Here is a 71,313-nt window from a genome sequence, read left to right on the forward strand (position 1 = left end):
GAAAATTTATAGGCTAGCCTGTGAATCAGGCAGGGTCCAGAAGCCTTCTCTGCCAGGTTCTCAATCACACATGTAACTAACAGCCATGGCCTCACACCCCCAAGACCCCCTTTGGTCTTTGGTATGATTGGTTCTACATTTATCATTGCCACTGATGTATCCAGACGTAACTCACCTACTGCAGTCCCTAGTTTAATCTGCATAGTGGAAGGCCTTGTTGTTTGCAAGACTAGCTGTTGTTATAAAGCCTCACGTCAGTGTCTGGCTGTCTCTGCAATGTGATTGTGTCGTCTACCACTAAGTGGTGTGATCGATTGGTTCCTCCCTGTAAGAGTTAAGGAAGCACTTATCAAAAGAATACCATGCATGTGGTATTTTGGCCCCTTCTCAGCATAGACCTTAAGAGACCTTGAAGCTCCCGATCTTACTTTCTTAGAACACAAGGCCACATCAGCTAAGAAAGCGCAGGATAGCTAATCTTGCAGATCAGAGTTCTTGTGGACAGACAACAGCTAACAGCCAATACCAGCTGCCAATCATACGGGGATCACAGCATCAACAGAATATACACAGCCATTCCTTGATATCTATTTACATTGGCCCATCTAGTTCCTGTCACACCGCCAGATGACGGTTGCTGCTCAAGTGACCCCAGAAGCAGCCAAGCGGAAGAGCCACCCTGTTGGGCCCAGCGAAGGATGCTGACCTGAGAACCATGAACAAATAAAAGGGCTACGATTTTGAACAACTCGAGTCAGAGCCGTTTGTAACGCAGTAGGTAGATGAAGGACAATGGCCGACCCTTTATACTTGCCACAAGCGCTTTAGAAAAGGGATTCCATTTCTAACCCCTCTAATGGCAGCCTCTGGGATGGTGTTAACTTGTGAAGCTAAGGTGTTTCTTCTTATTTCCTCCCCATCACTTCTCAAAACCATTCACACTGAAATCGGACTGTTTAACCTTTCTTTCTCAAGGGGATAATAGTAAAAACTGTGGGCTCTGAAATGCTTGCTCGGTGATTGGGTGGCAGCAGGTTGACAGTGTCAGGGGATGGAAAGCAGCCCTGGGTGTCCCCCTCTGTCCAGACGAGCTGGTGCCCACTCTGCCCAGCTGCAGGGCCACTGCCAAGGCCCTGAAGCCTGCTGGGAGGCCACTGTAACAGGGATCACTGGACCCGGTATATTAGGGATCTCCAGAAAAATGAAACCAACAGAGGGGATTGGTTCAGAACCAGCTGAGGAGGTCAAAATTTGCAAATGCTGAAATTCTTTATATATAAGATGATATAGTTTTGCATAGAACCTATGCACATCCTCCTATAAGTTATCTCTAGATCACCTGGATCTGTGGTTGGTTGAATCTGGATAGGGAACGTACAGCATGGACACTCTGTAAGAAGACTGGAAGGCTGGAGACACAGGCAAGGGTTTCATTTCTAGTTCAAAGGCAGTCTGTGTGAAGAATCTTTTCTTCTTGGGAGGTCTGCCTTTTTCCATTAAGGCTTTCACCTGGTTGGATGAGGCCCACCCCTGTTATTGAGGGTCGTCCTCTTCCCCCAATGTCTACTAATTTACATGTTAGTCTCCTCTAAGAAATAGCTTCAGAGGGGTTGTGAGTGGAACTTGGGAGGTAGAATCCTTGCCTAGCATGCACAAAGCTCTGAGTTCAGTCACCAGGACTGTGTAAATTAAGCCTGGAGGCACAGACCTGTGATCTCAGCAGTCAGGAGGTAGAGAAAGAAGGATCAGAAACTTAAGAACATTCTCAGCAACATGTCATGTTCAAGATGACCCCAGGATACATGAGACCCTGTCTCAAAAAAAAAAAAAAAAAAAAAAAAAGCAATAAGCAAGAAAGCAAAGAAACGGTTTCACAGAAATGCCTAGAATAGTATGTGACCTAATTTCTAGGCACTGTGGCCTAGCGAAGTTGACCTGTAAAATTAACCACAGGAAGTGCTAAGTTGATTTGTGTCCCTTAAAGGCCAGCCTGCAGTCCCAGCCCCATGGTGTTACAGAAAGCACCTTACTTGAGGATAAGCTCTTCACAGAAATCAACTGATGATCAAGTCATCAGAGTGGGTTCCGATGCATTACAATTGGTGTCCTCATCACAAGGGAAAGCCAGACCCAAGAGACAGACATGTGCAGAGAGCACATATGTGACGACATGGAGAAGACAGCCGTGTACTTAGGGCAATACATCTCTCTATACAGGAAGGAGAGCCAAGGACTCCCAGGAAACTCAAGCCACAGCAGGGGCCTGTCCGCAGTGTGGACCGGCCAACACGTGAATTTGGGACTTTCCACCTCTAGAGCTTTGGATTATGCTGTCCCATTGGAGACACTTTGTCCCGGTAGCCCTAGCAGAAAGCAGATATAGCTGAGAGCCTTGCTTCCAGGCTTGAGAAGGGATCACCATTACCTGCCCTTCTGCAGGGTGGGGAGCTGAGAAAAGCCCTGGATAGGCTTTCTTCCTTGAACCCATGGCTCTATCCTTTAACAAGCCCGAGACACAGGTCTGAAAGAATTTGGCAAGCTTCTATTTCCTCAGAAAGCAGGGGTGATTCCTAAATTCCTGGCTCCCCACCGAGGGTGAGAATATAGAGGTTCTTGGCTGTGCATTAGAGGTAAAGACTTTAGCCAAGGAATCTGCAGAAAGGACCGAGTCATGTCATGTCCAGCTTGTGGCTGCCGGTCATGTAGCTTCTCCCCATGGTGGACAGATGGGAAGGCAAAAGCGTGTATGTTGCACCGAGATCCCAAGAGGACAGTGGCTCAGGCTCCCGAGCCAGACAGACTTGGGGCTGTCCTGGCTCTGCCAGCTGGCAGTTCACAGTAACGGCTTTATTCTACAGTGTGTGTGTGTGTGTGTGTGTGTGTGTGTGTGTGTGTCTGTCTGTCTGTCTGTCTGTCTGTCTGTCTGTCCCCAGTCCGCAGCACTCAGAAAATTTGCGGGCATCAATTCTCTCTAGAGGTCCTTGGGACTGAACTCGGGTTGTCAGGCTTTGTGACCAGGAGCCTTTAGAGGCTAAGCCGGCTCACCAGCCCATGGCTTCTCATCAAAGGCTGTACTAACTACTTATCCCATTGCCGTGACAAAATGTCTCACAAAAGCAAGAGAAGGGAGGGAGGGAGGGAGGGTGGGTTTGCTTTGGCTCACTGTTTGAAGGTACAGCCCATCAGTAGCAGAGAAGGCATGGCAGGGCTTTGAGGTGGCCCGTCACATTGTATCGACAGTCAGGAGGCAGAGAGAAGAATACCGGTACACAGCCAGCATTTCCCCTTTTCCTCAGTCCAGGCACCCAGTTCAAGGAACGGCACTGCCCTGATCTTAGTGATAATATAACCTAGAAACTCCCTCATAGATGCAACCAGAGGTGTGTCTCCTAGGTGATTTTAGATCCCGTCGGGTCAACAATCAATATTAACCATCGCAAACACTGAGCAACTGAGGTATATAATCCCTTGCCTCTTTCTAGCAACTCACGTTGCAGATGAGGCCCGCAGCTCAGAGAGGTCACCCGATCTCCACAGGATCAGATCGCCAGCCGTGATTCTAACACAGACAGGCTGGTCGCCAAGCCCTAACCCCTAACTTCTTAATCACCAAGCTGACTAAAAGCGTGCCAGGTCACAGGAACACAGATTAAAAGCCTGTTTTCATTCACGCCAAACAGCAGGCCAGAGGCAACCACACTGGAGGAAGTTAGTGTGAGTGCCAAAATCAGCAGACTGAGGCCTCACTCTCCAGGTAGACAGTGCGTCTGCCAGGTGGTTGTCCACTTGGAGGTGATGACGACTGGCATTGCCCCCTCCTTTGAGAGTATGGAAAGTTTGAGTTTGCCCCCCCCCCATGTTCGCTACTGAGGACGCCACCATTTTTAATGAGTTGGTACTTTGCCCTCCAAACATCCCAGCAGATGACTGCATTTTATGTGAGGAGTTCCACAGTCACTGAAAGCAAGTGGGAAACTAAAGGAAGTCAGGCTGTTGCTTAAAATGTGAGGCAGTAGGTCCAAGCTGTGGCCCATCCCAACCCTAGGCAGATCAGCGATTAATTTAGGCGATGATCCCAGCACTCTGGAAACGGAGGCAGGAGAATCAGAAGTTCAAGAGTTCAAGGGCAGCCTGGGCTACCTGAGACCCTGTTTCAAACAAACTGTGAAAAGCATCCTTGAAACTCTCCATAGGCCAGAAAAGAGGTGAGACTGAAAACCGTCCTGTGTCCAGACCAGCACTCAGGAGGAAAGGGCAGAGGCGGGAGCCAAGGCTGCCGCCCGGTAGGAGTGCCTGGCTACCTCAGTGGTCCTGCCTGTGGGAAACCCTGCCCACACCCACCCAGTTGTGCCTCATAGTGGTTTTCTACTTGGTGGTTTTATACTACGAAAAAGGTCCCATAACTCAAGTTTAATTTCCCTTGGGGAGACAGCTTTGAAATAACTATCAAATCTCCTTTCCCCTCTTTTTGCTATTTTAAGCAAACCGGGAAATATTTTCCCCTGAGGGACAATAGTCCGGTCATTCATGCAATAATCATTTTAATGCTATTTGCTTCTTTTCTTTAAAAAAAAAAAAAACTTCTAAGACTGCTTGCATAGGGCCCTTCTCATTCTATATTTCTATTTTTTTTTTCATGAGTTTTATGGGAGGAGGGTCTGGTGTTTGTCTTTGTTTTCTTTTTAGAAACTCAACTTCGTCGCCAGGGACAGATGTGAAAGGCTCATTGATTAAACTGGCTGGCACTCATACAATGACTGACAAGCTATCCGCACTCCCATTTCATTGCCACTCAACCACGAGGGGGATTATGCCTGCTGTGTAGACAGAAGAATCGGCCTCAGAAGAACTCTTGCTAAGCACCGCAAATAGACTTGAACTCAAATCTCCTGATGCGCATGGAAGTCCTTGGCATTGACTGCTCTAGGCACTGTATGCAGCCAGTGTCCCTGGGCTGGGTGATGGCTGCTACCTCGTTTTACAGATAAAGTTGAGGGGTGGAACTGGGATGAATGGTTACGACTCAGACTCAGTTCTGTCTGTCTTTAATGCAAAGTGACATAAAAACAGAGTGTGGGGCTGGCGAGATAGCTCAACGGGTAAGCGGCTTGCTGTACAGGCATGGGGACCTGAGTTCGGATCCCCTGAACTCAAGCAAGAGGGCTGTGGTAGTGCATATGCAATCCCAGAACTCCTGTGGTGAGGTGGGAAGCTGAGACAGGAGAATTTCTGAAAGCCCATTGGGGCAGCTAGCCTGGAAAACGCCGCGGCGGAGAACAAGAACACACCCTGTCTTAAATAAGGTGGGAGGCAAAGTCTGACAGCTGAAGTTGGACTCCTGTCTCCATGCTCACGCCATGGTACATGTATGCCTGCACCCACACAAGCACACGCACACATCACATGCTCAAGGTTTTTATATGAAAAAGCCAATTGGAAACAGTAATCGGAATGAAAACACAGAAAGCATGTCAATAGCATCTCAGAGATGGTAGGATGAGAAGTGAGGGCTGGATCATGGTCCTGGCATAGAGCGTCGTCAGCTCAGAGCCCTAGCACTCCTGCCGAGAAGCCCTCCCTGCCAAGCCAGGCAGGGGATGAACTCTATTGAGGCCTTTCTTGGTCATCATCGGAAACACCAAGGGAGCCTGAACAGGAGCCCAGATGCCAAGGAGAAGAAGGTATCCGAGTCACATAGTGCCAGCCTCATGCACTAAACAGTAGGGGGAGGGTCTCCCTGTCCCCCAAGTGGATGCAAGCAGAAGGGAACAGGATAAGTATCCAGGTCCCAGCAAGTTCCTTTATCCAGTGTAGTCAATGACCATGACCCTGGGCCGTGCCCAGCCCTCCCACACAGTGTGTGGATGGTATGGATACAGGGGAGGCAGCTGGTACCTAGCCCATGCTTCCTCTGCAACCGAGGACAGCCTTGTAACCACCCTTCAGAACACACTTCCAAGTTCTGCAAAGTGACAAAAGTCTCACTTACAAGTTAATCAAAATCCTGTTGGTAAATGAAAAGGGGGGGGACTGTTAATTAAAATCTCAAAAGATGCCAAGGGAAACGGCCTACAGATGTCTTGTTCCCATGCTAATCCTAGGGGAAACACAGACACCAGAAGCCCAGGGTTCTGTGATTAGGCCTGAGCACGTCATTGTGACAACTGGAATAAGAAAGATTGTGGAACCTTCCTCAGACCCCAAGGTAATGAAATGATTAATGAGAAACAGGGCCTCCCTCTCTTCCCCAGGGAGGGTAAGATTCCAGGCATGTAGCCCTGCTTGCAGTTTTATCTCGAGTGTGTGAATGGCACAGGGAATGAAGACTGTACAGTCATTCACCGAGTGCTCATTGAGCACCTACTGTGTGCCATGTGCTCTAGGGTGCTGTGGACACAGCAGGAGGGCAGACTCGTTGGCTTACCTTCTAGAATGGGGAAAACAAGGACCATGCTGTGGGTAGTTTGGGGGTGAGGGAGGGAAAAGCCGGTCGAACAATAGAGACTGAAGGGCGATGTGGACTCCGTCAGACCCGTGGTGGAGACAGTTCCTGCTGGAAGGGTTTTAGTCCATTCTCTGTTATTATAACAATACCACAGACTGGGTAATTCATACAGAAGAAAGGCATATTTAGATCCCCATTCTGGAGGTTGAGACAGGTGACCACAGCTGGCAAGGGACGCACTGGTTGCAGATGTGGAATCTCTGTGGGATCCCAAGGTGGCTGAGCATACCACGTGGCGAGGCAAAAGTCCCTGCTCGTGTCTTGCCTCTTTTTCTTAAAAAGCTACAGACCCATTGCATTACGGCCCTACCCTTATTTCCCTAATGAACCTTACTTATTTCCCCAAAGTCCCACCTCCAAATATCACAGTCAAATTAATTTTCCACTTACCTAATGTTTTGCAACAGGAATGAAATTTCATGCGAGTTCTGGTGGGGCCGTTCAAAGTACAGCAGAAGTACCACTTGAACAGACACTCAGATCACAAGTAAAGCCAACTGAATAAACGTTGCAGGCAGAGGAGAGGTACTGTAAAGGCCCCGAGCCTGGGTCTTTATTGATGTGTTCAAGAATAAGCAGAAAACTTGCCATGGTACAGGAGTCTAGGGGGAGATGCAGTGGAGATGTACACAGGGACAAGCCATCTAGAAGCTTCTTGATGGAAATAAGATGATGTCAGGGTACAATTCAGAGTGACTGGGAAGTCTCTGGGATATCTGAACAAAGGACTGTACAGTCTTCTCTCAGTCTCTCTCTCTCTGTGAGCGTGTGTGTGTGTGTGTGTGTGTGTGTGTGTGTGTGTGTGTGTGTGTGTGTGTGTGTGTGTTGTGCATAAGAAGACCAGAGAACAACAATGTCGGGTGTCATTCCTCGGGGGTTGTCTACCCCATGTTTTTGTTTTTTTTTTTCTTTTTGGAAACTAGGTCTCTCCCTGACGCAGAGGCTAGGCTGGCTGGCATGATGCCCTAAAATCCACTTGTCTCTCCCTCCGCAGTGCTGGGATTACATGGGTGCCACCATGCCTGGTCTTTTTGTCTCTTTCAAACATGATTTCTGAGGACTCATCTTCAGGCCTCACGCTGGAATGACAAGTACTCTGCCTACTGCGCTGTCTCCCCCCAGGCCCTCTGACTTCAGTTTCTAGAAGTATAGCCTGGCAGCAGTGTAGAGATTGGCTATGGGGGTGAGGACAGGGCAGGGACAAAAAACTATTCGGTGTGACCGACAGTCCACATACGATGACACTGTGTTTGTGATCACCCCCATGACAGTTCTAATGAACCTTACATGCATGGATAGGTGACATTTTTCTGGATTTTTTTTTTTTTTTTAGCACTCAGTAGACTTGTCTAGTTTCAGAATTTCTAAGGAGTGAAGGCGGTGTTTTGAAAAAGTTGATGTCCTGTTTTAGCCTCCCTTGGGCTGAGAAGGGGACTTGGCACAATTGAGAATTGACCACAAAGGGTTAAGAAAATCGGCTGAGCAGGAAAACACTCTGCTAATGCCCAGGGTGCACAGGGGCTGCATAACTCTGTCCTTGAAATGTCAAAGACACGCTTGCTTGCTTGCCCACTCACATTCAAGCATGGGGTTGCCACTCGCTGGTGTCCCTCAAGGAAGCTGTGGGTATAGGAAGGCGGGAGACAATCCCATGACTGGGAGGCTGCTGGTGACGGGGGCGGGGCAGAGGGGGGCAGGGGGACATTCTCTGTGTCTACTTTTTGCCGACTATAGCCATTCATGTAGCAGAGTGGAAGCCTTTTTTTTTTTTTTTTTTTTTTGCATTTGGGCCAACAATGTCTTTTTGTGCAAAAAGAACAAAAGTATAAGAAGTTGTTCAATATAGAACATGCTGGAATTGGATTTGCCTTCTCCTTGGATATGAGGTGTCCACTTCACGTCTCCTTCTCTGTAGAGAGCGGCCTGCTGCATACAGATTGATACTCCGGGATAAAAATGGAATCTTTCCCATCTAGGCTTTCACTAAGCAAGAAAATGGCACTGGTCCCCAACAGCGAAGAAATCCATATTCTAGCTGGAAGGAAGTAGTCCAGGGACTCTTGAGAAGTGGGTGTGTTGCTGAACCATGAGCCTCCATCGCTTATCTTGGCAGATAGGAAATTGGAATTGGGGAGGGAACTTTGCCATTGGTCCCTTGGATCTGGTAATGCTCCTGCTCCTTACTAAGGGCCGACATTGTCCGCACTGTTTAGCAGGCTGCTGAGCGGCTCGGGGCTGGAACTCAGGGTACTGTCGATTGTACCCACCCAGAGCAGCTGTTGATGGCTCCGTGTCACCGTGATCCACCATCTGAACTTCTTTCTCTCTCTCCCTGCCCTTCCCAGTGACACTTCAGTAAACCAGGACGGAGTGACCCATGCACTTTGCCTCACGGCCTGCAATATGGACTGAAGGTCTGTGTGCCACCCCCATCTCATTTTATATTGAAGCCCTACTGTGCTGGTTTGGGTTTTTGTCAAGCTGACACAAGCTAGGATCGTGTGGGAAGAAGGAACCTCACATCGAGAAAATGTTTCCATCGGTTGGCTTGTAAGCAAGTCTATGGGAGCATTTTCACAATTAATGATTGATATGGGAGAGGCCAGCAAACTATGGGCAGTGCCACCTCTGGGCAGGTGATCCTGGGTTGTATAAAAAAAAAAAAAAAAGGAAACTGAGCAAGCTACAGAAGTTAAGCCAGAAAGCATTGCTCTTCCAGTCTCTGCTTCAGTTTCGACCTCCAGACTCCTGCCTTGGCCTCCTGCCCTGCCTTCATGATGGACTGTAATCGAGACATATAGGTCAAAAGAACCTGTTCTTCCCCCAGTGGCTTCGGGTCGTGGTGATTATCACAGCAATCGAAAGCTAACTAGGACACCTAATCTCTATTATATTGGCCTTAGGAGCTGAGATCTGCCAGAGGTCATTAATTAGGTCATGAGGGTGGAGCCCTGATGATTGGCAGAACCTCTAAAACATACCATGTGGCGTGTAAACATAACACACACACACACACACACACACAGAGGGAGAGAGAGAAAAGGGGGAGTTACACACTAGACTTCTCCCCACTTCTCTCATATGATGGCACAATGAGAAGAAGCTGGCAAGCCATGAATGTAGCCCTCCCCGGACATGGGCTCCGTCCGCCCCATCCAGATCTCGGACTTTGGTAGTCTCCAGAGCTCTAGAAAGGAATGTGTGTTGTTTAAGTCACTTGGTCTGTGGTGTGTGCCAAGATGGTGATATGGCAGCGGAGGAGAAACTGAATAAAGACACAGGCACTTACTAGTAATGGGCAAGGCTGAAGCTCTCTGAACCTCGGTTCCCTTTTCTGTAAAACGGGGATGTCAGTCCAGTCAGGGTGGAGATTGGGTGTAACAGACATTATGATGTGCATCGTAGAGCAACCTCACTACTGCTTACTGCTACTGTCCTACGTGTGTGTTCTAGTGCTGTGATGAACACCAGGACCAAAGGCAACGAGGGAAGACAGGGATTTATTATTTCATCCTACAGCTTACGGTCCATCAGGAAGGGAAGTCCGGGCAGCAACTCAGGACAGGAACCCAAGCAGAGACCAAGGAGGAGAGCTGCTTCCTGGCTTCATCCTCATGGTCTGCTCAATTGTCTTTCTTATGCAACCCAGGAGCACCTGTCCCAGGGTGGCCCCACCCACAGGAGGCTGGACCCTCCCATGTCAATCATTAATCAAGAAAATGTCCCCACAGACATTTATGGCCAACTTTATGGAGGCATTTTGTTAAGTGAGGTTCCCTCTTCCCAGATGTCCCTAGCTTATGTCAAAACGACAAAAACAAACAAACAAACAAAAACAGACAAACAAGCTGAGCAGCACAGCTATCGATGAGTGAGTGGGGAACATGGGGTTGGACATGAGGTAGGAGCTCATCAGAGGCTGAAACCTTAGCATGTAAGATGAGCAGAAGCGGAAGAGGTGGTGGTGACCTGTGCTGTAGTCGGCGTGTGGAAAATCACAGAGAAAGCTGCAGTAGGCTGAAGAGAGCTGGGAATTCTGGGTCTTTGCTTCCGTCCAGAGCTGTCCATCTCCTGCGTCCTTGCTGCTGGTCTTTCTGGTGGCCAGCTGAAATGACTGGGGGTGACCTGCAATGCCAAGCCACCGAGCACCCGATTCTCTGGGCTGCTCCCCCAGATGTCTTCAGCTAGCCCAGCATTCATTCATATCACACACTGAGAAGACTCCCCTGTCAGGGGTTGGGGAGGTGGCTCAGCAGGTAGAGATGCTTGCTGCTGAGGATGGTGACCTAAGTTTGATTCCGAGGACCCACACAGTGAAGGAGAGAAATGACTCCGAAAGCTGTCACCTGACCCCCACCACGGCATGACTGTGCCCCCCACCATACACACACAAAACAAATAAACAAAATGTAAAAGTAATTTTTTTTTAAAAAAGCATTCCTAATCAGCCACAGAATAGCAAGAACTAATGAGTGGTTTTAATTTTTAAGCCATCAATTTGGAGTAGACATGCAGCCACAGGTGATTGGAGTTGGAGTTTAGGGAAGGGGTGATTTTCAGACTCTCACAGGTGGACTCTCTGCAGAAGCAGGGGTTTAAGAACGGCCTGGTAGAGGCTGAGTTCCAGGAATCCAATCAATGAGAGAGAGGAGGGATTCTGCAGGCGGGGGACGTCGCGGTCACCATGACAGGACGTAGGACGTGCAGAGATGACCGACCACACTAGTGGAGGCCCAGGAACTGTGGACTGGTGGCTGTGGAGCCCCCATGGAACTGGACTAGGCCCTCTGGATATGGAAGATGGTTGTTTGGCTCGAACTGTTTGGGGGGCACCCAGGCAGGGGGATCGGGATCTGTCCCTGGTGCATGGGCAGGCTTTTGGGAATCCTGTGCCTGTGGTGGGAGCCCTGCACAGCCTTGGTGCAGTGGGAAGGGGCTTGGACCTGCCTAGGCTCAGTGTGCCGGGCTCTGCTGACTCCCCGTGGGAGACCTTGATTTGGGGGATGTGGGGATGTGGGGTGGCTTGGGAGGAAGGGCTGGGAGATGGGAGGAGGGAAGAGGTGGGATCTGTGGGTGGGTGCTATGTAGAGTGAGTAGAAAATTTCTTAATAAAGAAAAATGAAAAAAAAAAAAAAGAATTGAAGACAAAAAAAAAAATGGCCAGGCAGGATAGTGACAGAGGCTCTTAGGAGAAAGCCATTACAGAGTTGGGGTGGGGATGAGTGAGTGAGTGAGCCCCAGAGGCACCCATAGAGGGCTGCTAGAGGGGAGGGTGGAGGGAGTCCAAGAAAGCCAAGGCCAGAAGGCTGTCAAACCAAATCACTGTGGCTTTGGGATAAGCTCTTCTTATTGTCAGGAAGCACAACTCATCCCTGCCCTTTCGAGTGAAGGGCTTTTGTGGGAAAACAGCAGCAGGACTTGCGGATGGGGAAGCAGGACTAGAAACCACAGAGTTTGGACTTCCCAGGAGGATGGGACTGAAGGCTGGGGACCCTGTTCAGGGCCACCCTCCACATGCTCTTTGAAGGCCACTGTGTGGTGTGTGACCCTGGCTGCCAGATGTCCTATCTTCCTCTCTGGCTTCATCCACCTCCACTGGGGAGAGGGAACCCATAAAGAACAAGTATGTCACAGTGCAATTCTGCAGTCATGGTCTCCCCGTCTGGGCCGCTTTCCTAGACATCCACAGGGCTCTCTCCTCCTCATTCAGGGCTCTGTCAACTCCTAACCCACATGCAATTCTCATTGCCGGCTCAGTTTTCTTCCTAGATCTTATGGCTCCTATTATTATTCTTTACACATATCTGTTTTCGCCAGATATGGTCGTGCATGCCTTTCATCCCAGCACTCGGAAGGCAGATGCAGGTGGATCTCTGTGAGTTTGAGGTAGCCTAGTCTACACAGTGAGTTCCAGGACAACCAGGGTTCTGTAGAGAGACCCTGTCTGAAAAACAAAAATATAATATATATATACACATATATATTATAGGAGATATATACACATATATTATAGGATATATATACACATATTATAGGATATATATACATATATTATAGGATATATATATATATATATATATATATATATATATATATATATATATATATATTAGAGGTAATGGTGTTTGCCATTACCAAGAATACAATCGGAGTTTGATCCCCAGAACCCATATAAAAGAAGGAGAGAACAGACTCCCTCAAGTTGTTCTGACTTCCACATGCCTTCTACTGCATGTGTGTGCCCACACACAAATACACATAAATCATACACATGCACTCACACACTAAATTAAAAAGAACCTGCAGGGACTAGAGGGATCTGGCTTTAGTTCTTAGCACCCACCTCATGCAACTCACAACCAGCTGTCACCCCAGTTCCAGGGAATCTGATGCTGTCTTCTGACTTCCACAGGCATTTGTATGCCCGGGGTGCACATAAACTCACGCAGGCTCCCCTATATATGCCTAACTAAAAATTAGTAAAAATTTTTATAAAGGTAAAAATATCCATCTTTGGTTGTTTCCCTGGCTAGAAGGCATGCTCCGTGATAACACCGCACCTGCCCAGTGCTGGGAAGAGCCCCTGGCCTACCGTGGGCACACAATACAAATGACAGAAAATAATGAACAAATACGCGAATCCCAGGCGGTGGTCCGGGGCTTAAGATATCTTGTTACTCCTCAGCAGGAGGGATTTGTGGATCTGCGGTCTAATTCTCCTCAGTCCTTCTCTGCTCCCTGCTAGTCCCAGGCATTTCCCTCACCATCAACTCCATGACAGCCTTTGTCTCTTGGCTTGTGCCGACTCACAGCGGAAGCTCTCACAGCTGCCGCATGCTGCTACGGTCTTTCTTCATGTACCTGTCCGACTTCTCTTCTGACTCTCTCTGGCTTTCCAGATGAATTTCCAGAGGCAGAGTTCAATTAGACAGATCCATTGTCAGGGGAAGGAGGGGTTTTGACCTTTGGTCTTTGACTGTGGTTCTGGGTCAGACTTCCATGATGACTCAATTAGTTGTGGCTACAGGCCCAGAACATATAACCCAGGAGAGAACTATTATTTTGCTCCTCAGAGGTGCATGGATCTAGCAAAGAGGGATCATAGGCTTCTGAGCAGGGCAGCTCCTCAGTATAGCAATGTTGGGAGATGATGTGACCTTTTAGAGGTGGAGCCTGGAGACTGGAGGTTCGATCAGTCAGAACACAGGGGCCTCACCTTCAGAGGGAGTTGAAATTGTTTTTAATTCTTCAGTAGCACATACTGAGTAGTTACACAGATACAGACGGTCCAAATAGGAAATCAAGAAAGAAGAATTCATGTTGGAGAGAGTGGTGTCGTTGTGAGATTAGGTTGGTGGCCAAGAGCAAGAACTGGCCTCTTCCCCATGTTCTGGCTTCTTGCTCTATCATGTGACCTTTTCGTGTGCTTTCTGGCCATTGCCGCCCTCGTCGGGAGCCAAATTAGTAGGTTTTTCTAATCTCAGACTTTTCAGCACCCAAAGTGATGAGCTAGGCAACCATCTTCCTTTATAATGTTGACAGCTCACATATTTTGATGTAATAAAAGAAAACAGACGAATACAGCCATCCTAGGAAGGAACGGGCTTAGTGATGGATGACGATGGCCTCTATAAGATCAGCAAGGAAGCCAGCCAGGGAACATTGAGAAGGTCACAAACCATGTCAAAGATAGTCATGGTCAGAGAGCAGAAATGGCCTTAAACCTGAAGCTTTCTATCAGGCACACAAGAAGCCTGTAGAAAGCCTGGGTCTGCATATACTGGAAGTCACAGACACTGCTTAAAACACTATATACTACACTATATAGTATAGACCAGCAGTTCTTAACCCTCCTAATGCTGCGACCCTTTAATACAGTTCTTCATGTTGTGGTGACCTGCAGCCATAAAATTACTCTCATGACTGTAATTTTGCTACTGTTATGAATCTTAATGTAAATATCTGTGTTTTCTGATGGCCTTAGGTGACCCCTCTGAAGGATCACTCAGCACCCAAAGGGGTCACTACCCACAGGTCGAGAAATAAGCCAAGGGAGACATCTGGGAAGATCTCTGCGAAAGGGGCAGGCAAAAGAAGAAAAACTCGAGGAATGATCTAAACTGGAAATATTTTCACGGTAGGTAGCTTCCGAGAGTCTCAGTATCCTGTCGCATCGGAAGCCTCTCCTGCTTCTCCAGGCCTCATCAGCAGTGGGTCGGCGGGGCCTGCACCAGACCACTCAGGAGCAGACCGTGAGCATCCAGCCTGCTTTCCCACAGCCAGCAACCACACTTCTTCGGGGATTCACAGTGATCTAAAAATACATCCGCTGGGCTGGAGTGCCACAATTAGTGGATCTGCTGTCCCAGGAAACTCTCGTTACCATTTTGCTTAGATCAGAGAGCAGATTAACTTTGATGTCTGTCTGCACCCTGCACAAGACACCACTGGCGGTCTGCTCCCTGCAAGCATTCAATCTTCACATACAGGGGAAGAAGGAAAAAGCGCCTGCCAGGAGCCCGAGCCAATTTTTTTTCATAGTGATTGAGATGAAAATGTGCACCCTAGGGATCCTGACATATTTGACTTGCATCCTGTCTTAGGCTGTCTCTCTTTGCTCATATACCTTCCCCCAGACCCAAGCTTCCTTTGGCTTTCCCAAATATTAGCCATGGAGCCCCAAGGTCCTCCTTCATGCCACGTGTGGGAGGCATTTGTGTTGATTTCTGTTATCTGATATGACGGCTCCTGGTGGCATGGACTGCGACTGAAAAGCTGGGGTTTGAATAGTGTTTACTGGGAGCAAACGGGGCTGACCTGCAGCCTGGGACGCTCCAGGAGCAGCCCGCAAGGGGGCACCACCAGAAAAGCTCCAGGATTGTGGGGGAAGGGAGACGTGTAGAAGAACCTCACCAGAACATCGCCATGAAAGATTTCTGAATGAGAGTTAGAGGGCCATAAGTAGACAAGGAAAGTGAAAATGGGCTCTTTGAGATGGGCTTCTTGTTCCTGGATGACATAGTCAGGTTAAAGGTGCTGGGTACCGAGTGGGAGAAAGGGGAGGACCCAAGGGCCCTATAAAACAACCTGGAGTCCATTCAGCAGACTCCCAGCCTGGTTTTACTTTCTTTCCTACGCTTGGTCTTTGGTCTTTCTCTGATGTTGAATTCTTTGTTTGTCCCAGAGAATGAACTCTGGGATCCCTTACACACAATGATCAGCATCTTTGTTATATTTCCTAGAGTCTTTCATCTGGGATTCGAACCTGGGAGTAAGGAGAGAGGGGCCTCCAGGTGAACACTTTGATCTGTTATGACTAAGCAGAGAACCAGGGTTAAAGCGTATGCCACCACATCTAAGCCAAGACACAGGGCAAACGGGACCCCAAGGAGCCAATCGTCTTCCTGGGTGGGAGAGGGTGGGCTTGCCCACTTGGGAAAGGATCATGGGGCAAGGTCACTCCTCTGCTCCATGGCTTCCTCAAGGGAATTGCTACATCCAGCTCTCGGGCTCCTGCACTGCGAGGAGCTAAATGTAGGCACCCAGGGGTGGGCTGTCTGGGGATAGGAAGGCTTACTCAACCTTGTCTCTGTTTCTTGAGCTGCTGCAGAATGCAGGCAAAACCCAAAGTGGGCTTGAAATGTTTCAGTGTCGGAAAAAAAAAAAAAAGTGGTACCAAATTTAGTTTGAGGTAGGAAGTACCTGAAATTCAAATGGAGGCAGCTACAAGTGAGCTGGGCAGGTGTGTGTGTGTGTGTGTGTGTCTGTCTGTCTGTCTGTCTGTCTGTCTCTGTATAGGAAAGCTGGTTGTGTGCTTTGGCTGTTTGTTGAGAACCCACATGGCTGCTGTTGAAGTGGCAGGACAAAGAGCTCCTTCACGCTCACACATCCTTTCTCTGGCCCAGGCTCCTCCATACACTGGGCTCTGAAGGTCCCCAAGCTGATGGAAGAGTAGGACAGAAAATGAACTGGCAAGAGAGCTGTCTGGGTGCCTGGGAGTTGGGGCTCAATATGGAAGGCTTATGTAGGCAGGACGTCCTGGGTTCCATCCCCAGCCCTGCCCCAGTCAGTCCGTGGAACTAAAGGAGACTTGTGAGTTTTTCCAGCCAGCCTTGTGCCTCTAGCGTGAGGATAGACATGGAAAGCTCACGCCAGCTTGCAGCAACCCAGGGACAGGTGCTAGACAAGCTGGCGGCAGCTAGAGGCCGAGAGGAGTCAGCCCGCTTGGGTGGGAGCTTAGAGGTGAGCGCTCCGCTGAGTCACAGCACCTGCTGGTCTCCACGTCCCTCCTCGCTGCCTACTCCGGTTTCTGCCCCTCATGCCCTGTGCACCCCACTTTTCTTTTCATTTTCCAGGCTGAGGAAAAAGACCATTGCATATTGTCTAGATTCTAGGTATTGCGCTTGCTTACCTATCAGATTATACACTTGAGAAAAGGAGGTCAAAGGGGCCGTTTTCCTTACTCCAGTGGTTTTCCTGAATGGTGGATCAGGCAAAATGAGATTGGGAATTCATTAAGGCTCTGGGGTATTGAAGAGTCGTCGCATCACTGAGAGGAAATGATCTGAACAGCCTCCCTTTTTTCAGTGGTCACTGAGGAGGAAGGAGAGGATACAGGTATCCATGTTCAAGTCAGTAACATCTGCAGAGAGGGACAAAGGAGATCTGGAAGACGGTCCAATATGTCTTCTTTCGTCTAGAGACGGGGGCGTCATCAACAAAGGCTCCCCCGGGCTGGGCCAATACCTATGGGAATCTCCCTATCCACGCGCCTTAAGAAAGAAAGGTCTGATATTTTTCTGCGCATGCCTAGGATAAAATGGGGGCCTTTAGTGGGAAGTATCGGAGTATGTGAAAACCAACAGGACAGAAAGTCCCCACTGCTGTGACCAGATCCTGGCATGGCTGGAGAGCCAGGGGGACTGGTTCCTTGCTGGGAAAAGCCTGAGTGGCTATTGCAGGCCCCTATTTTCGAAGTACTCCACAATTTCCGCCAAGTGTTGTCAATATAAAGGGACTACTTTCAGGGCAGGCTCCAGAAGCAACAGCGAGGCACATTAGGTGGAGCAGAAACCACGCCCCCCCTTGCAGGGCAGGAGAAGAAGAATGGGTCACACACTGGGGTTCTGACGGCAGACTGCCTAGTTCTCGGCACTTGGGTGATGCTCTTAGGTGATTCGCATTGACTCCCATGATTAACTGGGCGGGGTGGGGGGGTGGGCATAGCATCTAGTTTCACTGCTGCCCTCATTCAGACAATACTTTTCCACATAGGATACCACCCCCTATCCTGCCCCTGGCCTGGTTGCTACAGCAGGGCCTCTCCAGAGGTCAGAGGATATTGTTATCCCAGTGGCTAAGTGTGTCCTTGCAGATGTCCCCTGGCTGGGACTACAATCACTACAACCCATTGGATAACTCCTGCCCCACCAGGGATGGCTTGGGGTCTCTCTCTGCCTGGTAATAGGGAAGGCCGATATGAATAACCAGTTCCTATTGAAAAATGGGTATGTCACAGTGGCTTGAATACAGATCCAGCCCGTGTCTGGAACCTTGCCAGGTGAGTCTAAAGATACCCATGAGCTGCACAGCCATACCTAGGAAACATAAGCTCGGTGACTTTGCCGGGTGATTTAGGTGGGTGGTTAAGAGCCAGACTCCAGAAGCAGAATCTTTGCTATCATTTTCAGGTCACCTAACCTTGGGCAAATGGACTGGTCACTCTTCCCCCAACAACCTGACTAGATTTAGAATAACCTAGAAACACACCACTAGGAGTGGTGTTTCTACAGAGCTGGATGGTTTTGGAGGTTTAGCTAAGGAAGGGAGACCTACCTTGAATGTGGGCTGGGGTCCCAGAATAAATTAAAAACAAAACATGAGAAGTGGAGCTGAGCACAAGCACTGATCTCTCCGTGTCTTCCTGACTGTGACCATGCCATGACCCAGCTTCCTCACGTCCCTGCCTGCACACCTGCCCACCGGGATGGAGTGTGTCCTCAAACCACGGGCTAAAATAAGCCTTGCCTTACCAGGCAGCTTGTCATAGCAGTGAAAAAGGTCATTGCCATGAGCCTGACCTCCCACCTCTGAAAGGCTTGGGGACTTCTAACCGAGAGAGCGACTGCACAGGACAATTGGTATATAGGACTTGGTATCAGCCCTGCACTTCCCGGGGATGCACAGGCTCCTGGATTTATGGTCCCACCAAGAGTGTTAACGGAGAGGTCATTCCGCAAAGAACACCGGGAGCTCTTATGAGGGGATGCTAAGCTGCCAGGGAGCAAATGTGCTCTGCAATGTTTCATCCCTGCCCGGCTGCAAACAGCATGAGGACCACAGGCTTTATTCTATTCGGTGCTGCCACTACCTGCTCCTATGCGGTGTCCAACATCCTGCCCTGGTTCAGGGAATCATGGTCGGGTTTTTTAAAAAAATGAACAAGTCCTCTTTTCGTCTCAATCAACAACGACAATGCTTTGCATAGAGCACCACAAAAAAACAAGCAAACAAACAAAAAAAACCTATGGATTGAAGAGACAGTGGGCAGTGGGAGGAGAAAAACTGAGGGAGTAGAGTTTTCTCAAAAATGTGAGGATGCTGGTATCAAAGAGATGAACTTGCATTCAGTAGAACTGGACAATATCGCTATGGTCTGGGGATAATCCTAATAATCCACAAGGGCATAGGCGACATTCTAGCTTCATTTCTGTTGTTGTGACAAAGGTTCCCCAAAAAAAGCAATTTAGGGAAGAAAGGGTTTATTTCCGCTTACATTTTCAGGTTACAGTCCATCGTTTTAGAGAACTCAAGGCCGGAACTCAAGTAGCTAGTCTCATCATATCCACAGTCAAGAGCAAAGAGAAACAGATTCACCCATGCTGCCAGCTGCTTCTAGCTTTCTCCTGTCCTATATAGTTCAGGACCCACTGCCCAGGGAATGGTGTTGCCCAAAAGGGGCCAGGACCTCCCACATCAATTAAAGATCAAGACAACTGCCCGAGACATGCCCACAGGCCAACCTGACCTAGGAAGGCCCTCACTAAGGCTCTCTTCTCAGGTGACTCTAGGTTGTGACAAGGTGACATTTAAAATGAATCATCACTGGGAAATTCATCATGCTACTGAACATCTAGTGCCTTTAGATGAGCACGAAGGGGACAGAGATGCCAGGGTTCATTTGTTACGTCACCTTGGCTCATCTGCCACAGCTTCCTGTTCTATTCGTGCTTTGGAGGTGGCTACTGGTACCTCACCAGGCTGGCCCATTCTTTCAACATCTTGCATCTCATTTGCAGAGGCCTGTGGGTGGGGCCTGGCCAGCTATCTTGTCATGTTGGCTCCTAACTCCATACGGAGTCACAAGAGATCAGCCCTCAGCTTGCATGTGACACCTTTGGTGGTCTATACAAAAGTTGTCCTTGCCTTGCATCTAAGGAAATGTGAAACAAGGAGAAATCTCACGCATGGACATTTCATCTGGGACTCCTGATGTAAATGACAAACCCCCAAGGGATGGCTGGGGGGATGGTTCAGCCAGGAAAGTGCTGCTTACCTTGCAAGCGTGAGGACCTGAGTCTGATGCCTAGGATTCCTGTAATAAAGCTGGGTGTGGTGGCATTCACGTACACACCCAGCACTGGGAGGGTAGAGACAAAATGATGTCTGCGGATCTCTGACCAGCCAGTCTAGCCTAATGCATGAGCTCCAGGACAATGAGAGACCCTGTCTCAGAGAGGGTGAATGGCATCCCTGAGGACGGACACCTGAGGTTGTTCTCTTGACTCCATATGCATGTGCCCCTATATACCTGTGCACACTCAAGTGCGTGCGCATACACACACACACACACACACACACACACACACTCACACTCACTCACATACAAGACCTCAACACAAGCTGACTTCTGAGAACAGGGGATTCATTGGCTCATCACAGCAATCAGGGGCAGATGTTGTTTTGGGATGCTTGGCTCAAATGCAACATCAACATCTGGTTTCTCTCCTGTAGTACTGACCTCATTCTCAGTCCCTTCCCCCATAGCTCCAGCACCTTTTTCCCCTCAAGTTCAAATCCAGTTTTCCAGTAGACTTGAGATGGAGTATGATCGTCCTAACTTGGGTCACATGGCCAGGTGGATGCAACTTCATTGGCTCAAGCCCGCAGTCAACCAATCCATGATGGAAGAACTTGGTCAGCTTGGGGATGTGCTTAACTGTCCAAGGTTGGAGGAAGCAGAGTGAAGACAGGAGGATCCACTTATCTATCAAGAGTGGGAGAGGAGCTGTTCCCCAAAGCCATTTAGAGATGGATCCTGGACTGCCAGGATAACAAGTGTACACTACACTCGGCGACCTTCCATCCTGTGTTTAATTCATGTATCACAAGTTCCCTCTTTGCTGTGCAGTCTTGTCTCCTTACCCAACAAGTCCGGAGGGGGGTGGAGGAGCAGCCACCTTCCTGCACAGACATCCATCTTCCTCCTTGTACTTCTGTTGCCTGTGGGACCGCATCACTCATCGGCAACAGGCTGCATCTAGGATTAGTTGTCTTTTCATGTATTTGTTCCACGGTAGGATCCTGGAGAGCAGAGGTCATGCCTTATTCATCTTGTGTCCCCCTTAGCACTTTGCCTGGTGTTTAGGGGCCCAGCAAGATAGTCCATAAATCTGCTGACAGATTGAACGACTGATTTATATGCTGCGAGAGCCAGCGGCAGATGGAATCCTGATTCAACTACAAAACTACGGAGAAAAAGACCTGTGTTCACCACATCATTTCCAAGAGATTGCAGATCTTCTCAGGACTAAATAATGTTGCTGAGGTCAAGATAAATATCCTCTGTGCACCCCGGCTTCAGCTGCTGGTGTCATTTCTATTTCTGAGGGATTGAGTGAAGGCCCAAGGAATGTTGGTCTCAGCTGCCCAACCCCCTGAGGAGATCATATCTTCTGACTCAGGCTCTGTAAGGGGGGACAGGTGCAGAGATGGAGGAAGGTGATCATGGGGTGAGGCAGCAGGTGTCATTCTTCAGAGGCTGTGCCCCAGGCAAAGACCCAGAGCCCTGGGGAACCTGCCTCAGACTCTATGCAGTTCTGGGTCTTAATAGTTTTTGTTTGCAACTCTCTGTTAGTTTTGGGAATCCCTGTGTAATTCTCTCACAACCTGGTACAGAACAGGGAGAGAGCAGGGGATGAGAGATCAAAGTCAGGTCACTCTGGATGCTCAAACACACTCCATGAAGGCTGCTGCATGGTTCAGAAGACTCGGTGGCTTAGATTTTGCAAATACCTCGAAAATCATTCTGGACCAAGAGATCTGTTGTTTCGTGGCTCATGCCCACAAACAGCTTTCAAAGAGGGAGGTCCTGAGACTCGCCCAAAGTCTCTCAGAGGCTACTAGCTGACAGTCACCAAATATCAAATACTGAGGGGGAAGGATGGGGAAGTGAGGTTGGTAACGGAGAGTGAAACAGGACGGGGGTGGTTGGAGCAGATACCCAGGTCCAGGGCGAGTAAGGAGATAAAAGGGAACCACAGGAAAGGAGCGCGGCTAAAGGTGTGTCTGCATCTGCCACCAGTGTCCCCGCGCGGGCAGCCTGAGCGCGAGAAAGGCGGGGCTTAGCTTGAGGCCCCGCCCCCGCCATCGGGTGCCCCGCCCCCGGCGAGGTGTCTTCCCGCCCAGGCCCCGCCTCCGAGCCCAGAGACCCCGCCCCGCACTCAAGTCCCGGAAGCGAAAGCTGCTCCTCCTCTTCCGAGCCAGGTCGCGACCTTGAGGCCGGGATCGGGTTTCGGAGCGTGTCGGGCCTCCCGGGGCCCTGAAGCCCTCACTCTGGCCATGGCTGCGGCCCGGAACCTGCGCACCGCGCTCATATTTGGCGGCTTCATCTCCATGGTCGGCGCCGCCTTCTACCCCATCTACTTCCGGCCCCTTATGAGGCTGGAGGAATACCGTGAGTGACCTCTGACCCCGCGCGGTGGCTAGCCCCAGCGTTACGCCCGCCCGCCCTAAAGCCCCTACCCTAGCTGCCCTTAGGAGCGCGGAGACCGGAGCTGGGCTTACAGGAGTGAGGCTAGCCGGGTCCCAGGCTCTCCCTGTGCAGCCCGGTGACCTCGGACCAATGGCCCCACCTCTGGCCTTCAGCGTGCGGACTCTAAATACCTATCCACGCCATCAGTCACGGAACTGTGGAGCATCTTAGGAGTCACAGAGGTGTTGGTGTGCATGAAAGCAGCCTGCACACAGCAGGTCGACACTAACACTAGTTCACACACAGTTTACACACACACACACACACACACACACACACACACACACGTTTGATGTGTGTCAGGCCAGGCATATACTGGATCATCTTTGGATTTGCACAGCCCTCTCTCGAGGTAGATGTTACCCATTTTACAGATGGGGTCACACAGCTCATAAGCGCTAAGGGAAGTGTCCCAACCCAGGCTTCTGTCTCCAGAGCCCCCCTCCATCCACCCAGGCTTAGATGGTGATGCCGTGGGGTGCAGACGGGGAGCCTCGATCATCCCGAGATGAAAGGTGTTTTTATTGCGCTTCATTTCCATCCCCTAAGATGCCTTGGAGCGGAAATATTTCAAAGCTAAACTGTTAACCTGGGTTTTTGAGTTTTTCCTCAAACCGTTTTTCAGATTCTGCTGGTTTCCTTCATTTTTAAGCCGGTTGCTCACATGACAATGGCAGATGTCCGGGGAGTCATTTTCCTCCTTAATCATTCAGGTCCTATCATTCTAAAAGCCAAACTCTCCTTCCTGGAGACCTATACCTCAGCAAGGATTAGCACTTTGATACATCTGAAACCATCTGTCAGAGAGGAGAGATGAGGCATTAGAGGCTCATTTTGTTCTCCAGGAAACCTGAATCATCTTGAAGATGGAAGAGGGCCAGCCCAGCCCCCGGGGAATATTAGCCGAGGCCGAAGCTTGGCGATTTGAAGTGCCATGTAAATGCTCTGCCCATCTCCAGCGCTGTAGCATTCGGTTTCTGGAGGCAGAGCATTTTAAAGTACACACACACACACACACACACACACACACACACGGATCCCCTGGCAGCTTCTTTTCATCAGCCCAGACTGTGATGGTCTCTGCTTCCTGCCCTCAAGCCCTCCCGCATGCGCCATGTATGGAGGGAACATGGGCTTGTGTAGGGTCCTGCAGAATCTGTCTCCATCCTTCTCCCTCCCTGGATCCTTGCCCCAGGCTATTTTATTACAGCTTCTAGAGTCGGACTTGAGACAGAAGGTCTGCTGTGGGTTCCCTTGGGAAAATCCTCTTTCTGAAGACACGAGTGTGGTTCTTAGCTAGTGTGCTTTGTCCTCTGACCAATGGGTTTCCTTGTCCCTGCTAAGGGAGAGAAGAGGAGATGAGTAGGCGATTAGTATCTACTTGGATAGGATTCAGGATAGGATAGATTTTCCACAATGCACAGAAGTCACCCACGAGGAAGCATCAAAATGTGAGGGTTGCCCTGGTCAAGAAACCTTGCTCTCAGCCAGCCGGTGAAGAGGAATCATGCCCTGTATTCCTACATGTCTTCTCGGAGTAATCCCCAGTCTTTGGTTGTCCAACTTGCTTTAGGCAGGCAGGTCAGGCTCTGGGGTGAACTTCTAGCAAGAATAACTGTGATAGCTGTGGTTTTAGATTTGAGGCTTTCTACACCTGATCACCTTTTAGCGTATTTTGATTAATTCAGCCTGCTTTAACTGAAAGTCATAACTAAAATCTTTCAAAAAGTCAGTAACTCCAAACAGCTAATTTTTATCGGAAGCTCATGTTTTTTTGTTTGTTTGTTTGTTTGTTTTTTTGTTTTTTTTGTTTTTTTTTTGGCTCTCCTCCAAGCACTTCAACTATTAAGCCGTTTAGTGCTCATAATATCCCTTTGTGGTATCTGTTAGTTGAATAACCTATAAACAAGGTATTCCCTCCCTCTGAATCTTGCTTGTTCCCTTGGCCGTGACGGTGGTGTTTACCGGGCTGAAGTTACAGTGACTTCAGGGAAGTATTACTTGTAGACCTTCCTAGTATATGCTCATATTAGGAATTGTACAAGAAACACTTGTAAAAGGAGGGCTTTGGTGAGGAGGAGGGAGGTGGAGGTGTTGAGATGGGGGTGAGCAGGTGTGTGCCTGGGGCAGGCTGGCCCGGCAGGCAGTAAGCATGTCCAGCTGGCTCAGTGTGTGCTTGGGATGGGGACTGGGAGCCTGCTGTGGGGGTGAGCTGTGCACCTCAGTGCATTCAGTTTTTAGTATTTAGAGCCTTCAGCCACTTTCCTTTTTATGCTCGAAACGCGGATTTTAGGTGTCACTTGGTGCAGTTTAGATGCGGGGCATGTGTGGGGTGGCCCCAGCACCTCGTTCCCCGCCACTCTTCTCACCCTGTCCTGTCTATGTGCATCGTGCGTATTGATGGGACAGCCCAACGTGTTCCCTGCCCCTCTGGTCCTTCCATCTGTCCCTCCTGCCTTTCTTGTGTGCATTACTGTTTCCTTTTTTTTAAAACACCTTTAAAGAAAATGTATTAGTGTGTGTGTTTGAGGGGTGCACACACCATGGCTTATGTGCGGCAGTCAGAGAGCAACTTTGTAGAGTCATTTCTCACCTGCCTTTCCATGGTTGAGGGATTGAATTGAGGTCATCGGGCTTGCCTGGCAAGCGCTTTACTGGCTGAGCGTCCTGCTGGCCCCAGTGGAGTTCTTCCTGAAGTACCCCGGCTCTGCTGCTTCGGTGGGAATTTGTAATGGGGACTGTGTTTTAGTCTGTTAGGAAATGCGGAGCCCTCCGGGTCTTTGGCACTGGTCCTGCCATTTGTCCTTCAAGCGCAGTCATCTGGCTTGCTTAATGAAAACCCTGCAGTTACCCCACCGCTCTCCGCACAGACCAGCCAGCACAGGTTATTGACGTGTTTTAACAAGGTGACCACGTTCGCTGTATGCCAGCTTCAGTGCCACGACAGGGAGGAGAGACCCAAAGGGTCAGGGCCAGAAAGATGGGTACTAAAAAGCAGTGTCTTTTTCTCCCTGCTCAGGAAATGGTACCCAGGCTGTACCAGAACCCTTCTGGGACTGAAGGACTAGTGCACAGGGACTGTGACTGATGAGCCCTGCCTTACTGTTGTGTTGCTGTGAAGGGACACCATGATCCCAGCAATGCTTATAAAAGCGTTCGATTGGGGCTGGCTTACAGTTTCAGAGGTCTAGTTCATTTTTGTCATGGTGGGAAGCATGGCAGCACACGGCGGACATGGTGCTGGATCTGCAGGCAGCAGGAAAAGACCAGGAGCCATTGGGTCTGGCTTGGGCTTTTGAAAAACTCAAAGCCCTCCCCTAGTGACACATTTCCTCCAAAAAGGCCACACCTACGAATCCTCTCCCTGGTGACCAGCCATTCAAATACACGAGGTTATTCAAACCAGCACAGGCCCCAAGGGTGAGGGAGAATGGCTCCTGTCTCCCTGACTACAGCAGCCAGGAAGGTGGTCGTGGTGATGGTGGCAACCAATTGGAAGGCATCAGTTTGAGGGATGAGGATGAAGAGGTTCCGTTTTGGAAAGCTGGAGGGCTGGGCACCCATGTGCTTCTGGAGTTGCCCAGAGGTAGAACAATACCCAGTCTGGAATGGGGTGAGGGCACCAGCAGTGTGCACGGGGACCAGTCAGCGTACTAGGCTGGGACTCTGGCAAGTGCTCCAAGCTGGGAAGATGTAGTGCCCAGAACAGCAGCATGTGAAGGACTGAGAAGTGGGCAGCAGAGGAAAAAAAGCCCACAAAGGAGCCTCTCAGGAGGGGTGGGCATAGAGAGGCTTCAAGAGAGCCCGTAGCATCAAAAAGGCAGCTCTCGAGTTCGAGGCCAGCCTGGGCTACCAAGTGAGTTCCAGGAAAGGCGCAAAGCTACACAGAGAAACCCTGTCTCGAAAAACCAAAAAAAAAAAAAAAAAAAAAAAAAAAAAAAAAAAAGGCAGCTCTCTGTGGAAGGGGTGTGCCCTCGAGGTTAGGTTGCTTGGAAATAGAGATAAGTGAAAGGATCCATTGTATATATCTTATAAAAGAGCTGATAAAAATGAACTGTTGGTTAATGCTTTCAGTGGTTTGAAAGTGAGCAAGAAGAGTGCAGCAGATCCGAGAGTAAGTCAACAGTCCGTCGGATGGACATTTAAAGGTGTTTGTCTGTTGGTAGGCGCATGGCAACCCTTGAAACAGGCGCAGGGTCTAGGAGAATGAGGTTTTGCTTTCAGTTTGGACTGGGAGGCATGGGAACACCAGGAGAGTCCAGAAGGCACAGATGTGAGAGAGAGGACAGTCTGTAGAGGGAGGTGACATGGGTCCTGAGACCAGGCAGGCACAGCCTTGGGCAGAGTTGAGGCACCTCTTCCCACAGCTCTAGAGACAGGGCAGATGTGGATGCAGGAACATGTGGCCTTGGAGTGGCAAGCTGTGGGACAGCCCCTCTGTAAGGGAAGCACTCTCAAGTGTTATCTACCGACTGCCCGGGTCCTTTTGCTTTGCCTGCCTCTCAGCTGCTTCTGATAGGGGCTGGCAAGATGGTTCATCTGCTGCCATGCCTGAAGACCTGAGTTTGGTTCCTGGATGCTGCATGGTAGAAGGGAAGAACCAGCTCTCCAGTTGTCCTCTCACCTCCACACGTGTACCAGGGCACATGTGTGTATTTATGGAGCCTAAATACACACATGTGTAACCCCCAGGTGGGCAAGGAAGGGGAACGCAGGAGAGGATCTTCAGCCAGGTCACAAAGTAAGCACACGTCCTGCTTACATAGTCAAGGCAGGGGTGTTTGCACCAATCATAGCAGCCCTGTCCACTAACAAAGAATGCTGCTCCCACCAATTGTGCACAGGTCTTTTTACCCCAGTCACAGAAATCCCTCTTCTAGGCCAGCAGAATGATGGCAGGTTCATCTAGATTTCAGTCGGTGTTGCAATGGCAGCATGTCTTCAGGAGCTGGGATTCCATGCGGCTTCTTCAAGGTAACCGTGGAGTGTTCAGAAGTGCCCGGCTGACGTGAGTGCAGCTGCCTGGCTGCTTGGCTCATAGGACAGCCAGGACCTCAGGGTCCAGCAGCTGTCAGCTAGGGAACCATCCAGGCTGACTCACGGGGAGAATAAATATCAGATGGAATGCATATGAGAAGGACTTGGTAACAGGCTTTCTTTGGGCTGCCGACCAGCTCCCAAATCATGATACAGAGACTTATTATGAGTTATGAATGCTCAGCCTTAGCTCAGGCTCTTACAATTTCAGTGAACCTGTTTCTCTTCATCTACATTTTGCCTCGGGACTTTTTACCCTTTTTTTTTTTTCCTGTATGTCCTACTCCTTGTCTAGCAGGCTAGCAGCAGCGTGGCTTGTCCCGGGTCTCTCTCTCTCTTTCTCCTGTGTTCTCTCCTCTTATCTCTTTTCTGGAAGCTCAATTTCTCCTCCTACTTATTCCCTCTGTCTGCCAGCCCCACCTATCCTTCTAATGCCTAGCTATTGGCCATTCAGGTGCCTCTGGCAGGCAAGGTAAAATGGCAACCTATCTTTACATTAAACAAATGCAGCATAAACAAATGAAACACATCTTTGCCTAGTTAAGCGAATACAACATAAATAAATGCAAGACACCTTTACATAGTTAAAGTAATACTCCCCAACTTCGTATTAGCATAGTGATTTCAGTAGCCCAAGGAGAGGTGGTCCTCCTCCTCTGTCGTAAGCGGACAGTCCCTCCTTGAATGGCCTTCCCTGGGCGTCTGGCGGTCTCTCCACCTGAGCTCTTGACTCACCGACTGCTTTGCTCCTGCCTCCCAGCTGCTTCTCAATTCCTCCTCACCTCCGACTGCCCTGTGTACACCTGTTATTCCTTAAGCTCTGCTTGTTCCAGGGAGTGGGCCACAGTTCTTCCACAGGGGCCCAAGGTGTCAGGTCCCTCGGCCAGTCTGGATGTGGGGAGTGCAGGGCTGGCCAGGTTCCCTATCTGCTCCAGTAGGGTCAGCCCACGGGCAGCAGGATGAGGAGGGAGACTGCTGTGTCAGACAGAGCGAAGGAGAGACCGGGGATCACCAAGTAGCAGGCCCCTGTGACAAGTGTCTTAGTGCGCTTACTTTTGACATCCAGTGTGATCTGTAGCTCTCTCACTGACTCATCAAGACTTGAGTAACTAACTGTTCAATGGAGTGAGTACAAGGTCAATCCATAGCTCAAGTCCCGCTGTGACTCCTGGGAGGTGGAGTTAGCCTTGGGGCCCGATGATCTGAAACCAGGGGTGTGGGCATAGTTCTGCTCTGCTGTCAGGGGAGCCCAAGGATTGCCTTCTCTTTCATCCTGTTGCCAGTGGGTTTGTCCAAGGTCTCAGGGGATCATAACTTGAAGCCTGATGTGTCTTTACATCCTATAACTAGTCCAGTTCTGAGGCTGGCCCCTTTAAAACAGCGTGTATTGCAGGCATTGAAGTCAAATGGTGATGTGGGATAGAGTAAGAGCAGTCTTTTAATCTTGATCTTTCCCAGTTTTAATTAGATGTACAGAATACAAGATTGTAGGGTTTCCCCAGAAGTCCCAGAGCTCATTTATCCTGACATTTGGGTGCCTCGTCCAGAGTCACTCTGCGTCTTAACTGCTGGGTGGACATTAGCCCGGGACTCTCTGGCCTTGCCCACTTAATGCCCTCTCAGGGTGCCTGTAAGAGAGTGGAGTTGCCGGGCAGTTAGGTAAATGGTTACATGGATGAGCTGGGAGAAGACGATTCGCCTGGTTCTTGCCTGTGTTCTTTCTGCTGTCCCTTGCTGCCCCCGTTGACACTGTGTTGTGTATCTGGTAGAGCAAGATTACAAGAAATCACTTGATGTGCAAACTCCCTTCCTTGTAAGGGCATTTTCCCTATTACACGCCAGGTGCTGAGAATATGCTTTTCACCCCATTTGCCATATAATCGAGCAGAATGCAGAGACAGGCTGGAGCCCTGTTTCCTAACTAGCGTTTCAAAGCTGTCTCTATTCAGCCTGCTTTTGATGAGTGTGCAGACATGTTTACAGTGCCAGAGAGCAGTGATTGAAGTGGCCTCTAGATCCTTCAGCTAGCTGGCTCAGGTGAGCTGCAGCTGTGATGTGGCTTCCGTGACACCAGCGGATCCCCTCAGTTGCCCATTCTCAATCGGTACATTTGGTCTCAGCCAGCTGCTTCACACCAGTGTTCTGTCCCCTCAGCCAGCTGCTTCACACCTGCTGTTACAGCTGTGTGTTCCCCTCGGTCTGCCTTTCAGTCACCATTCTGTCCCCGGGTCCTCTTGGATTTATGACCATTTGGTCCCCATGGCCACTGCCTCCCACTTGGTGTCCAGAGTACGGTGGGTTCTGGACTCTCCTGGAGGCGGATGGCAGAGCCTAGGCGGCAGCAGCAGCAGCCAATGTGACTGCCAAGGAAGTGCTGACATCTGTCCAGCTGTTTTGAACAGGTAGATGCTTGAAGTGGCCAGCCTGGAGTGGTCGTGTGTTACTGGACTTTCTTAGCGGGCTGTTTTGCAGATGTATGTATAATTTTTCTTTATTAAGAAAAAAGCTCGAGTGACAGAAAAGATCCAGGGTAGAACCGTAAATTCCTGGGTCTGTCACCTCGATTTGCTGGTGGTTAACAGTCACCACACCTGCTTTCCTTCCTTACAGAGGATGCATGCACACCCAGATTGCTGTCATTACCATTATTGTGCTGAGCCATTTGTGAGTGGGTTGAAGACATCATGAGCTCTTATTCCTAAGTACTTGAGCCTGTTTTTGCAAAGACAAGGAGGACATTCTTTTACTTAATCACAGTATATGTGATTATATTTCAGGAATCCAGGAAATGTAATATGATGCAGCCCAGCTGTCTAGGACAGAGACTGTATCCAAATGTTACCATTTGTCCCCATTACTGCAGGTTGTGAGTTGCCTTTTCTTTGACAAAGACTGTAGGTTGTCGGAAGAGATGGAGAGGTAGATGAGATCCTGTTCCTTTCTGGCTCTTCTCTGCCCATTGCCTGCTGCCCCTTTACCAGAGCACCCTCAGAAAAGCACTTGGGGTCTGCTGAGGGAGCCTGCTCTCGGGTGCCCCGAGTTTGTGTTATGGTCAGTGTTAAATACAGCACCAAATTCAGCAGCTGAACCTCCCACTGCAAACCTTGGCTCATTCTCAGACTTAGCTGGGCAGATTCTTTTACAGCCACACAAAGTCGGCCCACCTGCATGCATAAACAGCTTTAATAATACACCATCGCCCTGTGACTGGAGAGAACTATCCTCAATTAAAACTACAAATCAGACCTCAGCCTTAGCACCAGGGGGCAGAGTTGGACTTGCCGGGACACTGGAGTGGGGAATTTTCTAACTCCAGGCCACGGTTGGGTTTTAGGCATTTTACATGGAAACTTGCTCACAACTGAAGTCGGTAATTAGCTTATTTGTTCCTGTAGCTAAAGCCTCCTTCTACCTCTCCTGCTCTCCTGGGGCTCATAGATATTTGCTCTTCTTCAGTGACAATGAACTAGAAAGCTGTCAACTTCATCTAGAGACTGGTTTCTGTTTTCCCATTAGCAGATTCTGCATTCTCAAATAAAGTGCCTTTGTGTGGTCTCCTGAATTTCCATAAGGCTGCTTTGGCCTCGGAGTGTTTCTGATTTGATCATTAATGGATCAGAGAAGCAAGCGGATTTAGATAGGGCGAACACTCGGTTATCACTTTGTAGGAACTGGTTTCGCTTGCCGGTGCAGGCCAAGTTACCGAGGTGGCTGCATCAGGACCCAGATTATGATGAGGTTTCAGCCTATTTAAACAAATCTCCAGCCTCTCTCCAACCTCATTAGCGATTAGCAGGAAAGTGGCGAGACAGGGATTCCTCTCTCACGGGGTTCTCCACTGCATGACAAGAGGTTGGAGCACAATTAGGCCTTCTGTCCCTGCCACCAACTAGCAGCTTCCTCCCAGTGATGCCTGGCAGCCTGCCAGCATCCTGGGCCCTATAGTGGTACCTGCTTCTTAGAGAACAAGTTTGCTACCTCAGGATGACTGGGTTTCTTTTGTCTGCTTCACGACAAGTATTGCTCAAGCTTTACCTCTTCCTGCCTTCACTGTATCAGAGACACACTTAGGTCTGGAAAATTCTTACCTGCTCTTGTTCCTGGCGAGACTCAGGATGGTGTGCTGTTTTGTTGGCTGGTGCTAAGCACATGTTTGAGACGTCCATCTTTGAAGCCTTCTAGGGCTCAGGTCTGAGAATTAGAAGTCTTCCACAGTGAGAACGCCTTTGCTGTTAGGGCTGCCACTGCTCCCTTGAGTTGGAGAAGGTCTTTTGGCATCTGTGTGTCATTTACCTGCTAGTCTGAGAGAGGCCACTGGGGATAGGTGGCCCGTTGTTCCTTGTCTTTCTCCCTCCCTTAGAATTAGATCGCAAGATTCCCACAGCCCCCATTGCCCTATGAAGTTAGTATTGATAAGACTGTCAGGCAAATCATTTAGGATTGACTTTCCGTTGAGACTCCAGAGAAGCAAGTTCGGTGAGTTGGTATCAGAGTTGGCGGACCCCTGTTTCTCGTATCTGCAGCAGGGCCTGTGAGGGTGGACAGTTAGACGGCCTAATAGCAAATCAGCGTGGAGAGTGGCACCTAAGAAACTGTGCATCTAGGCAAACAAAGGTCTGATTCCAGCGTTTCATCACTGCAGCTTAGGAGTCAACATCCTTTGGCTCCAAGTCTTTCCTTTAAAAAGCTGCCATTTGTCAAGATACTTAAAATAATAACTCTTGGTCGTCACAGGCCTCAGGTTTCTTTCAAACCACTTAGAAAGATGTGTCAGGGAGCTAGAAGCCCACACTCATAAAATGCTTGGTTTCTCTTGGCCTTTGCCTGGTGGACATCTCCAAAGTGCCAGGCTTAGCTGCTGCAGCTACAGCAAGCTCACTAATTGGCACAGCACCTGCAATCAATTAGGGAAGCTTCAATTATCCAAACCAAAGCCACCCACCCAAAGATTAATTTTCTGCTCTATTTCCCATCAAAAACATAGCATATTTAGCTTGGAGTCCAGTCCTTCAGTGGAGTGTTTTTAGACACCGTTTCTTGATAATTGTGCCTGTCCCTTCTTCGCAGCAGCCCTCGGCTTGTAAGGTCACACCCACCAGCTCTCCAGAGCTGTTCTTTCTCTCGGGTTCTGTCCCTCCCACAATGCTGAGACCACAGGAAGACGTGGCTCTTTTTACATCCTAGGACCTAGCTTTCACGACCTAGCTTTAAGATACGGCCTCCCTGAATTGGATCACACTCATAAATATGCCTTGTAATTGACCCATGTAAATAGAAAACACAATTGCCCACACCTCTTTTCTAAAGAGTAATTAATTGTCCTGTTATGTTTCTCAGAGAAGGAGCAGGCCGTAAATCGAGCTGGTATCGTCCAGGAAGATGTGCAGCCACCAGGTAAACCTAAAATATTCCAAACCATCCCATCTGGGGCATGAGTGCTTGCTTTGTGTGGAGGTGGGGTGATTTTTCTCTTGGGAACCTGAGCTTACTGTTTATTTTATGATAGCTCCTGTCTTGTCAAGGCTGTCCAAGACCATGCTAATATTTCAGTGTCTAGTACGTTTCACGAGATTGCTGGGCCCCACTTTTGCCCCTGGTAAGTGGGCATAAAGTGTAATTAAATGTGCAGCAGGAAACCTCTTTGCAGCCTCCCATGCCCGGACCTCTGTAAACACCACCCTCATGGGGAGGTAGTGTTTACGGGTGAGCTGTGTCATTGATGTAGGATTCACTTCCTACAGAAGTCCCCAAAGCTCCCTTCAGGGCTGAACGGGATGTTCCTTTAAAATGGTCCAAGTTGGCTGAGAATGAGAGATTTTCTAGCCTTTTAACCCAACTCCTGCCATCTGTGGGTCCTAGGCCGGATCCATTTTTTCCTAGTAGGGAATAGTTCCTAAGCCATTTAAAACCCCCTCACAGCTGCCGTGGCTGCCAGGCACCTCGTCTCAGGGTTCCAGTGGCTGCTCTCCCCATTTCAGTGTCTCAGCCACGTGGAAATTGCATGGCTCAATTCCCATGTCATCTTGTTTGTTTGGGATCATGGGGGTGTGCTCAGACACCTAACAGTGAATCCTGATGGGGTTTTTATGTTTCTTTCCACAGGGTTGAAAGTGTGGTCCGATCCTTTTGGCAGGAAATGAGGCTGTCAGGGAGTCTGATGAGCAAACTGGACATCTTCATCCTGTGCACTCTGCAGTGGGGACAGTTGATGGCTGGCTGTGGCTGCGTGGCTGGAGAGGGAACACTCATGCTGCCAGCCAGAACCCTTGTGATAGAGACTGTGTGCAAAGACAGTGCTTCCTTAAGTCCCTGGAGAACCTGAACAGAGGACACCATTAAAGCACCTTGTGGCTTCGGTGACTTTGCAGGAGCAGAGCCAGCCTGCAGGGCTGTTTGTGGACGACTTCTCCTGCGGTCTTTACCACTTCCAAGCTGTGATGTGAGCACAGGCAGCCTGTGGGCTCAAGGGCTGTGGTTGCCTTGCCACCTTCTGAAGAAGTGACCTCAGTGCAAACGGCCATGCCAAGCTGCCTGAGAGGGCTCTTGAGAACGTTCCAGCTGATAAAGCTGTTGGAGGACAGGATCCTTGGCACTGTTTAAGAATACACTGCTCAGATTAACTGTCTTGTTGAAAGTCTCTGTGTTGGGAAGTTAACAGACAGGAAGCAAGTCACACTAGATTACCACGCACAGTAGAATCATAGGTGAGCCTGCCACCAACGAGGCTGTGGGTATTAAAATGGTCTCTTAGTTTGCTGCTGTCTACTGTTTTTTGGTGTGTGTGTGTGTGTGTGTGTGTGTGTGTGTGTGTGTGTGTGTGTGTTGTTGGGGTTGTTTTAGTTTTTTGAGACAGGGTCTGACAGACCAGTCAAGCCTTGGACTCCCAGAGATCTACCTGCTATTGCCTGGTAGAATTTCTTTATAAACAATTCTGATATCAAGAAGTAGTACCACTGTCTAGATTTTATTTAAGTAGACGTCTGTCTAGGTTAGCATTTTATTGCTGTGAGGAGACACTATGACCACTGCCACTCTTATAAAGGAAAACATTTAGCTGGGGCTGGCTTACAGGCAGAGGATTAGTTCATTATCATCATGGCAAGAAGCATGGTGGTATGTAGGCATGGTATGTAGGCAGACATGATGCTGTAAAAGGAGCTGAGAATTCTGCATCTGGATCTCCAGGCATCAGAAGGAGACTGTGAGCTACACTGGGCATAGCTTGAGCATATAAGATCTCAAAGCATGCCTCCAAAGTGACATACTTCCTCCAACAAGGCCACACCTCCTAATAGAACCACTCCCCTTGGGCAAACTTTCAAACACGTGAGTCTATGGGGGCCATTCCTATTCAAACCACCAGAATGTCTATGTAGTGTCATCTATTTGTATACAAGGTAAACAACACACCTTTTGAGACATCTGTTAGTCATGGTTCTCCAGAGCAACAGAACTGGTAGAATGAATATACATGCATATATATATGTACATACATATAATATAAAGGGAATTTAATAGTGTGGTTTATAGGCTGTGGTCCAGCTAATCCAATGATGACTGTCTACCAACACAAAGTCCAAGAATCCAGGAGTTCTTCAGTCCACGAGGCTGGATGTCTGAGCTATCTTCAGTAGCCGCCAGAATCCCAAAGAAGTAGGCTCCAATGCCAGTGAAGGAAGGGACTTGCCAGTGAGAGCGAGGGCAAGCAGGCCAAGAGCACAAACTTCCTTCCATGCCCATTCTGTAGGCTGCCACCAAAAGGTGTGGGCCAGATTAAAGGTGGATTTTCCTACCTCAAAAGATCCAGGTTAAAGGTGAGTCTTGAACTTGAAATGACTTAATTAAGAAAAATCCCTCCCAGCTGCACTCAGCCTTTTGGGTTTTAGTTAGTTCCAGATGTAGTCAAGAATAGCCATCACAACTGTTAATGGAGTATCAGTTTTCCACCAGGTTCGTCTCCAGAAGCCACATCAGGGACAGTAAGAACCAGTTTCCTATTGAATTGTTTTTCTTTTCTCCCTTCTTTCTTTCACGTCTTACTTTTCTTCCCCTCCTCCCCCTCTCCCCTCCTCTGATTTCCTGTGCTCTGCCTACCTAGCCTCCTGGTAGATGACTTGGTACTGAAAAGCCAGTCTGTTTCTTAGCAGAAAGCCTGTGTGTTTCTGTAGCCTCTGTTTATATGAGGTGCTTGGTGACATAATTTCTTAATTGTGAACTTGGCATTTCCTTAACAGGCTGCTGGCCCAATTATGTAATGACTGGCAAACAGAAATAAGATTGATAGTTCTAAAACCAAAGTCATCATTTTTGGGAGACACTGCCCAACATCTAATTGACTTGCAGTTAACGACCCAGTGGAGGAAGCTGACTAATTAGGGGTGCGTTTGCCTACTGTTTTCCTTGGAGGGGGCACCAAGAAGTTATGTAATTTAAAGTCAAATTGTGCAGATGCTTAATTGAGCCTTCTTATGACTGAGGCAAGTGCATGTGTCTGGGAGGACATCTGGGCTAAAGGCCTGAGTTTTGGAAAAGGATTGTAGGAGCAGACCCAGTGTGTCTCCTGAATGGGATCTTTGTTCTGGGCTTGTGTCTCCCTGCCCTTGGTCTACCTTTTTGCAGTAATACAAGAGCTTTCTATCCTCAGTCACCTTGACGTTTACAGAAGGAGCATCCCGTGTCTCAGACACATGACTGCAGAGGACTGCCTACGCCTGCTCAGTGAGTGGTAAGAGGTCCTCGTGAGGATAGACTGAGGGCCTCACTATCCAGTTCTAGTGTGCACCCCTTCCCCAAGAACAGTGACAGAAGCATTTTGCTTACAAGAGGCAGCTTAGTCAGGTGATATTGCTATAATTAACAAGGCGATTCCATGTAGTTTATCTGGTAATTATAAGAGGTTTATTTCAGGGGTAACTTACAATCAATAAGGGGTCCATTACAGGATCTGGGAGAGATGAGGTACAGTCCAGCGTAGTACTCTGGGGAACTCTGACTTGGTCTGCAAATCCAGCCTCCAGGACCATGAAGAGCTAAGAGAGCGAACACATGCATCTCAGGTCTTAAGGGGTCCCTCTTGGCCACACCCCAGGGGCAGGTCATAGGCAGGTGTGGCAGTTACTTGCTGCCACACTGGGGGCAGTGTTTCAAGGTCAAAGCTGGAACAACTACCCACTAGAAGGTGCATTTAGGAAACAGGTATGCTGTTGACTAGGTAGGTATATTGGATATGGGAGGGTAATCATTTCCCAAGTGCTTTGAACACTGCTGTCGCCTTTCTGGGACTAGTGACTTCCCCTTTAGGGGAAAATCAGAGCATTGCTTCTTAAACCTTTTGATCTCAGGATAACTTTACACTTTTTAAAATACACCTTTTCGCTGGGCGGTGGTGGCGCACGCCTTTAATCCCAGCACTCGGGAGGCAGAGCCAGGCGGATCTCTGGGAGTTCGAGGCCAGCCTGGGCTACCAAGTGAGTTCCAGGAAAGGCGCAAAGCTACACAGAGAAACCCTGTCTCCAAAAACCAAAAAATAAAATAAAATAAAATAAAATACACCTTTTCAGGTCTAGGGAGATGGCTCTGGAAAAGGACATTGAACTGCAGTCCTGAGAACAGAGTTTGAATTCCCAGCACCCATGGAGGAAGCTGAGCATGGCTGTGCATGCCTCTGTTACCACTGTATAGGTGGGGTGAAGACAGGCAGATCCCAAGAGCTTGCCAGCCAGACTCTCTCAAGGCAGTGGGGAGCAGTGGAGGAGGTACCCAAGATCCTTCTGGCCTGTGCATGCACACTTGAGAATAGTCAAGTACACGTACACACACACACATACACACACACACACACACACACACACACACACACACACACACATCACATTTTCCAAAACTCCAAATTGAGTTCTGTGAGTTAATACACCTATGGAAATGCAGTGTATTACAGTCTTAAAGCAATAATAATAATAATTAAGAATTACATTATTTAAAAAGCATCAATTACGATATTATGTGGGTTAATAGAATGTTACCTGAAATTTTTTTATTTCTTGAGGCAAAGCGATTTCTGAGGCTGGGGAAACAGTTTAATGGGTAAGATCACTTGTTCTGCAAGCATGAGAACCTGAGTTCCAATCCGCAGCACCCATGTAAAAAGGCTGGGCGTGGCCATATGCACCCATTACCCCAGCACTGCGAGGGAAAGCGACAGGAAGATGGCTGGGGATTTGCCAGCTGCCAGTCAAGCTCCAAGTTCAGTGAGAGAGACTGTCTTGGGAATAAGGTGGCAAGGAGGGAGCAGGACACCCAGCTCTCTTCTATGACTTCCATCTGTACCTGTGGGCACCCACACATACCCCGTCTGCACGCACCACATACCACAAATAAGTACTTGCAGATATCCACACCAACAGAAGACGTCTGCATCCTCATATCTTTCTGTGATGGATCTGTTGTATTATCTGTCCACACTCCTGAGGGTTATGGGAGGAGAAAGGTCCCCAGGAAGGTTTGGAGTCCCTCCTCCTTAGTCAGACATTTGAAGATTCTGTAGCTGAATCTCATCCATTGCCTCAGCTGGTTAGTTGTCCTGAATGTGTTTTGCTGTGTGTAGAGTTGGAGGAGTTCATAATAGGAGAGGAGAAACTGAAAGTATACTCACTGTTACGGGAATAAAGAAAGCTCCATTCGGGTTGGAGAGATGGTTCAGTGGTTAAGAGCACTGGCTGCTCTTCCCGAGGTCCTGAGTTCAGTTCCCAGCAACCACATGGTGGCTTATAACCATCCATTAATAAGATCTGGTGCCCTCTTCTGGCATGCAGGCATACATGCAGGCAAGACAATACAATACCCTCTGTAGACGGACTTGGATCTACATTTTTAAACTCACAGCCAGAAATAGCTGCTGAACAGTTGTGAACTGTTCATCCTGTGAACATTGAAGTGTGTAACATGACGACTCCCTCTGGCTGATGGGAAGCTCAAATACATTGTGCTCTGCTCTAAGAATTGCCTTTGAGTGTTGGAGAGATGACTCAGGGTTAAGAACGCAGGCTACTCCTCCAGAGGAGTTTGATACCCAGCACCCACATGGCGACTCACAACCCTCTGTAAGTCCAGTCGGGGGATCTGATGCCCTCTTCTGATCTCTAAGAACACCAGGCCCAAATGTGGTAAACTTACATGCAGACAAAACCCTCATTCACATAAACAAAACTTTCCAAGTGGCTGTGACCTCGTGGATGCATTTGACTTCTGTGTTCACCTCATCCTGTTTTCCTCACTCCTCTTGTTTTCTTTCTTGCTGTCTCACTTTCGCTTTCTGTCTTATACGGTATGTTAGATCCTTCATTAAACTGAGGTGTGGCCTAACAATATATATTCAACTGAAACCCATCTATAGTTAATAGAGGCGATGAAGTAAAATTACAAAGATTAAAATAATACAGAACACGAAAAGTACCTTTTAAAAAGTCTGTTCTTTGTTACAGTGATGGAAAACAGCCTTGAGAAGTGCCTGGAATTCCAACACGTGACAAATGACAGAGCTGTGGTGTGGACAGAGCTCTGCACAGCAAGGGGGGCTTGGTTTGGGTACAGATGGGTGGTGTATAGGCCTCACTACACGACAGGCTTTTCCCGGCTGATGCACCACTGAATTCTCCCACCTGTAGGCATGGCACACACAGTAGGCACTCCGTCAATATCGATGGATGGGGTGGTCGGTTCAAAGACTGAACAAGTGGAGGGAGTGGTGTGGTTAAGGACGTGGGGTGCCTACCCTTAAATGTCAGGCAGGTTTTTGGTTTTGTTTTTTTTTTTTTTAAATTTGATTTAGGAGGAGGTGTGAAGAAACTTAAGCCGGAAGTTTCCCTGAAGACTTCCAAACAAAGCCAGGCTGTTCTCCTCTCTAGAGCAGCCCTAATCATAGAGGTTAGCAGTGCGGTTAGGCTGTTCGTTTCCTGCCCAGAATGAGTAACAGACACAGGGTGTGTGTGTGTGTGTGTGTGTGTGTGTGTGTGTGTGTGTGTGTGTGTACGGGTGCACAGCACTTTGAATCGATTAAATGTGATGAAGAAGACACTGGTTTGCATCTTGTATCATTTGTGTTTTTTTGTTTCTACATATTTTACAAAGGTCCCCAGGAAATTTGGGAGTCAGAAATAGGAACAGGCTGTGGTTTGATTGTTCAATTGTGGCTTGCTTGGCATGCTTGAAACCCTGGGTTCAATTCCCAGTACCACATAAGGCCAGATGTGATACCCCACATCTGCAGTTCCAGCACTCAGAGTTAGAGGCAGGAGGATCAGAAGTTCAAGATTGTTTTCTGTTCTATAGCAAGCTTGAGGCTAGAGTCATGGGGTTATGGAATGGACAGAGAGAAGGCAAGAAAGAGATGAAGAGGAAAGGGGGGAGGGAAGGAGGGAACGGAGAAAAGAGGGAAGAAGGGGAGAGAGTAGGAAAGAAAAGAAAAAGAAAAGGCTACCACTATGGTTCCAGTCCCAGGAGTCCCAGCAGTGTGGTGTGCATGGGAGGGCCTCTCCCGGGGGCTGCGGTGGTTAGAACCATCCCCAGAAGCACTGATGAAAAATCTCTGTTCTCCACCCAAACACTCGCTGGCTCCTAGGCATAGCCCACAACCACTGAGAGCAGTGAGGCTGGGGTAAGCCTGTCGGGGTGCTGGGGTGCGCAGTCATGTACAGGTGGAGCAGCGGAAGGAACCCTGGTACTTCCTCCTCTGGCCAGTCCCTGAGGCTGGAGCCTCTGAATCAGGGACCTTGGCCAGAGGGTGACAGCTGGGTCACCCTTCCCCGCCTCCCTGATGATGGGTGGCAGCAGGACTCATCTAAGGGCTTTCCTGGGAGTGATAAGGAGACACCTACCTACTTGGCATTTTTGATCCACAGCCCTCTGGAGCCACATGTGACCTCAGGAAGAGCTGAAAACTCACACTGATTGTCTGAAATTTTTCACATTGAGGTTTTGCTGTTGCTTCTGGGGCTTTCATAAATTGATAAGTACATTTAAAAAAACTGTATGTATAAGATGCTCACTGGATACTAAAAAAAAAAATCTGGAAATAGTAGAACCATGTAAGTGTGATGATCCTATGAGACAGTTATTTTAAGTTATGTTTAAATTTTACTAAGAGTTTCCTAATGTTTTACTATGTATTATTTATAATTTGTACATATGCCTTCTTATATGTGTTGATGTATGTGTGCCTGTGTTGTATGGCATTAAGGATCTCAAAATAGGACCAGTCACAAATTAATTGCTCGCTGGCATATCTACTTATTAAATATTTATTGTTTTCCTAAAAAGCAACAAAGCAATAAAATAACAAAGCAATAAAAATAATTTTACTCGGAGGCCTCAAAGAAGAGTAGTGTTGGCTAAAGCTAGACTCTTACAGATGTTTTCAGCTGTCTTCCCCACCTTCTGTCCTTTCTTTCCTGGTAACATCTGTTCTATCCTCATCCTCTTTCCCCTTGGGTCTCTGCTGTGGATGGAGCTGACTTTATCCCATGCTGCAGGCGTAGACATGTGGTCCAGGTTGACCATTCAGAACACCGGGCAAACTTCCAAGATGGGATTCAGGATGAGTGTGTGCTGCTCTTACCAGCCTGTTGCTTTGTGTAGTCAAACAAACAGGAGGGTCTCTTGTTCATTGCGTTTGGAGCTATTGGCAGCCATGTTGACATACTGAAGCAAAGACAAAGAGAGGCTAACATCGAAGTTAACTCAACAGAAGCCACGTCCTGAGGGTATGGCTTAGCCTCCTGGACTCACTTGGGTCTGAAGCAAATCAGGCTGTAGGTGAATACATAAAATTAAATTTCAAAACCCCTTTTTTTGTACCAATTTAGACTGGATTTTTATCACTTTCCCACACCCGCCATGGGGTTGTACGTAGGCCCTGAGCATGGTTGGCAAGTACTCTACCCCTGAGATAAACCCCCTGGACCCCTATTCTTGGTGTACTTTGAATATTGAGACAGGAGCTTGCTAAATTGCCTGATCTGGATTTGAACTTGCTGTGTAGCCCAGACAGGTCTTGAACAAACAACCCTTCTACCTTAACCTCCCCCAATGCCCTAGATCACAGGCTTGTATGAAGAGACTGGGTAGGTTTTTGCCACTGTATTAGGAGCACAGCAGTCTAGACATGGCATCTCCATTTTGTGTTTTACTTTAAGCCTTGTCCTGTAACTCATTTCTGTCGCCCCCCTTCTAAAGGGTGTTAGATGCCACTCACCCTTCTGATGGCCTCGGGGGCACACTGGGTGAGTTCCCTGCCTGGTCCTTCTCTAGAGGGGCAGAGGGTCATTGTTGCTAGTGAGTGACGTCTTTGGCTTTTCTGGGTTTGTTTGCTTTGTGTGTGTGTGTGCGTGCGTGCGTGCGTGCGTGCGTGCGTGCGTGTGTGTGTGTGTGTGTGTGTGTGTGTGTTAATCTCCACCCTGCCTCCCAACCTGAAGAGCAGGCTCTCGCTCTCTCCCTCACTTGAAGCCTCTGGCTCACAGTGAGACTGGGGAGAGAGAGCATTTGGCCCACTAAATGGAATCAAATGCCCTCGTGTGAGCTGAGAGGCTCTGGGTGGATAAACCACATCGGCTTCCTTCCTTTCGGCTGCCCCAAGGTTTTCTGCTTTGTATTAGCTTTTTCTAATTCTTCATTTCTCTGGCTAGATAGGGGTCCTGGGGTTTCTATTGTTTGGAATCCTTTTACTATAACAAGATGTTCACACTGGAGGACGGTGGGGGGCTGGGCTAGCGCTGAAATGCTTTATAATTTAGCAAAATTATTCTTTTTTTTTTCCCAAAGAAGGGACAGTAACCCAGGGCGGGATTCTGAGCCTCCGGCTGACCCATGCCTCATCCCTTCTTTTCTACAACCTCTCCCTTGTTCTGCAGCCTCGTCCGGCCCATGGTGTCTTGCGAAGGTGTGGGCTGTGTTTGTGTTCCAAGGAGCCATTCATTTATGGCAGATGCAGAGATGATCTGGACAAACCTGGGCCTCCTGCTCGTCGGCTCCTGCTAAGTGTGCGCACAGGGACACACACCGGGGCCATTAGCCTCGGAAGCCCAGGCTGGAGGATTGGGCAAACAGACCCGAGGGCACACAGCATGCAACCTTGCAGCTTTGTGTGAACCCGCAATGGGGCTGAGCTCACATGAACACAACGGTGTTTAGAGGAGGAAAAAAATGATCCTGTATCTGCTTCAGACATGACTAGGAAAACGGCAGCTCTGGAGATTCAGCTTGTGAAGTAAGCACAAGATGATTTCTAAAGGGGTTGTTTATGTTATTTTCACCCTTTTCCTTTTGTTTGATGTGGAGTCACTGAACAGACGGGATACCTCATCACAAACCATTCTTCCGTGTCTGGAACCAAGACAGCAGCACCCAGCTGTGGACAGACCTGCCTTTTGAAAGTTAGATTGAGGAAGAAGTCAGGCAGGGGAAGAGAGAACCCCAGAGGGTCCCTGGCAGTCTCTGGTGATGGACCATGTGCCCTCTGGGTCCCCTCTGGCTCTCAAACCCATGCCCAACGCAATGCTTCCGGAAGCTGTGTGAGAAACTGTAGTGAGTGTCAGAGGCTGGGCACAGACTGTCCCCAGGGCCCCGGCCTCCTGGCTGTGCTGCCATCCAAGGGGCAGGGAAATAATGAGAAGAGCTGCTTGCTGCTTCCGGAGTGTCCAGAAGCCGTCACAGACAGAGCTGATGAGTCTTGTCCCCTCAGGTGCCTGTGCTGAGGTCCTCACTCACTCCAAGCACTTCCCAATGTGAATGTCTGGAGGTGGCTTAAGGGAGTGATTAAGATAAAGCAGGTTCTTAGGGTAGGTCCTAATTCGTTAGGATTGTGCTCTAACAAGAGACAGTGGGACACACACGAGGAAGACTGTATGAGAGGACACCGGAAGGAGGACGTTTGCATGGCAATGGGAGAGAGAGGTGACAGAAGAGACACCAGCGTCTTAGTCCTGGATTCCTGGCCTCCCAACTCAGAGCGAACAGATTCATGTTGCTTAGATAAATCCCAGTTGTCCTGGTCTCATTATAGGACCCCACGGCCACAGTAACTGCACAGTGAATGTGTGCAGAAAATGAAGTCACAACCCGGGGCCTCATGTCTGCTTCTGGGAAATGATCCAGGTACCACCCACAAGGCAGCGAAGAGGAGCTCTGGGGATGGGGTCCACTAGCTTCCCAGCACCCGGGTAAAAAGCTGGGTGTGGTGACATGATCTCATAATCCCAGTGTTGGGGATGCAGAGACAGGAAGAGCTCCTAGACACTGGCCATCTGGCCCAGCCTGTGGGTGAGTTCCAGGCCAGTGAGCCATCCTATTTCAAACATAAGGCGTGCAGTATTCTCTAGGAAGGACACTGAGGTTGCCTTCTGGCCTCTACACACATATGCATATGTGGGAGGCCAGCTCCCACCTTTTAAAAGGTTCCTATGAAGAGGAGAGAGAAATAAGAAACTTTTAGATAGAAAGAGAGTGGAGAAGAGACAGACAGAAACACAAAAGATAGCTTCGGGAGGACCTGGATCAAAACCCACCAGCCCCTTCTGTCTCTTCAAAAGGGCTTTTTATAACAATGCCAAGGGGTGGGACAAAAGACCTCCCCTTTGCTAGATCAAAGCATACCGCACAGCCAAGTGTATGTAGACCCTTCCAAACATCTGGTAACCACGCCCGTGGTCCAATCATTCCCCTATGCAGCCCTGCTGGATGAAGCAAATTCAGATCTCACTAGGAAACCTCTGTGGGTCTCCACATGCATATACATGTATGCCCACCCCCACATACATGTGCACCTGCAAACACAAATATGCAGATACGCTGGAGTGTGGGGGAGGGGCCGTGACCTTCCCCAGCTGGTCAGATCACAGGACCCTTTTCTACATTTTTATGGAGGACAGATTTAAAAGTGATGTGCCCATCACTGCAATTTAGAGAACTGCTAAGAGTTGGTTCTCGGGATAACCACAGGGGGATGGAACATTGGGGAGACCCTGGAAGGCAGGGATGGTCTTTGAGGGGCCACAGTAGAGTTGGGGTAAGATGCTGAGTCAGGTAGGTGAGCAGTAGGCAAAGGTAGGCTGAGGTGAGTGGGTCTGCAGAGGACGTTTAGCCTCAAGTAAAGACCACTCTCTCGAGAGGACACAATCTTGGGAGAGGCCCTCAAGCCTTAGGTGAGGTCACACAGCTCCACCCAACCTTGAAATCAGTCTGTGGGGACCTGGAGCAGATGATCCAGTGGAGCCACACCCAGACAACTGTCCCCGGGAGCTGAGACGGACGAGGGGGGGGGGGTATGTTCAGCTACTGAACTTGCAGAGATCTCTCTTGGGGCATGTAGTTGATGCTCTTTGCTCAACCTCTTCACCGTCTTACAGAGTGACCACCTTAGGGTCCAAGATAAGTCATGTACCTCTATGCCTCAGACGCCAGTGTCTCCTGGCACGCTGGTGTTAACCGCCCCAGGCCCAGGCATCCTCCGGTCTCTGACCTTGAGCACCACTCACATGCCCTAGCCCGCTGGCACAGCTGCCTCTGCGCTGCTCTAGGGATGCTCCAAGTGTTCTCATTTTTCCATATCAAGGAGTCTGTTCTCTCCTTTAGAATCGTGTCCTGCCAGATTTCCCTGAAGCTCCCCCCTACCTCCTTCAACTCTTTTCTCAGAGGCCGGAAAGTCACCACATCAAGATGGAACACCCTTGACCCCGGGACTGCCGCTGTTGGCACCTTTGGTCCCGTCCAGCAACGCACAGTCTGCACACACACTGTTGATATCCATGACACGCGTCACTGTGTGTGCTTCCTGTGTCTTTCCCTACTAGTGGGAGGACCACGGTCTGTTCACTGAAAGCCCCGAGCACCCAGAGCAATGGCTAGCAGTCCAGAAACTGAGCTGAAGCGGTGGATAGCTGAGACGGTGATGGTCACTGTCAGGGTGCCCTCTGGGCAGTTTCTCTAAGAGATGACCCACCCACATTCCCACTGTCCTGCCATCTGTCCATGGACAGTTCCCAAGAAGTCGATGCGTTCCCGGCCTCTGAATGCACTCTCACGGAGCAGTGTTGGGGAGCTCATCCAGGAGCAGCACGCACCCCAGTGGGGTGGAAGTGGGTGGAGAAACACCCCAGCCTTGCTTGGGCACAGCAGCGATCCACTCACTAGAACCCCAGAACTGGCTGTCTTTTTGTCCCTGTGCCACTTCCTCCTCCTTTTGTCCCCTCCCAAGTACTGTGCATCAGATTCCTTGTCTCCAGGTCTTGCTTCCACCTAAAGGAACCAGTTCCCTTGCTTGAAGATGAAGGTTGTTAAGTCACATTCCTAAATACGAGCTTTGAGGTCAATTTGTAGATAAAATCTCAAAGGGGTTACTTCCTTAGAAATTCTAGAACCTGGCCTGAAATTTGGCCTACTGGGGTAGGACTCTTGCCTCCAAACCTAGTGACCCGGGTTCAGTCTCCAGACCCACTTGGTAACAGGAAAGGACAGGCTCCACAAAGGTGTCTTCTGACCTCCATGAGCATGCACGGCATGTACACATACAATACACCTTGCCCCAGGTCCCACGGACAGTTGAGACTTGTACCTGGTTACTGTTCATCAGTTTAGGAAGAGGGGATGCAGGGAGGTTGTACACACATGTACATGCTGAATGTAATTTTAAAAATTATTTTAGAAAACCGGGCGGTGGTGGCGCATGCCTTTAATCCCAGCACTCAGGAGGCAGAGCCAGGCCGATCTTTTTTAGTTCAAGGCCAGCCTGAGCTACAGAGCGAGATCCAGGAAAGGCACAAAGCTACACAGAGAAACCCTGTCTCGAAAAAAAAAAAATTAGAAGGAATTTTAGAACCAGAAAGAGGACAGGACTTGTAGGCAAGTCTCGGGGAGGTTAGGGACTCCCCCTACTCTAACTGAATACCTGCTGAGCATCTTTAGGGAGGAAGGACTAATTTAGCTCCCAGTTTGAGGGACTGCCTGTCTATTATGGCAGCGCCAGCTCAAATCTGTGGTGGTAGCAAGCATGCAGCTGCTTGCTCACATTTAGGCAGAGCAAGAAACAGAGATCATTCAGGAAATAGGGTTGGTCTGTGAACCTGTCCCCAAAGTCCCACCCCTACTCACCACCCCTCTCTCAGCTCTCCACTTCCCAGAGGCTTCTCCCCAAACAGCACCACAGACTGTTCAAACACATGAATGGAGGTGGGAACGGGAGAGAGGGTCATCTCCCATTCATACCACGGCGGCTGGCTCAGTGTTCTTGGGAGATAGTAACGGACACCTGAGGATGCTCTCAGCATTCTGAGACATCATCCCTCTTACCTCTGACAAAACCATCTGAGCTAAATGTTGACACTCCCTGGAGCTGGAGGCATCTCGGCTTCTCGCAGTGCATTACTCTGATCCAAAGGTGTTATGGCTTCGGATGTGTGACTAACGTTTACAAAGAAGAGAAACAACTACGAATTCATCAAATGTGCCCCTCTTTGAAGGGCTTTAGCTGCAAGCGCATTTGGGAGCCAGTGGCTTCTTCTGACTCTCTCATTCTGCACAGGAGGCATCTAAGTTGGGGATAGACCAACAGACTTTGAGGAGGTCACTGCGCTGGGGAGAAAGGCCGGGGCTGGAGCCTGGGCCGTAGACTTCCATTTCCAGACACTGCTCACTCCATACTAGAAGAAAATGGTATATTTGGGCACTAAGGGTTTTTTTTTCACCTAGAGAATATTTTGATAAAGCTTCCATTTTTTTTTTCCTAAAAAGTACAGTGAATGAATTTTTCCTATTAGGAAATAAATTAGCTGCAGTGAAAAATATGCTGAGCATTTTCAGGACTGAATAAGCCTCTCTGTGGGAAACAGCTACATGGTGTGTGAAGACTCATGCTCAGGACACGTTCACTCGCCCCGGAAACAGTGTGCTATAATTACACTCCTAGCATGGGCCCTGGCATGTGGAAGGCTCTTGGCGCCCAAGCCTTCCATGGGGGACAAGCCGTGCTACCAGACTTGCATCTCCTCCTCCTAAACCAAGGAGCGGTGGTTTACTCTCTACCAGGAGAACCCAGGCACTCCATTAGCCCAGCCTCAGTTTCTACATCTGTAGCTAAGAATTGCTTACTGGGCCTTCTGAAGTTCTTTCAGGCTTTCTCATTCCAAGCCTATGGCCTCGATGTTCCCACATAGCCCTTCCCACTCTCACAATCTCAGGTTCTACCCAGTTCAGAATTGATCTGTTTCTGGGATTGATTCTTTTTCCTTAACCCAGGTGACAATAACATGACACCATCCTCTCTGCTGGGCCTGGAGATGAGCACAGAATGTCAAACAGACCAATAGAAGTGAGCACGGCCATGGCAGGGGCAGTCCCCTGGGCCGCCACCCTCATCTGAGCCACATCAGGGAGGAAGGGAAGGGTATGCGCAAGAGAAGGATAGACCCTGGGCTCCCTCAAAGCCTTGTTGTAGCTTCCCTTTTAAAGAAGGGGAGAGACTGCTTCAGGACCTTCTGACCTTTATCTTCTCAGTACCTTTATTAACACTCTGGAGAAGAAGAAACATTCTAAGGAAAGAAACCAGGAATGTAAGCTATGGAAAGAATAGTGGGTTAAATCGAGATTTTAATTATTGATCTGGAGTGTGTGTGTGTGTGTGTGTGTGTGTGTGTGTGTGTGTGTGTGTGTGTAAAATAACCCCACGGTGTTAGTCTGACTTTTGCACCAATGTGACAAAATATCTGAGCCTAACAACCTAAAGGGGAAAAAATTTATTGGCTCACAGTTTCTGAGGTTTCCGTCTGTCGTGGTGGGAAGGGCAGGGCAGAACCCAGCAGCTCACATCACAGAAGTCAGGAAAAAGGGAGACAGGAAAGGACAGGGGCCAAGGTCTGATCTTCAAAGGCACACCCCCCTCGTTAATTATTTTTCTCAACTATGCCTTTACCTCCTAGCTTCCACCACCTCCCGATAATGCCATCACATTCTGAGTCTATTAATGAATTATTCCATTGATTAAGTTGGAGCTCTCATGCTCCAGTCAGATCTCCAATGTCCTTCCTCTGGACATTGCACTGGGGACCAAACCTTTAAGATATGATTTGAGGGCCCATTCCATATCTAAAGTATGACTGTGACTTTTAGAATTCCTCTCTCAGACTGGATTGTGGAATCGAAGGCAGTTTAAGGGAATTTCCTCGGTGGCAAATCCTTTTTTGGAAGGCAGTCTTTTAGGGTTGAATTTGAGTTGTGGAAATAGTCATTCAGAGCAAGCACATGTGAGTACAGTGCACTCTCTGGCTGCCAAAAAGCAGACACAGGATTTCTGCCTGATAGACATGGAAGGAATGGACAAGCTAGACAATGTCATTTCACAGCTCCTAGAGAAATAATTGATTTAGACAGTGATCATCAGCGGACGAACACATTGGATGAAAGGTTGATGAGCAACTTGACCATGGAGGGATCAGGCTGTCACTACCTGCAATGGTAATCAATCTGAATGTCACTGAAAGCAGGGCATTGTGTTTCCTGATGTAAATGCAATAAGCAGCATGCAGGCTAGCCACGGAGGCTTCCTGCCAAAACTGCCATCCACAGCACAGAGTTAGCTCACTGCCATTTTCCAGGAATAAGGCAGGGTGTGGGGACCAGGAAACTGACTCACACAATGTCACAGAAAGACAAACAGACAGATCCACACACAGCCTGGGTGGGTTTAGAGAACACTCGTCAACTTACACAAGTTAGTGGTATACACTACAGATGGCGGTGGTGTGTTCATGATTGAGATGGCTGGGGAGAGGGTCACTGGGTAAGGAGGCTTTTCTACGCAAGCCTAAGAGCTGAGCTTAGACCGGCAGCACCTGCCTTTAAGCCGGCCATGGCTGCACGAACCTAGCACTAGGAGGGTAGGGCGGAGATAGGAAGATCACTGTGCCATCTTAGCCAGCTGGCCCAGCCAGAAAAAAAAAGCAAGTTCTAGGTTCAGTGAGAGACTCTGTCTCAAGGTGATTGAGTGGAGAGCGATAGACCTCTGGCCTCTTGCATGCACACACACATGCAACACACACACACACACACTCACATGCACACTCACACGCACATACACACATCACAGCCAAATGCACGCCTGATCTCTGTGAACAAAGCAGCTGTAAGTAGAACTTTTGAGACTGGGGGAAATTTGTTTATGGACCAAACGAAAGACAGTGTCAAGGATTCTCTTTAGTTTTGTGAGACACAATCAAGACTTTATGGTTTGGTTAAAATGGTGTTTTAGAGCTACATACTAGGGTTTGTCTTAAGACAGACCAGCCAAGACCAAAGCCAAGAAGTTTTAAATGGATAAACATATGCTTGCAGAATCTTCACCAAGTGCCTGTGCCATGTGTACCCAGCTCCATTTTCTTGTCTGCTTAGTTGTGTTTAACATGTTTTAAAATAACTAGTGAGAGGGTGTCAGTACTGTAGCCTGTTTTCTGTTGCTATAACTCCATACTCCAGGCAGGTTATTTGTGAAGAATTGAGGCCTAGCTAGGCATGGTAGCTATAATCCTAGCACTTGGGAAGCCAAGGCAGGAGGATTGCTCTGAGTTCAGGCCAGCCTGGGCTACACAATGGGACCCTGACTTGCCACCCCCATCCCCAGAAGGAAAAAAAAAAAGGAAAATAAAGGTCTTAATTAGGTCACAGTTCTGAGACCATGAAGTCCAAAGTGTGAATCTGCTCTTGCAAAGCCCAGAATGCCACTGTGGAGACTTCACCCTCTTAAGCTTACTTACCTAACCTTAATCACCTCTCCCAAAAGTCCCCCCATCCCACAAATACATTAACATGGGAGCGCAGGAGTTTCTGGGGACATATTCGTGCCACAGCAGCAGAGGAGTGCTATTGGCTAGAAAGCTGGCTATTGTGAACATGAGTGTTAGGCTGTAGGCTCTTGATGTTCCTCCCTCCTTTGTTAATTCATACCTTTAGTGGCTGGAGAGGTGGCTTGTAGCTAGAGTTTTCCTGCCTTACCCACAGTCAGGACAAATCTTTGTCACCCGCCAGTCCCACAGCCGCTCAGACCCAACCAAGTAAACACAGAGACTTATATTGCATATAAACTGTATGGCCGTGGCAGGCTTCTTGCTAACTGTTCTTATAGCTTAAATTAATCCATTTCCATAAATCTATACCTTGCCACGTGGCTGGTGGCTTACCGGCGTCTTCACATGCTGCTGGTCATGGCGGCAGCTGGCAGTGTCTCTCTGACTCAGCCTTCTGCTTCCCAGAATTCTCCTCTCTCCTTGTCCCACCTACTTCCTGCCTGGCCACTGGCCAATCAGTGTTTTATTTATTGACCAATCAGAGCAACAGATTTGACATACAGACTGTCCCACAGCAGTGGCTCAGTGGTTAAGAGTGCTTGCTGCTTTGGCAGAAGACCTGGGTTCCATTCCTAACACCCATGGAGTCCAGCAACTCACAAGCACCTGTAATACCAGTTCCAGGGGAGCCAGCACCCTCTTCTGGATTCCAAGGGCACACGTGAACACACACACAGTCTCTCTCTCTCTCTCTCTCTCTCTCTCTCTCTCTCTCTCTCTCTCTCTCTCTCTCACACACACACACACACACACACACACACACACTTAAAAATAATACAAAAGTAACAGGAGGGAGAAAGAAGGAGGCAGAGGAGCGGGGAGGGAGCAGGGGGCGCCTCTCTGTGGGTGTTGGTGTGTGTTCATCTCTAAGGTCTATGTTTAATGGTCAAGCAACCGCTAGAACCAGGGGCACAGAATGCTCCCATCTACCTTACTCTGCAAGGAGGTGAAAGAAATCCGAAGTGGCCTCAAAGAAGAGAAAGTGGAGAGTGAGCAAGATCGGGAAGGATCTTTTGCACCGTTCACTCTTGAACCTTTTATATCTTGTAGAGTACGCATGTGCTACCTATTCCAAAAAGCTTATGAAAAACAAGACAACAGTTTTGAAAGAGCTGGGTGGTTTTGCTTGGCTCTAGGCAAGGCATTGAATCTAGACAGGTCTTAGCTCTCCAGGGTTATAGGTTTGGGGATGTCCACCTTATATGGAAGACGATCTGCTTGGGTACCCTTCTCACAGAGTGCTGGTGGTATATACCTGTAACCCCAGCATTTGAAAGGTGAAGGTAGGAGAATCAGAAGTCCATCCTCAGGTACAAAGCAAATTCAACGCTAGCGTCAGTACATGAGACCCCAAAAAGATAGGGGAAAGAGGGAGGAAAGAAACCCCTTTCACATGTACCCAGAGGGGAGTTGCTTTGTTAAATGGTAATTCTATGCTTACTTATCTGTTGAGAAAGCACATTGTACATTCCTATTGCAGGGAAGTTTCAGTTTCTCAACATTCTTACCACCTGGTCCTTCTTTTTTTTCTTTTTTTTGTTGGTAGCCATTGCACTGATGTAAGGTAGCTTTGGTCTGCCTTTCTCAGATGCCCCATCTCTTCTTCCTGGCCTGCCCCATCGTCTTGGGCCTCCGCTTTCCTGCTGCAGCCCTTACGGAGCTCGGCAGCATCTGCAGGCTTCTGTGTTTTCTAAGTGAACAGAGACTTTTGTTACTGGCTTCTCTTTACCAAGTGCAGACGCCAAGGACTCCCCTGACACACAGGTTGTGAAGTTTCCAGTTCTGCACGGTCCGTTTCTGGAGGGAGGCTGTGCAGTGGGCGGTCCGAAATGAGTCGATCCCGTGGGGTTCCGTGGGAGCTCCTCCTCCAAGAGGTAGACACAGCAGGCTTTTCTTTCACTTAGTGAGTATGTGTTGAGATTTAAGGGGTGGCTTTTTATCGTTTCCCAGAGAGACAGAGTCACCAAAGAGTGTGTTCTTCAAAGCTTCCCACCCCATAGGAACATATCTTTAAGTAAAGAGTCGTGAACACGTGTCGGGGCGTCACTCCAGTAAAGGGAGCAGCTTAGTCCTTAAATCAAGAACTTGTTTGGAAGCTCCTAGAACAGACAAAGAGGACAGTGGAACTGGAGCACTGCTGTGAGAGGCAAAATAGATGAGAGATACGGACAGAGGCAGTTGCCATGGTGATGAGGGATGCATTCATTGCTTGGGATTGCTGTGTAAAATATCACAGACTCGGTTGCCTGAACCAACACACGTTTCACTATTTCATGGCTGTAAAGGCAAGACAATGAAAACGAATGTGTGGGCAGGGTTCGTTCCTTCTGAAGGCTGCGAGACTGTCCCACACCCCTCCCACAGCTTTGGCAATCCTTTACTTTCCCTGGCTTACAGATTCCTCTCTCCAGTAGCTGCTTGAGTCTTCTTGTGTGCTTTGGTCTTGGTGCCCACATTTACCCCTTACAAGGACACCATTCACATGGGGGGAGGGGAGGCTCACGGTATTCCAGTCTGTCCTCACCTGAATTCATGATATTAGTTACTTCCCCACGCCCAAAGGTGCAATCCAAGGTCTTTAACATATTTGAGGGGAAACATATTTCAACTCGAATGAAAGGCAGCATGTTGCTAAACTGGAGATCTAAAAATGTGATTTAATCCTAAGATAGCAGAGGCTCTACATTAGAAAAGGGCCCAGGTGTGGGGTCCCTACAGGTGTCACAGCAGACAGGGAAATGAACTGTGAAGAGATGAAAATGAAAATTCTGTGCAGTCTGACTTAGCCAAACTGGATCAAACTTTGGGAGTCTGATGCCAGATGGTTTATGGCCAGCATACCTAAACACAGTACAATTTGGGGGGAAAAACTCAACTCAAAGTACAAGTGATTTCTTCCAAGAAGATGGGTTCTTGAGATAGGCTACCTGTACTAACTTAAGGGCCTAGGGAAGGATCTGGCTTGGTCTCAGTCATACAGTGCAGAGGTCATTTGGGCTATTAGCCACCTCTGGTCTTGGTTGTGGAACTTTGATATGTCCTAGCCCAACAGATAACACAGATAACAGGCTGTTAGTCACTTCCAATTCTCAGCTTTCTGGATGGTTTTACATCCTTTCTTTTGAGAGGACAGTCCTGTGTGCTCCACATTCCTGGTGTCCCTGGAGATCTGTGGGCACAAGGACCTTCATGGTCCCAACACCTAGGGATACACAGTGGCAGCCTTCTAGACTTTCAAGATTAACAGCCCAGAAGCCAGTGCAACCCATAATTTGGGAGATTAAGATCAAAGCACACACATCCATCTTCTGACCTTTGGGATTGGGGCACAGATCCAACATGAACAAAGGCCTGTTCCCTGTCCCATGGGCTGGAATGAGGCCCAGGGTGACAGATAGAAAGAGCCAGCTCTGGAACTTGGCTTCCTGACCTCAAATCCAAGCAAGTGTTATCATGTATGGCTGTGTAATCCCTGGCAAATTGCTTTACTTCTTGATCTCCTGATTTCCCTGTCTGAAAGCTGGGGACAGTAATAGGATCCGTCTCAAGTGGTGATTGTGAGATTAAAATCACCAGTACCATAAGTTTAGGGCAGCACCAGCCTTGGGTCACTTCCTCATGCAGGCTAGCGGTCGTTATTATTGGGGTAGAGATGACGTCTAGTGCTGGTGGGATGGGTCTTTCCAAGGAGAAAGCCGCTTCATTTCAAACACGGGGTGCTGAGCTGTGAAGACCCTGATTTGTAAGGCTCGCATAGAATTGCCAGAACCGATAGAGGGTGGAAAGGTAGCGAGGGGCTTGCAAGAGCAGAAGGCTGGGGAGGCTGAGCGGGATCTGGGGACACACCTGGGGAGTGAGGCCTCTTGTCCAGCTTCCAGACCCGATGAAGTGATTGCCCAATGGTCATGTTTCTCGGGAGAAATGAATCCAGCTGGAGGTCAAAGAGCGTAAGAATCCAGTTGATTCCAGGGCAGAAGGAAGCGTGCGAACCTGATTGAAGTGGGAAATTTGTAGTATACTCCCTGTGTTAATCTGATTTTTGTTGCTATAACAAAGAGCTGAAAGCAAAGCTCTTTGTAAACTTTTTGTTGTTATTGTTGTTGTTTTGTTTTTTGATGTTTGTTTGTTTGCAAACTCATAGCTTTGGAGGCTGAAAGTCTAAGATGGAACTACCCCATTAGTTAATCATGGGGTAAGAGTACCCCTTGGCTACATCACCCCTTGGCAGATGGCATCACAGTGGGAGCTTGTGTGAGAGGGATTACGTGGCAGGACAGGAATCCAGGGGGCTTCTGGTTGCCAGGCTAGCATCTTTATATCAACTCATTCTTTTTGTTTTGTTTTGTTTGAGACACGGTTTCTCTACATTGTTTTGGTGCCTGTCCTGGATCTTGCTCTATAGACCAGGCTGGCCTTGAACTCACAGAGATCTACCTGGCTCTGCCTCCCCAGTGCTGAAATTAAGGGCGCTCGTGCATTCGCGAGGTGAGAATCAGGTGTCAAGTACCCTGAAGCTAAAGTCCCATGCGTTTGTAGGCCTCTAAGCATTGGTACTGGGAACAGAACTTAGGTCCTTTGGAAGAGCAACATGTATTCTTAACTACAAGCCATAACTCCTCTCTAACTCTACCCGCCCCCGCCCCCCTCAATGAAACTTTGCAGTAGCAGGGTAAGGAAATGTATAAATCATGGTGCTTTGCAAATACAGGGTAAGGAAATGAAGAGGAGGTAGGAGGTGGGAGCAAAGTGGAAGAGATCTCTGCTGTCATTCTCAGCAACTGCCAGTGGCCTGTTAATACAGTCCCAAAACTGTATTAACAGTTTGACCTACCATCTTTTGACTAAAGGACCTTTTAGTCAAAAAGATGGTAGGTCAGACATGGAGGTGGGTGAAGAACGGCTCTTAAGTGGGCTCATGATAGCCCAAGGTAAACTGAAGTTAGGCTCTGAACCGGCAACATAGCAATGTCCCCACAATCACTGACATCATCAGCCTTGCAGAGGGGTCAGTGGAAGGCCTCTCATTGACACTGCACAAGCGTGGCGGCTTACACTTGAACCCGCAGAACTCAGAAAAAAGCTGGGTGTGGTCACGTGTCTGCCTGGAACCCCTTCTCTGCTGGGGATGGAGAAAGGAGACCTCTGGGGCTTGCTGTCTAGCTCCAGGCTCAGTGAGAGACCCTGTCTCAAGGAATATGATGAAGAGTAATAAAGCAGGATTCAGGACTCATATGTTATCCCGTGCCTTCTGAGTACACCCAGCATGCACCCCCAAACCCACATAAATGTATAGCGCGTGCACGCACACAGCATGACAGTACACCTTCTCCATCCCTCTGTTCTCATGCAATGACACAGGACTCTGGAAGCCATCATTGGAAGGTATGATACCTCCAATACGCAATCAAAGTAGGAAGAAAGCCTTTGTCGGGTTCTCAGGGACTTGGACCTGTCATTCCTCCAGCACCACAGCCTGGCATGTCCTGACTGATGCTGCGGATGCTGAGGACGACCTGGGCCAGGAAAGAAAAAGCCCCATTGAACACTGCAAGTTGTTAGGAACCTGAACACAGAAAGAAAAGAACAAACCCACACCCCTGTCCTCATGCTGGAGGCAACTGAGAGCGGGCTTCATGTCTCCCAAGAGTCGTGGCTGAGCCACCTATGTGAAGAAGAACTGTAGGTGGGGGCAGGAAACCGGGAAACTAGGTAAGGCAGGGTGCAGCGGGGAACCAGGGTCTGAGGCTGGAGGGGTTGGGGGTGGGGCAGGCTCTAATTAGACACGATGAAGGTGGAACAGGAGCTGTGTGCTGAGGTGAGCATTACAGCCTTTGATGATAGGTTTGTGTTGTGTACATCAAAGGGTAAGGAGGGTCCCTCTCTGAAATTTAAATGTGGGGTTTTACCTTGCAGTGACTTGCTGGGGTTTTCAATGAAACCTTGGGGCGTTACAGCAGAAGGCTAGGCTTGTGGGCTGGGCCCAGGTAGTACATGCTGAGGCAAGTCCCAAGTGCGTGACACTACCCAGGGCCAGGGGGAGGTAGTGGGCCCCCGAGGTCAGGTCAGAGTTCATTGTGGGGGGGAATCCAGAGGTCATGGTGAGGCTGACACACAGGGATTGGGCACTGAGACAGTGAGCAGAAGATCTTCCATGTCTGTCAGTCTTAGGCTGGACACTGGGCGTGAGGATTGGATTGGGATGAGGGATGCCAGGAATGTGTCAAATGGCTGAGGTAAGGTAAGGCAAGGCTGAAGGAATGTTGAGGCTCCCAGGGAAGGTACATAGCTGCACCCGCATGGTCTTCTGACTGGGACAGCATGAGCATTGTCCCCTGCCCCCGGGGCCAATGGAACTACAGTTCTCCACCAGCTGCCGAAGGAAGTGTGGGAAGGTTTCTAAAAAGTCACCCCAAATCACATCAAATACAATGTGGGGTGCTAATGTGTAGCCAGGGCTGGGCACCGCTGTGTAGACGGTCCTCTCAGAGTGTGGTCCCCAGGCCAGTGGCCACAGTGTCACCTAACTGTTCCTGTGGGCTGAATGTTTTTATAGCCTCCCTAGATTGGTATGTTGGCGCATACCCACCCCAAATGTGGTGTGGTGGGAGTCCTTTTAGAGGGGGACTAGTGTGCCCTTGTGAAGCGGGAGCTGTCTTTCTGCTGTGTGAGAGGAGAAGGAGAAGAGGGCGAATCTGTCAGCGCCTCATCCTGTGTGTCCCAGCCTCTGCGTCCGTGGGAAGTAAAAGTCTAGTGGGCCCCTAGTCTGTGGTGTGTTTATTACTGCAGCTGAACCAGGCCTGGGGCTTTCACATCCTGCAAATCCAGAGCTCAGGTGGTCCTAGATCCTCTATGAGTCAGGGGCTTTATTTTATTTTATTTTTCAAACAATTAATCTGCAGATACCCGGAACACATAATGGTACAAAGATAGAACTGGGGAAACAATTGTGTGATCTAAATCTCTCTTCGAGATCCTGTTGATGTCGAGCCTGGTGGCAGATGCTCAGAATCTCAGCTGCCTAGGAAGCTGGGGTAAGAAGATTACAAGTTCAAGGTCAGCCTGGGCTACAGTTGGGCAACATGGTTGAGTGAGACCCTGTCTCAAAATTTAAAAGTCTGGGGCTAGAGCTCAATGGTAGAATGCCTTCCTAGTATACCCAAGGCCCTAGGTTTAATCCCAAGTACCAAAATAAAAGAATAAAAGAAGGAAGGAAGGCACAGTTGTGTCTTAAAACAAACAACAAACCAAACAATCCCCAGTGCACGGAGCACTTGGGCATTGTCAAGAATGCCTACACCAGACCGTGTCTTTCTGGACCCTCTGACAGCCTGCCAGGAGCTTCTCTTCATCTCTTCATTCCCAGCTTTTTTCCCAGAGTCCTTTGCTCTCTGAGTTATTCAGAACAGCTATTCTGGAAGTAGAGGGGATCCACAGAACTTCACAGTATCCAGGGCCCCTTTTGTCCTCTGGGGGAGTTTCAATACTTGTCTTGAAAGGTAAAAATGTGGAAGATGGTGTTCAAAACATGGGGTGGGGCTGGGGAAGACCCCTTCCATCTATGCACATAGACGGCACCATGAGGCAGAGGAATGGGTGCTTGGAACCCATCTTCTCAAGATCCATCTCCCTGCGTTGTATTGCTCAGAGTTCTCCAGAGGAACAACAAAAAAATGTACATCTACATCTACGTATGTACATATACATATGTATATAACCATATACATATATGAAGGAAGAGGGAACGAGATTATAGGAAATTGGCTGATGTAACTATGAAGTCTGAGAAATCTCAAAACCTGCAGTTGGCAAGCTAGAAACCCAGGAGAACAGCTCATGGAGCTGCAGTCCAAGTCTGAAGGCTGAGAGCCAGTGGTGTGCAGGCTAGCGAGAGCAGGCGAGCTGCAAACCCAGAAAAAGACCTCGGTGTCCCAGCTCTGCAGTGGGCTGGAGGTGCTCCGGGTTCCTCATTCTTTTGTTCACATCCGACAAGGCCCACCCACACTGGGAGGGCAATGTGCTTGGCCTCATCTATCAATCAAATCTTCATCTCATCCAGAGTCAGGTACAGACACATCAGAAAACAAGTGGCCAGATTCTGCCTCTGTGGTCCAGTCAAGTGATGCATGAAATTAACCAACAGGACCATCATCAGCATTTCCTGGAAAGCTGGTCTCCTTGACTTAGGCAGAATGGACCATTTGAGCTGGGTGAGGTTTTTTTTGTCCCTGTCCCCCCTCCCTGGGATAGGGGCGCCCTGTGCATGGTAGAATATTCAGCAGTGTTTCTGGTCCCCACCCACCAGATGCCAGCAGCACACCTTGTCCCACCTCCCAGTGGAGACCACGAAAGTGTCCTCAGACATTGGCATGGGTTTCCTGGGGGAAATTTTCTTCCCTAGTTAAAATAACCAGTGCTGTAGAGCTCGAGGCTGGGAAGACACTTCTGGCTCCATGCCTTATTTGTCACCTGGCTAGTGGCCCTTTGGGGGTCCCTCTAGAGCAGTGATTCTTAACCTTCCTGATGCTGGGACCCTTTAATAGAGTTCCTCATGTTGTGGTGACCCGCAAACATGAAGTTATTTTCTTTTTTCTTTTTGCTTTTCAAGACAGGGTTTCTCTGTGTAGCTTTGCGCCTTTCCTCGAACTCACTTGGTAGCCCAGGCTGGCCTCGAACTCACAGAGATCAGCCTGCCTCTGACTCCCGAGTGCTGGGATTAAAGGCGTGCACCACCACCGCCCGGCTGAAGTTATTTTCATTGCCCCTTCATAACTGCAGTTTTGCCACTGCCAACAAATTGCAATGTAAATATCCGATTTGCAACCCCCAGGGGTCGCGACCCACAGGGTGAGAATCTGTGCTCTAGGAGAAGGAAGGTTTTAGAGGACTAGAGGGGTGCTTTGGACCTGAAGGGCATTACCTAAAGACCCTAGCCAAGGATGCTACCGGGAGTTCACACCGCAGATCAGAGTTATGGATTCTGAGGGACGTAATAACAGCAAATTCTTGTGGCCTCTTGGCTTAGACCTGAGAACTCCCCTGAGGCCATGATCTCTCCTGTAGCCATCCCTTTCTTATAACGGACCCCAGTACAAAAGGGTCTTCAGCCACTGGTTCCAGTAATTGGTCTTAGTCGTGGTCAGATGACCTGAACCAAGCCACGTACCGTCTTTCTCCAGGACTTCCACTGAAGAAGGCAGCGGCCCTGGCTGAGGGGGGCACACTATCTGAGTGCAAAGATTACAGGCAGCTTTGGCTCCTGCTGTGTGGAGTAAGCTGTTCGGAGAGGATGCTGCTGTGGAGAAGGATCCGGAGGAGAGGGAAGGCAGGAGCTCTGGCCCCTCACCTGGCTTTGCTCCTGCCTTGCCTGTGGTTTTACCGTTCGAGGCATCAGCTTCCAGCTTTTTTGCCTAGTGAGTTGTCATGCTGTGATTTATAACAAGGTGTTTATATATTTAAACACTGTCCCAGTTTCCTGGCATATAATTCCTAGGAATCTCCGAAGTGATGAGTGAGTGCCCTGTGTGCTAATGAGGTGGCTGATGGCTGGCAGCCTCTAAGTCACTGGATCCAAGAAGGACTGAGGCAGGATAGATGGGGATATTGGGACTTTTCGGTCCCACCCCACCCCCTACTCTATTCCCCAGGGAAGGGGGAAGGATGGACTCTTATGCTGATCACCAGTGACGATCATGTATTAATGCTTTCATATAAACCCCAAACAGATGGGTTCAGATAGATTTTGGGCAGTTGAACCCATGGGGATTCCTAGAGGGTATGTGCCTCCCACCCCATCTCTTCCCACATGCTTTGCTTAGGCATTGCATCATTTGAAATGGGTGCTGGGGACAGTCTGTGGACTGAGAACTCAAAATGCAACCTCTCCCTACAGTGTTGTAACTGAGTGGGATAAAAGCAGACCTGGGACTGGGGAGATGGCTGGTGCTCTTGCAGAGGATCCACGTTCAGCTCACAGCATCCACATCAGGTGGCTCACAACTGCCTGTAACTCCTAGCTCTGGGGAATCCGATACCCTATTCTGGCCTCTTCAGCATGCACATATGTGGTTATGGCATACATTCACACAGACACACATACAAATGAGTAAATCTTTTAAAAAGAGAGCAGACCTGGAGTCCAATGGAGAACTTTCTGTGGAAGTGTTTGCTTGTTGTTGGGAATTCTGCACCCTTATCTAGTCACAAAAATACTGTGTGTTGAGTTTTGAGAGGAGCAATTTGCACACTGTAGAGATAAGGTTTGCTTCTGAGTAGGTCGGGTTTCCGTTTGCCTCATAAAGAAGCCCGAGTTACATAACTAGGTAATAGGAACGAGGCAGGGATGGAGTAGGACAAGGGAGGTACCAGGGTCACAAAGTTAAGGAAGCTTCTGCTCTCAGGCTTATGCAGGAGCAGCGTTGGCATCTGAGGTGAGCGTCCTCTTAACCTGTCTGTCCTTGGCCCGTCCACCGCCGCTCTTTCCGGGTGGCTAACAGAGAGTTTGGCTGCAAATGGAAGTCCCGTCTTTCTGAGTCCCTTCGGGGACTCTAAACTGCACCTGTTTAGATTCATTTTGTTTGTTCATTTGTTAAATGAACAATGATTGGACACCTACTGGGAGCCATAAGGTTTCTGTCTCCATAAGGCTGACAACCTAGTTGAGAAGAGAAATGTTGGGGAAAGAGTAGCTAAGAATCCCAGAAAAGCAAAATGCCATGGCCCGTAGGCATGGTCCACAGGCGTGGTCCACAGGTGTGGTCCACAGTCATGGTCCACAGGCGTGGTCCACAGGCGTGGTCCACAGGTGTGGTCCATAGTCGTGGTCCACAGGCGTGGTCCACAGGCGTGGTCCACAGGTGTGGTCCATAGGCATGGTCCACAGGTGTGGTCCATAGGCATGGTCCACAGGCGTGGTCCACAGGCATGGTCCATAGGCATGGTCCACAGGCATGGTCCACAGGCATAGTCCACAGGCATGGTCCACAGGTGTGGTCCACAGTCATAGTCCACAGGCATAGTCCACAGGCATGGTCCACAGGCATGGTCCACAGGCATAGTCCACAGGCATGGTCCACAGGCGTGGTCCACAGGCATGATCCACAGGCGTGGTCCACAGGCGTGGTCCACAGGTGTGGTCCATAGGCATGGTCCACAGGCGTGGTCCACAGGCATGGTCCATAGGCATGGTCCACAGGCATGGTCCACAGGCATAGTCCACAGGCATGGTCCACAGGTGTGGTCCATAGGCATAGTCCACAGGCATGGTTCATAGGCATGCAGAGTGGGAGGGCCCAGAAGTGGGTACTTGAGTTAATGACAGCAGAAGCGTGATTTGTATTGCAGAAAGATACAGGCTGAAAGTAAGCACAGAGAAATGGGGGTGCGGAGGGGGATAAACAGAGGGTGCATATGCATACGTGTACATAACAAAAGGCAGGCAATCCCATACAGAAGACATTACAATGCACAGATGCTCTCTATATTCTACCTGGTAAACGTTGTTTAAAGCCTATCAGGAACTAGATATTATTAGTCTCTGGGATTATAGATAAGCAATTCAGCACCCCGCTCAAGTCATTGGCCTAACAGTGAAGGACCCAGACAAGTTAGCAGACTCTGGCCACCAGAGCAATAGATGTTACGGGTGTGAAGTGCTAGGTACTCAAAAATCAGCCAAAGTAGGTTAAAAAAGAAAAAAAGTGCTTTCGGGGTAGTTGATGGCTAACTGAATTGGATCCTGAAGGATGAGAAGACAGTAGGCAGGCAAGAAGAAGAATTCAGGACAAGCTGAGAGGCCAGCCAGGAGGCGGCACTTACTGAGGAGGCGCTGCAATGTAATCAAATGTGCTACACAATGACTAGGTGTCCAGGCTAGCCCACACAATCTAGTTTGGACTTGAAATGCGGTACGCTACCAAGAGCAACAGTAGAAATGGCAGTGGGGTGGAGTCACACTGCATCTTTTAGGAAGTCGCTCTGGTGGAGTCGCGTGTACTTGTTTCAGGAAACCCCACCCACCAGGTTTGCTTCCGGCGTTGGAATGGCTGTTCCCCTGGTTGAGAACCCGGATGAATGAGGCACTTGACTTGCACTGAGGAATTTGTCCCACATGAAAGGAGGCGTGCCTTTAATCGAGCAAGAAATGAGGTGCACTAAGATGCTGAACCATTAGCACTGAGAAGCCAGAGGAATTGACGCCGAGAATGGCACTGTCTGTCTGTCTCTCCACCTCCCTCCCGCCCCAGATTTGAAAAACCTCATGGGGTATAATTCTGCTTTCAGGGTGCAAAGCCTCTTAGGAGAATAGATGCTGCAGCCAGGACTCCCGGGCCTAACTTCAAGTCTCGCTTTCTTGGTATGTGCCTCAGGCAAGCTACTTCTTTCTCTTTGCACGAATCTCTTCAGCTCTTGAATACGGGTAGCTCACTGTTAGGAGAAATGAATGAATCAGCACTGTGCGTCTTTCAGTGATGTTAACATTATTCTCAGCCGTCATAGCATCACTGTAGATTCTTTCTGTGGGAAAGACAGGCTTGTTTCCCGCCCTGGAAGCCACTGTTGAAAGTTTCATGAGATGCAGAGATGGTACAGGGCACCAAGGGTGTGCTGGGATCCGAGAGCCATGTAAAGAGGTGGTGTGAACCCCCAGGACTCAGCTCTCGTTTATACACTACCTTGAGGGCCAGGCCTCCAGCTGGGATCGTAAAGTCCCCTTTGGTGGTTAGTGCTGAGAAATGCAGAGCAGTTCTTTACAGGGTGCTGAGACCAGATGGCCAGGGTAACTGTCAACAACTTCATGTGGTTGTGGTCAACTTTGGCCCAGAACAAAATGCTGAAGGCTTTGTCAGGGCTATCCAAAGTCCCTGGTAGCAGACAGGCTTGCTTTTCGTGATGGCAACAATCTCCATTTTCAATTTGATTGGCTTAAGAAACTTTCAGGCCTTCGTGGGGGTACACCTTGAGGTGTGTCTTGTTGAGATTTACAGAAAGGTATAACTGAAGTGGAAAGACCTGCCCACAATATCTGTGTCATTATTCCACAGGCTGGGGGCCCCAGACTTTATAAGAAGAGAAGGACAGCCAAGTGGTGGTGGCACATGCCTTTAATCTTAGCACTTGGGAGGCAGAGCAGGATGGATCTCTGTGAGTTCGAGGCCAGCCTGGTCTACAGAGCGAGATCCAGGACAAGCACCAAAACTACATAGAGAAACTCTATCTCAAGGAGGAGAAGAAGAAGAAGAAGAAGAAGAAGAAGAAGAAGAAGAAGAAGAAGAAGAAGAAGAAGAAGAAGAAGAAGAAGAAGAAGAAGAAGGAGAAGAAGAAGAAAAGGACAAAGCCAGCTGAGTACCGCCATTCACCTTTCTCTGCTTCCTGGTTGGTGGCACAGGCCAAGTGGGCCCCCTGCCATGCTCTCTCTGCCATGATGGACTCCACTCCTCTGGACTCAGAGCCAAACTAAACTCTTTTTTTCCTTAAGATGCTTGTGTTGGATATTTGGTTAGAGTGGCAAGAAGAGCACTTACACATCTTTGATGTAGATCTCCCTGCACTTCCTCCAATGTCATGACCTCAGCCCCATAATGCCCAGGATCTTCATTTAGTTAACTCAAGCTTGGCTGTTACGGGTTGAATCAAAAACGTCCACCAAAAGCTCATGAATGGAAGGTTTGGTCTCCAGTGTGGTTCACAGGTGGTGGGGCTTTGGGGAAGTGATTGGATCATGAAGTCTCTAGATTTATCTATGGACTGATGTCTTTGTAATTTGATGTATTATTGGGAAGTGATGGATACTTAAGAGGTGAGACTTAGTTGAAATAAGTGGGTCCTGGGGGGCGTGCCTTGGGAGACTATAGCTTATTACTCCCTTCTTCCCCCAACACCTCTTCTCCTTTCTGCCACCACAAGGTAGAGTCTACTCTGCCGCATACATGCTCCTTGACATGATGCTGTGTCTCACCATAGGTCCAGGAACAGTGGCGCCCAAGCAACGGTGGACTGACACCTCTGAAACCCTGAGTCCAGATCAATGCTTTCTTCACTTTACGGTGTTTGTCTGAGGTATTTTGGGCTACTGCCTCAAACCCTTCCTCCCGTTCCCCAGCCCATCATGATCCCAAGCCAAGGCTTTCCCTTCTCACACCTGAGCAGTCTCCATCTCTGTACCGTCCAGAGTGCTTCTCCTCACCACGAGAATTCTTGGATCTTTCCCCTTTCAGACCTGTTCCTCCAGTAGTTCTGAAGCTGGCATGGCCCCATAGGTGAGCTGACTAAGGTTACAGCTAGTGGCATGTGATTACTGTTTGTGTTCCCACAGTACGCAGTTCAGTGTGACACATACGTAGTGCTGAGTGAAGATTAGAAAAGAAACTTGTTATGATCTTGGCTCGATGTCCTGCTTCACTTGGTCCTGTGGTGGGAAAGCTCTCTGATGGATGCTTTCTCTCTAAGAACTGATGGCAGTTGACTTCCAAGAGCTCCATGAACAACCTTCTGGGATTCCCAATCTTCTGTGAAATTCAAACCCACCCAACATGGGAAGCCTTTGACAGTGTGGGGGTGGGGGTCTTCACTCCTCTCGTCTATTTGGGCTTTGATGTCTGTGTCCATTCTTGAGACTACTTGACTCTTTCCTTGCTCAGTGTTTTGTTGATGTTGTTTATTTGCTCATTTTTTTTTGAGGTAGGGTCTCATATAGACACAGATGATATCAAACTTGCTATGCAGCTAAAGCTGGCCTTGAATTCCTGATCCTCTTGCCTCCACATCCCAAGTGCTGGGAATACAGGCGAGGACCACCCCATCTGGCTTAGCTCAGGGCCTTTGCTTCACTATATATCTTGCTTTAATCAATCCCGATTCCACTAAGCCCCATTCCCCCTCCTGGGGGAATATCTCCTCCTATCACAAGGCCCAAGCCAAAAGTCTCTGGGAAGCTTTTTTAAATTCTCATAAGCATAAACTTGTTTTAGACGATAAAGTCCTATGGTGTCTGTGATGTAGTGCCTGGCTTGTAGTTGACATGACAATGTCCATCCCACAGTGCTGTAGTGGGCAGTTGTGGAGGGGCTACCCACCACCCCCACATTTCCCCAGAGTGCTCTTGAGTAGGAGCAGCAGGAAATATTAGTTAGAAGGAACAGAGGGGAGAGATAAAGATAGAAAATACAGGACAGCCTCAAGAGGGCCTGGAACCGATTCCAACTGGCTCTGACTGACTCTGCCCCAGGGTATTTATAGGAATGCCAAGGGGTGGAGCAAAAGACCTCCCCCCAGCACAGCCAAGTGCAGACCATCTCAGACACCTGCACTCAGGTCCGTGGCCCTAATCATCCTCTCTATGCGGACCTGCTGGGTAAGGCCACAAGGAACCTAAAAATGGCTCCCACTGGCCATGGATAGTGAACAGCACAGGAGCTTTTTAGGGCTTCACAAACCCCAAATGGGGGACAGCTCCAGAATCTCTTAGCACATCACTGGGAATTAAGGAAGGAATGAGGGAACATGTTAAATAATCCACACTCTGCATAATTTAAGAATCCACCCAAGAATACTTAATCTTCTCGGGCTTCTAAAGCTTCTGTAATGTAGGGCAGCCTGTGGGAGGCTGAGGAGACCCACATTCTTGGAAAGGGGTGTGACTTCTTCCTCTCCCCTCCCTTTCCATTACCCATTGGTGTTCAGTCGGGTTCTTTCCAGTTAGCTCAGGCCCCTGAGGCTTTCTATAATGAAGCCAAAGAAGGAAACTCTGGGAAATCAAAAACAACAAAACAGCTCCGAGAGAGCGCAGAGGCTGGCCCCCTCACCATCTCTCAGGCTGCAGGAAGCCTCTGCCTATGGCCTGGGCAAGGCAAGCACTCTGCATGGCTCATTTCTACCCCAGAGACTGTTCAGTGGGCATCATCCCATGCCCAGGGTCATCAGCCCAGCTCGCAGTGTCTAGATCTCGGTGCCTGGGGAACTTTTTCCTAGAGCCCTGGAAAGCAATTCTTCCCACAAGCACAGGGGTCTCATGTCAGGGAATCCATTGCTACAGGAACAGCCCTCAACCAGTGCCTCGCTGGAGTGCCTGTACCAATGACCCTTAGGCTGGGGATCACTCTGAGACGGAGACCCGTAGGTTTCCACCAGATGGAGTTTTAGCTGCTCACTTCCGTAGTTGGCTCAGTCACGTGCTGTTTGTTGGCTGCTCCCTCCTCCCGGTCTCTTCCATTTCTGGAGTTTCCTGGGACCACTTCCTAAATCAGTCACTTGCACTCCATCACTGTCACAGCTTGCTCTAAGAGAACTCTGACATGATCCACAGTGCCACCACCCTGGTACCTTCCTCCAGTGCTCCTTTGGTTCCACTGTGCTCACTTTTTCCTCGGGTTGGGGGAGCCTTTTCTAAACCTTTGAACTCTGCCTTTCCATGTCTTTTGCTTCTTCATTTTATTACCTCCCCCTTCTCATAATGTGCATCATCTGGGACTCCTCGTGGCCTTTACATGGCTAGAGCTGCTATTTTAGACATCCTTGCAGCTGCCCGTTGTCAGCTCCTCACTCTTTGCTAATTTCTCAGTTCATATCCACCAGGGAGGAATTTGATAGTTCAGCTCTTTCTTGCACAGGACCCAGACCAACCCATGGATTGGCTGTGGGTCAGCTTATCACATCCTGTTCAATCATCTGTGCTGGGTGAGAAGCTGGCACAGAATGCCAGAGATGAGTGGCTTTTCGAGAGCATCCTCACGTTTTATATGGATGATTGATGAGGTTCCGAGTTTAGTTCAAATATAACTTTATTTTCTGCTTTCCAATTAAGGAGCCCCCAAGTCTCCAAAACTGATGTTGAAGCCTCCATAGATTTGTGTAAATTGAACCATAGCTGCATGAGAACTGGCCTCCCCACAGGTCTGTGGGTAGTGTCTTCTTTAGGGAAAAGGCTGTGTGTGTGTGTGTGTGTTTGCGCACACGTCTACTTTTAGAGGGAATATTTTTTCACCACCATAAGAGGATCCTTCCACATATGCTGCTTTATGTAACTGCGTTTTTCACCTTTTCATGGAACGTTTTTTCCGTGTCATTAAATAGCCTCCAATAGCCTCATTTCGATATCAGGCTGGCCTTCACACACAGGGTTTCTCACTCAACCCTCCATTCTCCGGGACACTCATCTGTGAAAGACACCGATTTACACAGGTCAGTCTAATGAGCTCATCTTGTCTCCTCCACAAAATTCGGGCAAACTCTCTGCTGACAGCTGACATGCAGGCCCAAGCTGCCTGTCTCCTGGGCTTCCCCAAGGCCCCAGACTCTCCGGGGAAATCACCAGTCAGCACTCCACAGCATCCTTATTCTCCACATGCTCTCTACAGCTCAGGACACTGTAAACTCCAATCATCAAAAACTGGCACTGGTTGTTCCCTTAGGATGCTGCCGCAGACCAGAGTTAGGAATGAGGAACCGGAGCCGGAGGGAGAAGTTGGCTGGTCCACGCTCAACCAGGGAGTGGGTGGCAAGGGAGACTCTGAAGGGGTCCTTATGGCCTCTTCCTGCCACTGCCTCAGTACCTGGTGGGAGTTGGGGTTCTCCCTTCCTACCCTTCTACAGGGTGAGGTCTGAGCTGTTCCTGCAGCCCAGGAGAAGCGGCTGTCTTAAAGGCTCTACCCAGGGCTCAGCCTCGGGGATTGTCGATGCCCCGCCCATCTGACCACAGCGACTTTCTGGACTAAGTCCCAGTTTCACATCCCAGGGCGTGGTGCTCTTCGAACAGCTGCCTTCCTGGCTCTGCAGTGTTTGAGTAGACTTCCCAACGGCAGCCTTCCTGTTGCCAAGGCCCACAGTGGCCGATGTGCTGGCCTTCACAGACTGTCTCAGCCCCATGCCCAATGCTCTGAGTCCGTAGAACAGGTAAGAGGTGGTTGACGCGGAACCTGGATACCGCTGTCCTTTTTGTGAGTTGCCACCCTCAGGGTGAGCCCCCATTCCCCCGCGTTAAAGGGGTAACTTGGAGGGAACTTTGACCCTGTTAAGATCAAAGGAGCTAGCCAAAAGCATGCTTCAGGAGCGGGTCTTCCAGGCAAGCGCCAGGCTGCTTGGTGCCAAATGGGAGAAGGCTTGTCCCAGTGGCCCTCCTTAGGAGTCGTGAACTCTCAACATTACTGCAAGGACCTGGCTCCCCTGCAAGAAGGCAACGTGAAGAGACTCTTGAGGCCATACTCCTCTCTAAACTGAAGTAGCCTTGGCTTAGCTCTGGCCTCAGGGACCCCCAAGTCTCGGGCCTTGCAGAGTTAGGCTGGCCTCCTCTTCTCATTCCAGATGTGGTGATGGGCTTCCTTCCCAGATGCGGCCCTGCTTTGGAGATGCCAGTCTCTGTGACAGCACTGCCTAGCGGGGCCTGGCTTCTGTTCTCATGGGGGTTAGTCTCCAATGCAGACCTATTGTTGCTTTCTGGGCATCCTAAGGGGCACGCTGCCTCATTTCATTGTGGAGCTTCTGCATTTCACCTACAGACTGGTATACAAAGACCAAAACATCCCTAGCAACCACAGTGCTTGCTGACGACCAAACCAATCTATTATTTTCTAAGAGAGAAGAGAAGGGTGACAACGACTGTCCTCAGGGAACTGGCAGGGGGTACGTGGTCATAGATGCCCTCTGAAGTCTCAGTTGAGTATCCTCTATCAAGAACACTGTGCCAACCCCCACTCCCACCCCCACCGGCTCACCCCGATCCTAGGCTCAGAAAACTGGAACTCACATGCTACAGTCTTTATGGACTTTCAAGCTATTGAAAACGGTATGTATTTTCACCATTACAAGTCAGGCAGGATGCTCTTCTACCCCTGGGGGAAATGGAGAGATGGCCTTAAGGAAGTGGTGAGTCCCTAGCCACAGCCAGGCCGTTGGATACAGAGTGGGCCACACCGCTGTGGGCTTGGCTGCCAAGCAGAAGCATGGAGAGTTGGGGAGACAGGGAGACTGGGAGAGGCATGGGAGGAAAAGGACGGAAGGTAGCCTTAGCTCAGGAGCCTCGAGCTTACCCACCCTGCTGGGCGTTGTGGAAAACAGGGATGGAGAGCCAGGGTCTGGAGAGTGGCCCTGCCTGGCCCTGATCACATGTGAAGACAGGAGGCCAGCAATGCTTGGGAAGGCCGGCCATAGAAACTGCCAGGGCCCAATGTATAATGAAGTCATTTTGAGCTCTTGCTCAAAAAAAATCAGGAGACTTTTATGATGAATATTGCAGAGCATTCACAAAGAGTGAGGTCCCCGAGCAAGAATAGAGCCTCGGTGGTGTGCCCAGTGAAGCCTGTCCCCACTCCAGAGTGGTGGCTGATGATTGACTGGGTTCTTGGGCTCAATGAGATGCAGCTTTATTGAGGCTAAAAACAAACACAGGGAGAGATATAGTAGAATTAAACCAAAAGGTGAAAGCTATCCATTAACAGTTCACTACTGAGCACAGACTGTGTATCAGACTCTCTTCCGTGTACTTTACATGTATCGTCTAATGACGGCTGTGTGAGGAGGGTACCATCATCATCTTCAGTATCATCATGTCCCAGATCAGGAGACCGAGGCACCGCAAGGTGGAACAATGTGATCGTGGTGCCATTTATTAACGGAAAGCGTGACTAACCAGCTCAAGGACTTAAAGCTGGTGGTAGAGGCCCTGGAATGCAGTCCCTGAAGGCCATGTCCCTAGCCATTTCCCAGGGCTGCCTTTCCCTAAACTTAGGGGACATCTCAGCACTGGGAATCTTTTATATATATATAGCCATCTTCCTGTGGCAAAAGATGTTCTAAAGAGAAGTATTTAGAGTCGCCAGGGTTCGTGACACTGATCAGCAGTTAGGAGGTTCCTGATGGTAAGGAAGCCAGTATTGCTAGGGAGTTGAAGTAACAACGCTAACAGCTCTCACTTTGCCTGTATTTGGAATGAGTCATGCACGAGGCTCGGTACTTTACAAGCACGTTCAGAGGACAGGATGTCGGGATCTTGTCCCGTTTTATGAAGGAAAGAAGCCAGAGTCAGAGAGCTTGGAGGTGGCCCCCTCCAGCGTCAGTGAGCCAGACTTGACCCCACATCTGTAAGCCTCCAGGGCCACTGCTTTCAACAGCCCAGAGATCCAAGCTCGCTTTCACGCCCGTTCACCGCAGGGTGCCGTCATCGGAAATATCCGCGGGGAAACTACACTGCATCGGCCTGTGCGGTCTCATTTTTGCCTGCCCTAAAATTTTTACTGTGAGCTTGAAGATTTCAGGGCTTTCTGGAATGTGCTCCATCTTGAGTCAGCCCTCAGGCATGTTGGACTGAATTCTGCCCAGACGGTTATGATTCTTTGTCTCCCGTGTGTTACGATCTGGGCTTCAGTTACAGAGAACATTTCTGACTCCATCTGCACTTAGCCGGGTGGCTCCCAAAATGCAGGTGTGATGTCCAAACAGGCTGTCGAAATCTCACTCTCTCTAAATCAGGAGCCTTATGGGTTCCCATGTGCCTTGGGCTGAACTCCAAAATGACCCCTTGGAAGTTGTAGGGCTGAAGGCACGTACTGAAGGCTTTCATTCAGGGTTCAGTCAGGGACTCCTTCAGTTTCCTCCCTCTGCTCTCAAACCAGGTCTGGGGGCTGTTCTCTGAACCCGCGCTCTAAACCATAGGCACCAGCAGATCTTGAAGGATCTGAAGACTGGGACCAGCTCACGTCAGCGTACTGATCTCTGTCTAGAGTCCACCCAGCTCTTCAGGAGGCTAAGCTGTGTAACTGTGTTGGTGTCTTAGAGCCACGGTAAGTGAGTTTCATAGCTGGGTGGTTTAGGGCATCAGAAACATGTCTCTCACTGTTTTGGGTGAAGCCGTGGTGTTGAGAGGGTGGCAT

General features: G+C 49.1%; 1 protein-coding gene across 1 annotated transcript; it reads left to right on the forward strand.

The window, feature by feature from the left end:
• The first annotated feature begins 22,170 nt into the window (after nt 1-22,170).
• Smim20 (small integral membrane protein 20) lies at nt 22,171-34,330 on the forward strand. Its single transcript, XM_006976084.4, has 3 exons — nt 22,171-22,460; nt 32,913-32,969; nt 33,678-34,330. The coding sequence occupies exons 1-3, from the start codon at nt 22,346-22,348 to the stop codon at nt 33,713-33,715; spliced, it is 210 nt and encodes a 69-aa protein (XP_006976146.1). The 5' UTR covers nt 22,171-22,345; the 3' UTR covers nt 33,716-34,330.
• The last annotated feature ends 36,983 nt before the right edge of the window (nt 34,331-71,313 follow it).

Source organism: Peromyscus maniculatus, chromosome 10, assembly GCF_049852395.1.
Source record: "Peromyscus maniculatus bairdii isolate BWxNUB_F1_BW_parent chromosome 10, HU_Pman_BW_mat_3.1, whole genome shotgun sequence".
Taxonomy (NCBI): domain Eukaryota; kingdom Metazoa; phylum Chordata; class Mammalia; order Rodentia; family Cricetidae; genus Peromyscus; species Peromyscus maniculatus.

What these genes read in the sequence shown, in the direction of transcription:
- Smim20 (XM_006976084.4), top strand. Translation starts at nt 22,346, where the DNA reads ATGGCTGCGGCCCGGAACCTGCGCACCGCGCTCATATTTGGCGGCTTC. An exon ending in TATGAGGCTGGAGGAATACC is followed by an intron (nt 22,461 to 32,912) that starts GTGAGTGACCTC and finishes TATGTTTCTCAG; the next exon opens with AGAAGGAGCAGGCCGTAAAT. An exon ending in GGAAGATGTGCAGCCACCAG is followed by an intron (nt 32,970 to 33,677) that starts GTAAACCTAAAA and finishes TTCTTTCCACAG; the next exon opens with GGTTGAAAGTGTGGTCCGAT.